This window comes from Haemaphysalis longicornis, unplaced genomic scaffold, assembly GCF_048455015.1.
Source record: "Haemaphysalis longicornis isolate Haplotype H1 unplaced genomic scaffold, Haemaphysalis longicornis Haplotype H1 scaffold_556, whole genome shotgun sequence".
NCBI lineage: Eukaryota > Metazoa > Arthropoda > Arachnida > Ixodida > Ixodidae > Haemaphysalis > Haemaphysalis longicornis.
The window spans coordinates 1-55,548 of record NW_027526396.1 but is presented as its reverse complement, the minus strand read 5'-3'; the positions used below and the strand labels follow the sequence as shown (position 1 = coordinate 55,548).

At 47.7% G+C, this 55,548-nt stretch overlaps 1 protein-coding gene across 1 annotated transcript; it reads left to right on the top strand.

The window, feature by feature from the left end:
- Window positions 1-25,190: 25,190 nt before the first annotated feature.
- On the top strand, window positions 25,191-53,167 carry LOC144140916 (carboxypeptidase Q-like). The gene is made up of 5 exons (XM_077672413.1): window positions 25,191-25,322; window positions 27,057-27,564; window positions 44,268-44,520; window positions 49,343-49,446; window positions 50,838-53,167. Exons 2-5 carry the CDS (start codon window positions 27,082-27,084, stop codon window positions 51,432-51,434), a joined length of 1,437 nt encoding a protein of 478 aa, XP_077528539.1. The 5' UTR covers window positions 25,191-25,322; window positions 27,057-27,081; the 3' UTR covers window positions 51,435-53,167.
- Window positions 53,168-55,548: the final 2,381 nt, after the last annotated feature.

Genomic DNA, 55,548 nt, shown 5'->3' with positions numbered 1-55,548 from the left:
TCCTCCTATAGTACTCCATTCATAAGCATTGAGTTCTATTAGGAATGAAAGTGCTTATGCCTGTAATGTGCTTAAAGGTGTTGTGCCACCAAATTTGTTGCTTGTGCATTCTTTGTTGCAAACGTTTTATATTTCATTAGAAAGCATGATACATGCTCTCACATGCACATATTCTGAGTAAAGAATTTATTATCGCACGATTCATGTGAACAGGATTCGGTTTCGGTTTCTGGGCGCCGATTCAAGCAGTGACGTCACAGCGTTGCGCCATAGCCTCCTTTAGTAGGTTATATAGGAGGCTATGGTTGCGCGGACGCTCTGCCACGCGTGTCTACCATGCGGCGCTGCGGTACGTTGCGACTTTACTGCGACGTCTGCTCCCCCACATACGTGCTTCACCACGGAAGTAAACACGCCGACTCGTCACGTCAAGCCGCGACAGCTCCGACGCGGATTCTTTGTCTGCATCCTCGGATGCAGACAAATGAAAACCATGGATTTGCAAACCATAAAAATGCTAAAAAAACGCTCAAAAAAAAAAAAAAAAAAAGCTGCCGCCGCCGCGAATCGAAGCGGCAACGTTGACCGGATGGGCGGAACGCGCGAGACCACTGAGCCAGCGAACAAACGATTCCATTCCGCGATATAGCCGGTGTACTAGATGGAGGCCCATCCTTGGAGTCGTACGTCGGTGTTTACTAGCTAGTTTACAGAATTCCTGGCTTGCAAACTCACATTTTTTAAATAGCGCTTGCGCAGCAAGGTTCCGCGAAGCCCCCGCGACAGCTTATCGCCATCAACTCTGCTCTTCTGCGAAAGCGCTCGCAAAAATAAGTGTGCCCGGCTGCGACTGCGATTTTGCACTGAAGGGATAGTGCTTGCCGTACTTTGGTTTTACGTTTTACGTTAAAAACCTTTGCCGATACTGATCTCTTATTACCCAAATTACCCTACGTAACTGTTCTTCTGCACGAAACTGACCTTATATTTTCTACAGGCGAGCCGATCGCACACGCATTCCGGGGTAGCGGCGTCGCCGAAGAGCACGGCCGAAGCGTCGAACGCCAAAATACGGATCGCATTAGCGCTAGTGTTGAGTTGTATGGGCTTCATGGAACTTACTGAGTTTATTACCCTCCAGAAACTAACAAAATAGAGCCGCGTTCATTGCGGCACGAATGTTGTCGAGGCGCAGTTTTCGCTTCTCGGTCGATTGACGACGCGTCGTGCGACCAGTCAGGCGACCGGTTTTGTTCGCGTCTTCGGTCGGCGAGTCAGTCACACTACGGCGACTTTCCATCGGCCGACGTGTTTGTGTCGCCGTCAGCGTGGTGTGACAACGCGGTCTGGCAATTCGGCAGTTGGCCGATGTTTTAACGACTCGTCGGCGTCGCGTCGTCGTCGCCGTCGTATCGGTATAGTGTGTCGATACGACCAAGCGACCAAACAAACTGTGGTAACTGGAGTTCACGTTCACGTCGCTCGAGTAGCTAGCGTTGTATGACGTCACAAACTTTGCTGCGCTGGCAATTCACTGACGTCATGGTTAGTGGCGCTGGCGATGGGTCCCGATTTCCAGAAGAGCATTTAGGTAATTTTTAGAAGCGAATTAAAATATATATTAAGCGCTTGCTGTACCCAGCACTTCGTGTTGAGGGTCGTTGCATGCAGAGGAAGCCTACAGCAGGCTTTTTACAGACTTAAAATTTGGTGGCACAACACCTTTAATATAATCCTGTTTAATATGCGGTTGCCAGAAGCACACTACCTGTTCTAGTGCAATTTGTGAGCGGACCACAAATCGGCTTGTCAAGCAGGGGCATTGTTACAGGAGTGCAAAAAAATGAAGAAAATAAAAGGAGGAACCGTTGGACCGCGTGCTCGCCCGACCGTGTGGATTCCCATTCCTGAACGTACTCGCGCACCAACGTAGCTTCGCATTAGCGCGCATGGAAGGGTGCACCCATCGTATAGGAAATGCATTATCCTATTAAGCCAAAGCGTATACAAACTAAACATCCACACACTGAAACCAGTTTTACTCCTCTGTCCAAGCAGCCACCGCAGTGTAGGCCTAGGAGAACGGTGTATTCTGCGTGCATTGATGTGAAAGTTGAACATGGGTTGGCATGTAAAAAAAGCATGCAAGAGAAGAGGAGGAACGCAATGGGGAACTTTGACCGGTGGAAGCTTCGGGTGCACTTGCAAAGAACAGCGAATTCACCCACTGACAGTGCCCCAGGTACCGCGCTGGGCCACCTCCAGTTCCAGTTAACAGAGGGACCAGCAACGTCACTCAAGGTCAAGACAAAAGTCATACTAACGGTTGCAAACTACAACAGTCCATTGTATCTTGTAGCCAATAGTCCGTTAAGTCTCGACCTCTGGTGACGTTGCTGATCTCCAAGTTGACTGGGATGCAGGTGACCTGGCGCAAGAGCACAGGTACTTTGCCAAGTGCCACTGGAACAGCAGGCACAATATCCCAGCGCAGATGCCCGGTGCACTGGCAGATACAGTTAGTCTGCACCACAGCACGAGCCGTAGTGATAAGGTGGTGGCTGTTGTTGTTGTTGTTGTTCCTTTTCTAGTGACACATACCCACGTGGGGGATTGGCCAAGAAACGGGGTGGCTTTTTGGGGCTAAAACGCCCACCTCATAGCCCTATATAATCAGCCTGTAGGAATAGGGGAAACGGTTACCGAATTATACAATAAGTCTAACGAATGAATCAGGGAATGATGTCATTTTTGGGAGAAAAGGCTAAAAAATTTTGACCGAGTTAGCAGGACATGCGTCTGGTCTCTGATATGTACGCGTGAATGGCCGCAATTATCCCTCTATGACAAAACCCCAGTGATGTGGCCCCGAACGAAAGAAGCTCCGGCATCGACAGAGGAAGGTCAATACGTAGAATTGGTGCGGCTAGATACCGTTTCCGAATGAAAGAAAAACCGCGGCCGTACAGGAAAAAGTGTTCAATTGTTTCAATTTCACCGCAAGCAGCTGGTGACATTCCGGCCCGGTAGCTCGGGCAGCGCCAGCGGGTGAATTGGCTGTTTACAACAGCGCCCCAAGCTTCTACCAGCAAAGCTCCTCGTCGCGTTCCTGTTCTCTCCTTGCATGCCCATTCTTTATAGTGGCGTATACCCATATGCGAAAGATTGGCCTTTCCTTCTGTTGCCTTCTTTTCTGCAATCTTCTTGAACTACTACTTCCTCAGGCTCACATTCAGTATGATATACTTAGGGTGTTTCAGCGACCTTTAGCCGGAGTCTAAAAATATGCCGATGCACTGCATGACGAATGCATGTTGCTCACTTTTCCATCTAGTGTGTCACGTTATTTTTAGCATTTTGCATAAATAGATAATTAGTAAATATTAATTAGCCAACTTCTGAAGAAGCGATCGCTAGGAAAAAATTACGCCCATCTTCCCGCGAGGGAACCCTGATGTGATGCGACGCATCAGGGGGGAGCGTTTGGACTGACACTGGTATTGGATTGCGTCAGTCCACTCGCTGAAGGGACTGTCGCTTCCATCACGTCTTCATCGGAAGAATCAAGCCAAGCACGAAGTCATCAATCGAAGTCACGCGGAGTCGAACGAGAGCGAGCGCTGACTGAACCACCGCAGCACGCTACCCGCTTTATATTCACAGCGCCTGAAGGAGAGGAGACAGCGGAGGAGTCGCGCATGGGCACACTTGCGCCACAGGAGCGGAGCGAAGCAAGCGAAGCGCGCGCACGCAGCTGTTGTTTATGATAATGAGACGGAGTGAGAGTTTTGCGCACAGCTGTCCGAGAGAAGAGCGGAGGAGAGTCGCGCATGCGCAGGTGGCGTGCGGACGCCGCCGACGCCGACGCAGGAGGGACATGCCTCCGAGCAAGAAATGCGTCGCATCTAAAAAATTTGAATTAGAAAGTTACATAGCAGCTTTTTGCTGAACGTTCAAATGAACAGTTTCTTTCCATCTATTACGTGTTAGTGTTTTTCAACTTACTGATGTGCTCGCAAGACGTTCCGAGCACAAACAATCATTGGCGTGCAGCCGCTTCAAAAGCGACAGGGCAGATACGCAAGCGTTTGGCTGTGCCATTTACACCAGCAACGCGCTCCCCTCGCGACAGTTTGTTACTATAAGCAGATGCAGCCAATGCTCGCGTCGTTGCCATGTCGCCTTTTAAAGGGGCCATGCAGACAAAACACAAATGTGGTTTATTAGAAAAATTGCTCATTAGAAACATACTGAGCCCACTTTTACCGTAAACTTCGCTCAAATAAGCTGTATAATTACAAAAAAAAGGGAATGACCATGCGACCCATTAGGCCATTTGCCGCAACAGAACCTATTATTTCATATGCCCAGCTGTGCGATTGAGACGACAAACGCAAATTAGGCAGGACTTATAAGCTTGCCGAACGAGATAGTTGCATTTAAATTTAGAGCACATTTTCTTTTTCTAGCAGTAACTGTGGGGTGAACAATGAAAGTTGCAAACGAACACATACACGCCGAAGCAGTTAGTGCAGCACTTTGCCGGCTGACACTGCCTAACACAGCCGTCGGCCGGTCACTTACATGACCATGTTTGTCGAGTGATAGCTTATGTTTTAGGAAACGATTAGTATGAACTCCGATAAAAATACGGTGGGTACAGAAGTCCGGGCAGAAGCAAAGTACCGCTGGCACTTCAGCACTATTGCAGTGCCATCTATGAAAGGGGGCGATAAACAAGGTAACCAAGCGGCAGTCTGTGAGATGGTAGGAGTCCTGTTCAGAAGGATATCTTTAGTTTTAAGTCCCTGGTCTGGATATATCATTGTCGATGTCACAAAAACACACGCTTTATTGGAAGAATTGGAATTTTGGCTTAAAAATATTCACCTCTCAGTGAATAAAGCATCGTTTGCTGCCGGACAAGCGCTATAAAACACGAAACCTTTTGAAGAAAACAAACTTCTATTTTGCCTGGATGGCCGCGCCTATGATTGACAGCCAGCGCGGCTTTGATTGATTGTGCGGGGAAGGTTTGGCAGCACTGCAATCACGACTTGCAAGCAGGATCGTCACTAGGTGTTTTTATGTATTTCACGGGCATCATCAATAAGCTGAAAAACACTAACACTTAATAGATAAAATACAGAAACAGTTTAATCAGACGTTTTCCAAACCGCTGGGCAGCTTTCTAAATGGAATTCTTTCCCTAGCTCCCTTGCATCAGAAGTTGGCTATTAAATGTTGACTAATTATCTGATTAAGCAAAATACAAAAAAATAGCATGACTCACCACTCAGAAAAGTGGGCAACATGCATCCGGTCGCGTCGTCTTATACTGCATTGTAATATTTTTAAACTCTAAAGTTAGCCGAAACACCTTGTATATGTGGGAAAAACAACACAGCTCGCAAAAGAACGGGACGACAATAAAAGGCACAACGCGAGCGCTGACTCACACCTCGTGTTTATTAGATACCCAAAGAATATATACAGGCGAGCGTGCACATGCGCATAGGGACCAGAGAGGTCTGATGCGGCTCATGTGAGAACACGGCCGACTATCTGGGCTTCCTTTTCGTACAGCGCGATCGCGGTTTGGCTTACACAGTCATCTTGATAAAGGGTTACGTATACGGGTTCTACTATTTCCCAAACATTGGGATTTCTGTGCTCGAAGAGCACCTCGGTATCACCGAAACTGTGTTCGCATTCACACTTCTCGCAATGCCTAGGCAAAGTGGCATACGCGCAGTTTTTCATCGTCCCTGCATCCCCACCTAGTCTGATTAGGCAGGGCTCCGTATGCCCCACGTACACGCTTTTACAGGAAAATGATATGCGGTAGACAACACACATTTTGCAAGGCACAACAAGCACGCTTATGTTTGACACAGCACGTGCTATGGCGGGCACCATGTGGACATTTCTTTTTGTCGTTCACCAAGGAATAAAGCCTGTCTATTTTGTTCTTAGCCGAGAAAAAAACTCGTAAAAGTAGCCACTGCGCACACCACGCCGTAGATTGCGCCGGGCTGAATGCGAACGCGGGCATACTCAACAACTTTCTCTTTCAACGAGAGTACGTGCACATACCGCTGATAGCTTTAAGGAAACAGTATAACTAATTTATCGCGCCCATCTTTGCGAATACAAGATGATTCCCTGAGCGCGTTTTTACACTGTCATTCAAAACGCGCTAAGCCAGTTATGCCTAACTTCGGCACAGCGCACGGCGTTTGCAGTACACGGAAAGCTAAAGACGATTTCCCCGCCCCCTCCCCACTCACCGGATAACCGAAGTTCGTTGGCGCTTCACAACCAAGGAGGATCAAAAAATTGTTCGCAACTCACACAGAAAAGCTAATGGCTATGGCTATACGGCTTGACGTGGCTTGACCAGTGTTTGCTTTGCATCGAACAAAAGAAAAACAATGAACAACTTTAGTTACAAAAAAATACTTTTTAGCCTAATTAGCAGCAAATCAAACAATACAAAATTGTACATCAACCCAGCTGTTTTTATGAAACTTTACGAGATCAGCTGTCTTTCTTTTTTTGAAGTCGAACATAACCACATAAAGTTGACTAGCTCAGGCCGCAACGAGTTTTTTGTGCGCGAGCCGGAAAGGCGCGAGGGTTACAGTTATTACAATTGTTTTCTTAGCTGGCAAATTGTTTGCCTCCCGCTGCAGGCAGCAAGAATATAGATAATATAATTAACTCGAGGCTAATTACGATAAGTTATAAACATGATCGAGGGATGTTGCTTCAACCATACAGACGTACGATGGGCGTCCAGAGGACTTTATTTATGGGACCATAGAAAACGTCCATGCACAAACGTAGCTCGGACGCCCGTCGGACCAAACTGAATGCACGTTCACGTTTCCCAGGAAAATACATCCGAAATACGTCTGCCAGACGTCGAACACGGGACTCGGACGCTCGGCTGTAAAACGGACGTCCTGCGGATATCTGCTGCATAATGAGTTGGCTCTTGCTTCCCTGCGCCCAGTGTGATGCACGGGGTGCATGTTTCGATGGAGCGGCGCAGTATACAGCTGATTCCCGGTATTGTGGTGGAGATTTCTCATTTCACATGTCTGACGCTGCAGAGTGGATGTGAGCCCCAGACGAGAGAGAGGAACATTACCTGCGCTCGTGACCCCCAGCCTCAATTATTGGCTCCAAAGATGGGCCTCAATACGCTCGTCGGCCGTATTTTGCAGGCCGAGGTTTTATAGCTTGTCCCGGTGGCTGTGCTGAGGGGAAGACCGAGAGCCTGTTTTTAGGCATTGCTTAAAGATAACATCCAGCTTTTCAATTCCTGGCTTGGTCAGAAGGGCTTAGGGTATGGCGTATGTAATTTTTGAGATTATGAATGCTTCGACGAGGCGAAAGGTGTCGGCCTTGCGCATCCCCTGTGTTTTGGTGGTAACACTCCTGATCATGTGCCTGCCTTGGTCCGAGGTGTGTTTCACACTATTTATTAGGGTGGAGTCTGTACGATCGGCTTGAAAGGTCATTCCAATGATCTTGATATGCGGGCAGGGAACGATTGTGTGGCCGTCCATGTAGATGGTGATTGTGGGTGACCTCTGGAGGAGTTTATATCTTGTAGAAACAAGGAGGAGTTTGGATTTTTGTGGAGAATGCACCGCAAGACTTGACGTAATGATTCACCTTTTCTGCAGTCTGCGGATGCTCCTACATCCCGCCTCAGGATCCCGTATTCGACAATATGGTAACATCGTTGCACACAAGCCGGGAGTCATGCCCGGAATGAAATACAATAAAAGAGGGCGACCGATGAGCGCTCTGTTAAGCAACAAAGGGGAGAGCACTGCCCCTTTGGGGGGGAGGGGGGCTGCCCAGCAGGATCTGATCAATGACTAGGTCTCCCACTTTCACTATTGCCGTACAACCCGTGAGGCAATTCCTGGTGTACTGATACACTCTACGCCTGCAGTCAAGAGTTTTTAGTTGCGAGGGGACGGCGGCATCTTTAACGATATTAAATGCCCCCTTGAGGTCCAGGACAAGCATGGATGTGGGTGAGTTGCGCGTGGCAGGCAGAATTGCCTTTTCCTTGAGCTGGAGTAAGATGTCTTACGTGTACAGACGATGTCGAAAGCCAAACATGGTCGCAAGTAGCTTATCGTGATCTTCAAGATACGTCCGTAGTCTGTTTAAAATGATGTGTCCTAACACTTCCCATACACATGATGTGAGGGGACTTGTGGACAAAACGTCATTACCGTGCACAAAATGAACGCGCTGGCTCAACCAGCAGACGCCCTCAGCGAGCAGAGTGAGGAAAAAGAGGCGGCGCAGCGCGGAGCCAAGGACTTTGTTCGAAAAGATGCGCTCCGCTTTCGTGCTGGCGCCGCATTCTCCCGCTCAGGGTCGTTTCACACACAGGAATTTTCCTCGAATGGCACAGCTATAGCATGCCCGCACTCACTATCAAACAGCCTGTGGAGCTTGCTACAAGGAAACGAAAGCGCACATGTATGATAAAAGTGCGGGGATGCACCAGGCCCGACAATTTCGTAAGAACCTCGGAATCACTACCTATTTGGTCGCCCTGGCTGGTTCGTTTGGATACTGTTATTTATTTGCCTATGACCATCCTGGCGGTCAGCTTCAACACGATGCGCTCGATTAGCAATCTGCCTGCGCTGTGGCATTACGCGATTCACGAATAGCGTGGTGCCACAGAACAGCTAGATCACATTCTCCAGTCAAATAGTATGCACGACGCTGTTGCATGCGCCAAACTTGCTTTGTTAGCGGCATGGATTGCTCACTCGGGTGCACCGCGGCAAATGTGCAGCACGGGATTGCGTATAATTTGTGTGGTAACTTAGGCCTTGTAGGTTTCAACATTTCAAATTTTGGGTGTTTAACGCGCCCGAGGTACGCCTCGGCTACGAGGAGCGCATGAGGAACGCCGTGGATTAATTTTCACCACCTGCAATTAAGGGATCTTTCATGTGCGCCGAAATCTCGACACACAGGTGTCTTCGCTTGTAGCCTCCACCAGAAAAGCAACCACGGCGTCCGAGATTGAACTCGCGTCCCTGGGCTCAGCAGCATAATGCTTTAGTGACAGGACTATCGCAGCGGGTGCTTTGTGGCTTTCAGCCGCCTATTTCTACACTGTCTCATCCTCTTCCCAGTGACCTTAACAGGACGACTAAATGTCATTTGGGACTTCCTATTAATAAACAATAACGTACATTGACTACGGCACCTGGCAATACTCGCTGTTAGAAATGCCATCTTTAGACACATGGGAGTGCGCTTCAAGGGGAAAAAATGTGATCTGAAGAATGGTGAACATTTGCTATCCTTGGACTCGCTTTGTTTTCCTCTAATGATTTGAGTCCACGCGCACCAAGACGGGCTTAGCGGAAAGGTCAATTGCGGTGTTTCATCCCGTGGCTGCTGATGGAAGCGAGGTCAATGAGATGGTAATTGTTTGCCTTCCGAGCACAAAATGGCGTGGTTTTCATTCTGCTTTCTATGGTGAGGATCGTAAGGAGCCGTGAGGCCCTCCTTTCACGATACACAAGCGCCGCGGACACCCATTACATGGACAAGTAGCAGTTCGTGCTACCAGCATTTATAGAATAAGCAACTTTACAGATAAAACTCTATTTCAAAACTCGCCTATTCCGGTGTCCGGAAATAACGTCGACCGCAAATTATTTGTTGCTGCTTAAAGAAAACATTTTAGAAAATATTGGGGAAAAAAGCATCACGACCTTATGTTTATATATTTCAGCAAACAGTTCCAAGGCCTTGTCCAAAACATCATTGTTTATAAGATCAGGCTCTAGGGCATTCGTGATGCGTAGTTTTTTTGCTGAAATCAAATTTGCGCGCAAAAAGACAGTGTGTGTACATATGCAGTAACCGCTAGGCTTGCCAGTTTATGCGGCGCACCCCTGGACAGCCTCTTGCGGCATCTGCTGTTTAACTTCTACATCAAGGACATTAACATTGATAAAACTAAGAAGATAATTAGGTATGTTGCCGAGTGCTCTATTTGCTCTCACGACCTGACACAGAGGCCTAAGTTCAAAATTGTAATGGCTTCTTTAAAGCTGCTGATGTGGTAATTTTGAAGTCAAATCAGACTCAAGCCCACAAAAATAAAAGTTAATATTTTCCCTGCAAAACAATATGCATGTCAAGCCCCAGAAACGCGCTTGGTGGGCAGGAAATCGCGGTAGTTGAAGTGCATAATATTAAGGCTGTGACATTTTTGTAAAATTTCAGCTGGGACCCACAGGCTCACATCGCCGCCCCGTAAATAAAACTTTTTTTCTGCAAGTGGAGCCTTATCTCGCCCTCAATTGCTCGTTTTTACTCAAGTGAAACTTGATATACATTCTGCTTTTTTGACAGAAATCATCACGTATTGAAAAAAAAAAATCTCTCCGCCACATTGCTAACGTTCCGTATTTGTACCCAATGGAATGATTAGTTATTTAAAGCCTAACATGTCGATAAATTCGACGCAATGTACTATTTTTGCTTACTATACTCATATATTCCCATCACGAACATGACAAGATAGGCCGGGATGTAGCATACATCCACGAGTTTTGTAATAACAAGAGCATCTTTAAAATGACGGACTCACCGCGAATATGCCTGAGCACAGATTCCAGCACCATACCCGCTTCCGAAAGAACTATCAATTACAGGTGCTAGAACACAACCTTCCATTCATCGTATGTGCATACAGGTGTTGTGATAATATTGTTGCGCGTCCTACGGTACGCCTGCGACGGTTTTGCTGACCACCCCATCAGCAAGGCCGAAGGGAAGAACAGGACGAAGCTGCTTCCCCCGCTGGCTGTCCATCATTTTAATCTACACAAATCTGGTCAGGCTTGATCTCCTTAATCTCCTTTCTGCAAGATTCCGGAAACTGTAGAGCACTTTATTTTGTGCTCACATTTCACTCCTTTGTTGCGGCGATAGGCCGGCTGCCCTGCTAGACAGCTATTTGTTCATTCGTGATTCCTGTTTCCTGACTGTTCTGTTATATCCGAATATTTCTTTTTTGTTCAATCTTCTTCTGTTTCTTTGTTACTTTTGCATCTAAAATAAACCGTGTCAGAGCGTAATAATCACAGCCAGCTTTTTTTCGAATACCCCGCGTGGGTATGCGCCATGACGCAAGGGCACCAACCAACCAACCACCAGCACTCTACAGTTCTTGGCCCCGGTCGACATTTCGCTTTATAAAACCCTGTAGTGTAAACAACAACCAATCAAGTAACGATATCGCTCTTAAAGGGAGAGACAGCCGACTTATGTGGAGAGCATGCCCTCTAGCTCATATGAAAGCCAGCGTTTTATATCATGGGGTAACCCCAAGGAATTTGTAAACAAATTGGCGGAAACAATTTTCCTCAAGTCTGAAAGGTGGCGTCATGTAGCGTCGAAATGTGACATTACAGTACTTGTCCCGGTCACCTGACGTGCAAACCGTGCAGCTTAATCATTTATTCACTCATTGAAAACCTTTTAGCACAAGTATTTATATAAGTTTAGATTTTTATCTTCTGTTTGCCATTTCGGAGGTCGTAGCAAAACCTTAATCGCGTGCAACGAACAGCTCAGTTTTGGCTTCGGAAACCTGGATTGGCTGCTGGCGTCACGGCTGTTTATCACGCGAAAAGGGAATTTGCAATGCGTCATTTAAAATAAATCTATAGAAGAATGACAAATCCCACAGGTCATTATTTTTAGTCGGAAAAAGGTTTTTAAATATTGATTGATTGATTGATTGCAGGGTTTAACGCGCCGACGCAACGCAGGCGATGAGGCGCGCCGTAGTGGAGGGCTCCGGATTAATTTTGACCACCTGGGGATCTTTAACGTGCGCCGAAATCTCGTACACACGGGCGTTTTTGCTTTTCGCCTCCATCAGAAAAGCGGCCGCCGCGGCCGGGAATCGAACCCGCGACCTCGTGCTCAGCAGCGCAACGCCTTAGCCACTTTTTTAAATATCTCTTTTCATCTCGCATACACAGAAAATATTGTTGCCGCGCCGCTCGATGTCATGGTTGCAGCATTAGTTTTGGATGGACACGTACGGCTTGTAGATCTAAAAATCCCGCTTTGAAATGTTGTAGGGCAATATCAGCAAAACGATTTCGGGTTAAGCTGTTGGGGTGCTCTTTCATTTGGGATAGAGAACATATACTCTACAAAAATCGGTTATCTGTTCCTTTAAGAGTTTCAACATTTTGGGAATATGGAGGATTCTTTTGATTTATTTACATACATTGTCAAGTCATGACAAGGCTTTGGTAAGCGTATTATTGATCTTTGTAATGTTTCACAAGTGTAACGTGTGTATTAAAATTCTTATTGCGGCTTTAATCTTGCTTCGCACATGGGATTCCTGTGACTGTGTGCCTTATCTTCGTTTCTTTGTCCAAGTTCCGTGTACACAGAATTGCGTAGGTAGTTGGTGTATTACTGTTGTCTGTCGCCGCCTACAGGTCTACTAATTGCTTCCTGGTACCACTCAAGCTGTTTAGAGCATCTTTTGAGCTGGGAATCTTTCAAGACGTTTTTGGAATAAATAACGTCTTTGTCTTTCCCCTTTTATTAAAAATAGGAAAACATAACAAAGTAGGATTTATGTGGGTTTTTCGCATCATTAGGGAAAGCCGTGGGGCGTTGCTTGCCTAAACAAATAAAGAGAATAAAGGTAATGGAAAATGGCGATGTTAGCCGAGCTGCCACGCTATCCCTATGACGACAAAAATGTCCGCGTAAATAGGCTGACATTTGTGAATACCCCAAAATAGACAAACAGATGAAAATACAGATGTCCCCCAGGAAAACAACTGCCCGTGGCCTTTGAAAAACGTATGTGTCATAGAATTCTGTACAGTTGGCACGAGTTGGCTGCTCAGCGAACGAAGCATGCCCCGCGGGCAGCACTATATAGAAGCACGAATGCGCTAACAACGTTGCAATAAACCGTGAGACCCTTCCCAAAGTATTTTTTTATTCTTACAGCGCACCACTTCAAAGGCTTTTGTCGTTGTCTTTGACGTTTTGCATGTACTGCCTAAAATGCTTTAGGTAGGGCCTTTTATGTCATCCTGAAGGGGGGGGGGGGATGCTCAACGCTGCTTAAAAAACAACTGTTGGTGGTAGAAACGCCAGAATCGTATCTTTTTACGGAATACGCATAACTATAACGAGAAGCTCTTCGCTAATACTACTAGCTGCAGTTGGCGATTATATATACGAGCTTCTTTATTCCTACGTCGCATTTTCTGGATTTTATTGCGTACACTCTAAGTCTATTCGGTAGCTAAAATTCACCGCAATGCACTTGATTGACAAATGCATGCAGCCTACAAAGAAATTTCGGGGAATTAGGATGCCGAGCATAACAATGGATTCGACTGCTCGGTCTTCACTGTGGCATCACGCAATGCAAGCATGACGCTCTCTCTGCATTGCAGTGCTCATAACCGGTTTTATAGGCGCGCGTGGCAGTTACACAGTGCGGATCAGATTTTCGAGTCAAGTTTAGGCAAACTGCTTTAATCCGCAGAATTCGCTTTGTTGGCAGCATAAAATGGTGCTTCGAGTCCACAGTGGCGGAGCTGAAAATGTAAGATTGTCTTTGAGTGTAATGTCCTGTTCTCGTGCTTGCTTTGTTTAAGCGTACCGACGCAATCGATGCACCCGTGCAGGCGTGAGATTCAGCTGAATTTGAAGGCCGTGTTCATTTCCACACAGAGTAAGTGCTATATTTCTTTCCCGGAAGCTGTACCCTCTATAAACACATGTGTCGAAAGATGGCGAAATACGTCTCCTTTAGTCACCCACTTTCTGCATCCATTTTTTTGTTTCGATTGTAGGTACATCGCATATCACATTGGCTAGCATGCGCTCATTGCCAAGAAAAATAGTGGCGGGGCCACATAATCGTTTGAGTGAAAAAGCGTTTCAACGGTTAACATCTTCGAGATTTTAACCCTTCCTGTCACGTCCTAATGTGAACGTTAAAAGTTACCGTGGTTGCAAAGATATTTTGTACGCTGTATTTTAACAGCTACTGCAAGACATTTTTCATTCGTGCTTCACTTGATACTACACTTGTAACTAGCTATGTTGGGAAACAGCTGTTTCACTCGTTGCCCTCAACGCCCTGGCAATATGGCTGCTGTTTATTTGCCAGATTATTTCATTTTCCCGGTCCCTTCACTTCCACAACTAAGGGGACGGTGTTTCTTTGTATATAGTTCAACCTAGCTTGAACGGAACATAAACTTTGCAAATCGAAAATCAAGACCATATTTAACATGAATACTTTACTTCGATTAACAGCACGCGAAGAACCATTCCAATGTGCAGAAGAGGAGGGAGCCGTGTTCAGGACATTGCATATTGTCACCGCGAAATGAACGTCGTTTCTCAACTGCGGTAAAGAGCAAAAAAAAAAAAAAACTGCGACGGGAAAAGAAAAGCGCTGAGAACAGGCACACGGAGTAAAATAATAAAAAGTGGTACTGCCAAAGTGAGCAACGGATTGTGTAGCAGATATGAGTAACGCATTTGCTTGTCGTCCTTCCTTTGTGTGTTCGTTTTGAGCCCTTTTTTAAGTGACTTCCATGCAGCAACTGCTAAGCCCAACAGAATATTTTACCGGAATTTCCAAGTATGGCAGGGGCGTTTAGATTCAGTGTTGGTGGCCAATGTGGTTGTGTGGCCGAGCCCACGTTTATTCAGGTTGAGGCGGCTGTGCCATTGTGGTGGACGAGCAGCGAAGAACTGCGTGTCCTTCTATTCCGGATACCGAGCGCGTAGTGGGCATGAGCTGGTGATAATGGCGCTGATGAAGATAGATGTTGGGGTCGTTGCTACAAGAGCACGTCGGAGTAGAGAGAGCGAGACAAAGAGTGTGAGAGAGAAGGAACATTATTTTAACCAATACTGATTGACGGAAGGGGGCGAGAGGGAAGAATTCACCTGGTCTTCCCAGTTAGGTGGCAGCCATGCGCTTGTGGGCCCGAGCGGCATCTCGTACCAGTCAGACAAGTTGTTGCTGTGAGTGAGAAAAAAAATTCCGTTTCCTAAAAAGGGGGTGAGGGCATAGAAGAAAGAAAATGCGCAAAACGTGAACCGTCATTCCGTGCGAAGTACCTGCAATATCTGACTGAAAGTTTAAACGCACACTGAGTACATCCCGCGCCGCTGCACACGAAAGAGCCTAGCAAATTCGTCGTGCCAGCGCTATTTTCTGAAGACATATGATGTAAAATTGCAGCCGAGTTCTAATGATTCGCACAATTTTAGATGCGGAACATCTCATGCTCGGGGCTGTGTCCCTCCCTCCCTTGTCCGCCGTCCGCACTCTACTACGCATGCGTGTCTCTTCAGCACCGTCAGCGTTTGGGCTGGCGTCAGCGCAGTCCACTATAAAATGAAATAGGTGGCGCCCGGTGTAGATCCCACGGCTCTCTGGCCGCAACGGGAGGTACGTGGCGCTCTTCCCACTGCTCTACAAACCGAGACGGGAGCATGTGCTACGAACGCGCCTTATGTCCTTCACTCATTCAAACTGCGCCAAGAAGCTACTGATACAACGAATGCACGCGAAGCTGAACGTCAACGGAAACGATGCACTGAAAACTAATGGGAACTTCAGTCGACCCCATGGCTGCTTTGCATACTACTCAGGGTCCCCCTCCGGGAAGATGGTGTAGTTTTTTTTCAGGTTACGTCTCCACAGAGAGCACGATGATTTATATTTAAGAAGTGTTGTCTGCCGCAATCCTTTTACACGGGACAAAAGGTAACGACGCGTGCGAAAATAAGGAAGTGTTTTCTCCGGAACTGAGATGAGATTCAAGGCTACGAGAGTGTTATAAATGATACCATGAAGATATTTGTCAATGGGACGGACCAGAACAAAACGTATAATGAACTGGCTAAGTTCGTGGACAATTATGGCGCTAGACCCTCTGCTAGCAAGGCGCTTGAAGACTCCATCGATTACATGGTTCAACTTTTGTGCGACAGACAACTTGAACGCGTATACACGGAGAACGCGCCAGTGGTTCATTGGGAAAGAGGACATGAAGAAGCATGGGTGGTTGAACCGAGGCTGAAGAAAATGGAAACCTTGGGCTTGGGTAGCAGCGGTAACAGCATAATCAGTCTGAGTGTCCATTGAGATTGCCTTTCGTGGATTCTGTAAATCATCGCCCAGGTTTCTGTGGTGCACCTGAAGGCACCAAAAGGCACCCAAAGTAAACTAGAAGTGAGTGAAGGACAGCGTTCGAGGAATGATGGGTGCGAAAAGGCAAAGCTATTGTTGCAGATTTGTAATGTACCACCAACATGGTGATGAAGATAGAGGCGCCGAGGAAGAAGAGGCACATTGGCACGAACAGGGACTGCCGGAGGGCACGCTCATATGTTCGGAACGTTGCGCTTGTATTACCGTGCACGGCTTAGCGTTGCTCTATCCACGGCAGCAATAAACCCTGAAGATGGGCTTTCCCTTTTTGTATTATTGATGCCGAAACCCGGGAAGCAAGCCAGCGTTGCGGCCAGCCTTCTCCTGACGAGCTGGGCGAGCCTTTCTTCAGCTACGACCGGCATGGAAGGGATCAAGTACAAGCGCGCGTCACGGCGAGCTATGAACACGAAGAACATCAGCGAGGTGGACCAGTTGCTACAGCCTCAGCAGTTGGACCTTTCCGCCCTTCGTGTTTTTCACGGGCGTCTTCGAGCGAGCAATGCAGCATTGTACGCACTTAACGTCGAGCTTGAAGCCCACCTGACCGGCGACTAAGCTGCGGAAGACAACGCTTCGGCCATGGAGTATGACGACGCAGCGCCCAGCGCACTGGCTTTACTCGAGCTTCACATGGAGGTGTTGAAGTCATCTTCGATGCTCCAGACTGCTCCTCCATTGGAGGACGCCAGCGGAGACCACCGAGCTGCGACATCTACCGAACAGCCCATACCACATAATCGTGAGTTTAGAGCACGTCTCCCGAAGCTAGAACGGTTGCGCTTTGACGGAGTGATAACGTGGTGGCAAGCTTTTTGGGATATGTTTCGCCATTCCGTACACGAGAATTCGCGGCTGTTTAATATTGTCACGAAGCCAAAGACGACGCAGTTGCCTTCAAGGAAAACAAGTTTATTGGAGCGAACTTGTGCTCCCCTAACAACTCAAAGAATACAGGCGGCGAAGCAGCAGTCAACAAAGTGACATGCGAAGGCGAGTGCGACGATTCGAATGCGCGGCATCTGTTCTGCGGGAATTTATCACTCCGCGCGGGGGTTTCTCGAATAGTCGAAGTGTATCCAGAACACTATAGATCAAGGAAGATTACTCTAGGCTGTTCAGGTTAGTTCGGAACGCTCTCCCTATCAGAAGAGATACCACATGTGGCTCAGAAAGAAAGAACGGAACACGCGCTTCCCTTGGCACACAGATAACACAGACCGGCGCAGCCGGGCGGTACAAGCAAAATATAAATAAACAAACCGAATGCATGCTTCGTGGCATTACCTCCCCTCTAAGAGTGCATCGACCCGATGCTAAAATAAGTGACAGTCCGAACAAGCAGCCATATTTCACCAGCTGCTACAGGCAAATTTCTACCCTCACGTCACTTCACTGCAGGGCCGGGACCGCCACCATTGGACCTGTATTTTTCCGACTGTAGAGAGAATGTCTCTTCCCACCCTCGTGTCCCGACTGTCAGGGTCAGTTGGCTCTTTGCATTAAACGTTTACTAAATTCATTATATGGTTGACTCTAGTTCAAAGTCCCAGCAACAGAAATAGGCACATGCAGCGGCAACGCACATTAATCTTACTTGCAAAACGCTGCCCCATACCTTACAAAGGGTGTGTGCATCTCGCTAGGCATGGATCGCTGTGAAACTAAAAAAGCAGCAACTCTCGGGGGAACTTTTCGTCGTTTCACTCCAGCTTCTGATGGCACTTCAACAAGTGCGGAAAGAGCAGTTCCATCAATGCAAACTTCTCCATTTCTATAGGCAACTTTGGCATCACACTGATTAAAGAAGTCAATCCGTAGTATCACGTGAAGGGTTGACCGTGCGAGCACAGTGAACTCTGCCCTGAATTACTGACCCTAGATTGAAAGATTCAGAGAGCATACTTGAAGACGGCGCAGTAACTCAATACGCACACCACGAAATGTAACCACCTTATGCCAACCAAACACCACCTTACGTCCAAGTCTGTTTTAAAATCAATACTGATCGCAGAAACTGTACCACCTGTATCAGCTAAAGCCACTGTTCTAACTTTGTTTTTGAGCATGAACACGGGTGAACGTAATTCCATCGCAGACAATCCGGTCGGAGGTATATTAGACCCGGTTTGCCCAGAAAAATCATCGACATTGGTCGTGCTATCTAGTTTCCCGGCGGCAGTGACCTACGCCGAGGCGAAGGCAAACGTCACTGGAGGAAGGTATATAGACGGTGTGACCCTGTGGTCTGAAGCCGTTGAATAGTGGCGTGTCAGCGGTTGTCTTCCGGAAAATGAGCTCGTCGGCCAGTGTCCATCGTAGCGGGGATCACCAGACTCAGGGCAGTAGAAGTACCTTGTTCCTTGGCGTCGACGATGGCAGTAGCGGTAGATGTGACCTGTCACGCCACATTTGTAGCAAAGAGGGCGTTCGCGCTCACGGCCTGTGGTTAATTCCTCATACGCATCTTGGAAAGGGGGAAGATAATTGGATCGTTCGGGACGGTGACGGGAATTCGCGGGGTCATATCCTGCTGGTTCGTGGTAACGAACACGTCGAGACTTCTTCCTTCCGGTGGCAAAGCTCCGGTTATTGAAGCCAGCGTTGGATGGCTATAGAGCGTTTGCCTGCCCCTCTTGTATGAAGCAGTCTTCACGCGTATGCCCGGGGTCGACATTGACCCGACGGGCTTGGTTTAATGACAGATATTCTCCCACGATGCGGCGGACGGTGTCAGTCAAGTGAGGCTCTGAGTTCTCGTCGGCACTTGTGACGCTATAGTAATGTTGGCCAAGCGGCGGAATTTAGGCGTAGTGTGGCAGGTTTTCAATCGTAGTTAGGACATTGCTGAATGACGTCCGCTGCCGACTCCAGTTATGTTATGTTTATCAAAAAATTGTAGACGTCTTCGGCTATTCGTTTTAAGAGATGGCCAACTTTGTCTTCCTACATCTGCGGGTTCATGACTCGGCATAACTTGAATAATTCCAGTATACATATGGCACATGTCTGGCCAGGAATTTGAGCAGCTGTAAAAGTGTTCCTCTGGTTTCTTCTTTCGTGCAACGGAGTCGCCGAAGCGTTCTGATGTCTCTTCGACGGATCAGTCACAAGTCGTGAGCGTTATCTTCGTGGTTTTAAAACCTCGTGGGCGCTGTTCGACTCAAAGAAAACGCGACGTTCGGGAGCTGAGCAGAGGCGTCCCGGCGGTTGTATCGATTCACCCGCTTAAAGTGTGTGAGCCATTCCTGGACGTATTCTTGAGCGTTCCCCGAGAAGGTTCGTTGTTCTCGTGGGCGTGCCAGCTGGCCTTCGACAGCGATTGCGACAGATGACTATCGCCAGGCGAAAATATGGTCGGAGCGCTGGTGGTAGGACCACGAGACGTCCACTTTGGCGCAACTCTTGAGCTTCTGTTGTTGTGTACTCAGCACTTTCCACCAATCTGTTACGTCCGGGAATGGTTTATTTACAGAAGAGCGGTGGCTCTGAAGGCGGAAGGAGAGCTGGAGCGCCGACTGCCAAAACGCGGGGAGGTGACAGCTTGTTTCGTCTCATCCTCGAACGGCTCCATTCTTTTTCTTCACCTTAGTCAAGAGATTGGGATTCATAAGATTAGACGAGTTATATTGGACTTCTGTGACAATATCAATAAAGTTGACGAAATTTACTATGTTCGCTTACTACGCTTACATATTCATCATGACCACAACGAGAGGTGCCTGGATGCACCATACATTCATAAATTTTGTAGTAACCAGAGCACCTTTCAAAAAACAGACTCATCATGTACACAGACAAAACAGATTCCTGGACCCTGGCTTCTTTTGAACGATCTATTAATTACCGGTTTCACAGCACAACCTTCTATTCACTTTAGCTGCATACTTCATAATTTAACTGTGAAAGGGGCCATGAAGGCAAAATACAACTTTGTTTATTTAAAAAAAAACTAGGCTTCTGTATTTCCCTCAGCTCTATTCCAGCCACGAAAGTTTTTTAACCGACAAAACGCAATAAGCATTAGTGAGTGAGTGAAACAACTTTATTGACGATCCGGCATAAAGGGGGGAACGTGTAGGGGAATCAAAGCGAGACACTAGTGTGCTCGGACGTCCCGGACAGCAACCTACTCGCGTCAAACCCGTGGGGGCGCCGATTTCTGCCGCTGGCGTTCCAGGATGCTAAGCACGTGCTGGACCACGTCTCTTTGGTTGCCTAGCTCTCGGCTGATGATCTTGCTGCTGATGGCAGTTGGCATTGCTTCTTCTTGGTTACCCGGCGGTGGCGCACAGTCCCAGAGGAGGTGTCTCTGGGTGGCTCGCGCCTTCTTGCAGTGTTGGCATATAACCGTGGTGTATACCTCCGGGCAAACGTGCTTTGCCCAGACGGGGGTCCATATGGCTTGTACTTGCAACTGCCGTAGTTTGGTTGCTTCGCTGCGTTGTAGGTCTCGATGAGGCGGTGGGTAGAGGCGTCTGCTAGTTCTGAACCACTGCAGAACGTGCTCCCCAGCTGCTTGAGCGGTAGTTGTAGTTCTCCTGCCACAAGCCGCGTGGTGCGGTTGTTCAGGAAATATTTGATGTAAGCGAACGTCCTCTCCCCAATGTTGAGGTGGGACACCTGCCGAAGTACGGCCGAGTGGTGTACGTTATCGAATGCTCCCTGGAGATCCAGTCCGAGCACCGCTCTGTTATCCAACGTGGGACACTGTCTGTCCACGATTTCGTTCTTGAGTAACAGCATGGCGTCCTGGGTACACAGTTTGTTCCGGAACCCCAGCATTGTATTTGGATATATGTTGGAGTCTTCCAAATAACGTTGCCATATGTTGAGTAGGACATGTTCTAGCACCTTGCCCACGCACATTAGAGAGATCGGTCTCAGGGTGTCTATGCTGGGTGGTTTGCCCGGTTTGGGGATAAGGACCGTTTCTGCGGTCTTCCATTGTTGCGGTAGCTTGCCCGTCCACCAGCACTGATTGTAGTACTTGGTGAGGGCTTCGATTGCCGTGTCGTTCAAGTTCCTCAATGCCTTGTTGTTAACGTGGTCCGGTCCGGACGCCGATTTACAGTTAATTGTTTGTAGAACCGCTCGCACTTCCCATTCTTCGATGTCGGCATCCAGTCTCTCGTTGGTTGCCCCTTCGTAGCTGGGGTGTGGGTCCGTTGGCGTTACCGGGAGATACCTGGCGTCCAGGCGTCGTTGCACCTCGGCCTCTCCCATTTCTTTGACGGCTTTGTGAATGGTCTTGTTCAGCGTGTAATGCTGAGCTCCCTTGGTTGTCTGATCGTTGAGCAAGTGGCGTAGGAGGCGCCACGTCTTGCCTTTGTGTAGTTGACCGTCGGCTTCTTGACACACCGCGTGCCACTGCTGTCTGCAGAGGACTGCCCTGTGATGCTCGATGTCTCTGTTGAGTTGTGCTATACGTTTGCGTAGCTTTCTGTTGTGGCGTTGACGTTTCCAGCGCCGTTTCAGCGAGTTGCGGGCTTCCATGAGGTGGGCTAGTCTTCTGTCCAGTATCGTAGCCTCCGGCTCCGCTTCTACCGTCTGAGTGGCGTCTTTGGTCGTGGCGTTTAACATGTTGGTCTATGCTTCTATGCCTTCAATGGTTTCCGTAACGTTGTCTTCTAATTTCTTTCTGTACTTGTGCCAGTCGACGATTTGCTGTTGCTGTGGTCTTTGCGTGCTCTCTGCGATGGGCATTGTAATTTCGAGTATGCAGTGGTCACTTGCCAACGTCTTCCCGGTGTTCCGCTACGTGACGCCACGCAGTGCCGAGGCCGTGCTTATGAAGGCGAGGTCCGGGTTTGTGTCTCGCTGCGACGACATTCCGTTTCTTGTTGTTGCGTTGGGATCGTTTAGCAGTAGGTAACCTGCGTCTATTGTTTCGTCATAGAGGCTGTGGCCCTTCGCCTTCGTGTATGGATACCCCCATGCCGTATGTTGAGCGTTGAAGTCGCCACCCAGTAGGGTTACGTTGGAGCCCGCGAGCTGTTGCGCTTTGTGCACAAGAGTGCGGAACTTTTGCTGGAAGTGCTTCGGATTGCTGTACACGTTGATTGTAAAAGTGCTTTCACGGCGCTTGCGCTTCTCGGTGACGATTTCGACCGTGGTGTGCTCGATGGCGCCGTTGGGTAGCAGCTCGTGATCTTTTGAGGTTAGATTCTTCTTTACCAAGGTGCAGACCCCCTGCCCTGCTCCTTTCTCAACTGTTCGTGTGCTGGGGGGCTTCGCAAAGGATCTGTACCCCGGTAACGTCGGTGGGGTTTCACTGTGCGTTTCTTGTAGTATTATAACGTCGGGTCTCTTGGTGCTTTGCTGTATGTACTGTTGTAACGATGCTTTTATCCCCTGTATGCCGTTGGGATTCCATTGCCATATGAGGAGATGATGCTGTTGTGTCCGTGCTCTGTTTCTGTGGGTAGCGGTGCCTGTTGCCGTTGTCCCGTCCATTATTGTGGTTGGGTGAAGGCCTGTTGTGGGATTAGTCCTGACGCCGTAAGCGCGTGTATTAGTGTATCCAACATGGTCTGTATTCCTTGTATGGTAGAGTGCATGTCATGTACGGTTGTCACCAACGTGTCGAGGCGTGCGTTGGTAGCATCGAGGCGATCGTTAGTAGCCTTGATGGCTTGGCTCAGGGTGTCATAGTTGGCTTTCATGGTCTGTTCTAGTCGATCTTGACGTTCTTCTAGGCTGTTCAGCCTACCGTTGACTCTTCGTTCACGTGCGTATTCGAGCGGTCGCTTCTTGGGTGCCGGTTCGCTTGTCCTAGCAACGTCGATCGTTTAGGGAAAAAATTTAACATTTTTCCCTGCAGGGAGGTATTATGGGCAGTAATGACGTTTTATGGGCCAGCACTACAACATGGTTTTTAAGAGTGCCTATTGCACGTTATCATTGAAGTGATACAATGTACGCCAACACAGGCTCCACTTCAATGGTCCAGTCATGTGTCTTCGTGATGGGTCAGTTCGGCGGCCGCCATTCGCACAAACCAGATTCTGTGATGTCATAGAAAGGTTGCCGGAAAGTGGCTAGGGAGTAGCCACTGTTGAATCTATTTCCTTTATTATCTTGATTATTTGTTTGACTTTGGCGATAAAATGGGCGTCGTTGTCATCGCCACAAAACAGCCTTCGTAGTAAATAAAACTATTACTTTGTCTTCATGGCCCATTTAAGAGTTTGTGGGGACAGTTTGTGAATTTTATGATTCTATGGATATTAATATACAAGGTTTTGATTGATTGATTGTAGGGTTTAACGCGCCGACGCAACGCAGGCGATGAGGCGCGCCGTAGTGGAGGGCTCCGGATTAATTTTGACCACCTGGGGATCTTTAACGTGGGCCGAAATCTCGTACACACGGGCATTTTTGCTTTTCGCCTCCATCAGAAAAGCGACCGCCGCAGCCGGGAATCGAACCCGCGACCTTGTGCTCAGCAGCGCAACGCCTTAGCCACTGAGCCACCGCGGCGGGTAATATACAAGGTGTCCCAGCTATCATGCAACAAGATTTAAAAAAAGAGTAAAGGCGTAACTCAAAGGAAACCAGGTGCATAACGTTTGTAGTACTGTGAAAAAGTGGACAGTATTTTTTCTTTAATGAGACCTAATTAACTAATTGTAATTAATTATCCAACTCGAGAAATACTGTCCTAATCCCTAAAGTGTCAATGAGGCACTTGTAGGTAACCACGAGGGGCATCTAACTTCGGTATTTTCAGCGATGAACTAATTGCATACACATTTATTCTGACTGATAAAGGAAACCCGCTAAATATGAAAAATATTACGTGACGGCGCCTCCGCGCGCACCGTAAAGCAACGCCCTCAAACAGGCTGCCTCCGAGTCAGTCAGAATGAAATAGACAAAAGAAATAAAGAAGAAATCGCGACCGAGTTTGTTCCTTATCTGCACACGCGTCCTGCGAATCTTGCTGCTGCTGCTCCTTCCATGCATGCTATTATCAAGGTGATGCGCTGTCTCTTCGGGCGGGTAACACGCGAAGCAGTTGCTTTCAATCAGCTTTGTTTGGGGACGCTGCTTTACAATGCGCGCGTAAGCGTCATCACGTGGTATTTTTCATATTTCGCGGGTTTCCTTTATAAGTCAGAATAAATGAGTACGCAATTAGTTCGTCGCTGAAAATACTGCAGTTAGATGCCCCTCGTGGTTACCTACAAGTGCCTCATTGACAATTTAGTGATTAGGACAGTATTTCTCGAGTTAGATCATTAATTACAATTAATTAATTAGGTCTCATTTACGAAAAAAATACTCTCCGCTTCTTCACACTACTGCAACCATTATGCACTAGGTTTTCTGCGAGTTACACAATTTCTCTTTTTTTAAATCTTGGTGCATGATAGCTGGGACACCCTGTATGTACATATTGAATTCATGATAAGGCTTGGGTTACTACCGTTAGTGCACTTTATTATGTTCTATAAGAGTATAGTATGTATTTCAACTCTTGTTGTGACATTACCATTAAATTACTTTTCATATGCGATTCTTGTGACTGTGCTTTATCTTAATTTTTAGGTTCAACTTGAATGTCGACACTATTGTATTTAGGTAGTCCTTGATTAGCATTGTCTGTCCCCGCCTGCAGAACTTCTAACTGCATCCTGGTCCCCGTCAGGCTGTTTAAAGCAGCTGTTATGCCGGGAAGCTTTGAAAACAACTTTCTGAAATAACGATGTGATCTGTGAACTCTGCGAGCTTCTCGAATCATTAGGGAAATCCGTGAGGTGGTGGTTGCCTAAACAGTGGTGTCAAAGATGCCTGCGTAAATGGACTGACATTTGGGGATACCCAGAAATAGACAAACAATGGATAATACAGATGACGCGCAAAACAGCAACTGTCCATGGCCTTTGAAAAAGCTCTGTTTCATAGAATTTTGTACAATACGCATGAGTTGTCTCCGGAGCGAACAAAGCACGCCCGAGCGGAGGCAGCGACAGCACAACATAGAAGCCCTAATGTGGTAGGAACGTTGCAATAACCGGTGAGCCCATTCCTAGAGTCATTTTTCTTATTGCAGCAGACGAAATTAATAGCTTCTGCCATTGCAGCCGACGTTTTACGTCTACTGCGAAAAAATGTTATAGCTAGGCTCTGTAATGATTCTTGAGATGTGCTCAACGCAACTTAAAAGCAACTTTGGTTAAGAATGACGATTCGTATTTTATATTTAGCGCTTAACTTAAACAATAAGCTCTTCATTCGGACTACTCACCGCATTTTAGGGTAATTTATAGATGCGTTTAATTCCTGCTTTTCCAGGGCTTTATTGCGTAGTGTCCTATTAGCTGTCACAATAGGAAGTTGATGTTTGCATGTTTATGCTTGTTGACGCGATTTTTCGGCACAGGTGATTGTGCAATTGAGTTAAATTTAAATGCTGTGTCTGCTTATACGCAGTGAGCGCAAGATTTCTGTCTCAGAGTTCGGCCCTCTAAACATATCAATCGAAAGATGTCGGAGAGACATGTATCGTTGGCTGACTCACTGCAAAAGTTTTGTGACTAAGGGCTTTAGCCAATCTTTTCTTTCTCCTATTTCCGGTGAAGGTTATAAGAGATCCGCAGAAAAAACTGCAACAATGTTGGTTGGTATTGTATTGCATGCAGGTGGAATACAACATAGCTGAAATGTTTCTGACATCAATCGTATGACGGCGATAATTCGCCACTCATTGCTTCGTTGAAATAGAATAAAACAGCTTGCTTCATTTGTAGGCACACGTCGTATCACAGTGGCCAGAATGCACCTATTGCAGAGCGAACTAAAGCCACGGCCACTTAATTACTAGAGTTTTAACACGTTTTAAGCAAAGTTTAACATCTTTAAGCTACAAGCTCTTCCTGTCATATCACGATGGCAATGTTGAAAGTTTCAGTGGTTGAAAAGAGTTTTAGTATACTGTTTTTTCACGGCTGCCGCAAAACATGTTTCATTCGCGCTGCACTTGATACTACATATTGTAACTTGTCTTAGTTGTGGAAACAGCTGTTGCAATCGTTGTCCTCAAAGCCCTGCCGAAATGTCTGCTATTGGTTTCGTAGACTCTTCCATTTTTCAGGCAATATCCCTTCCAAAACAAGGGCGCTCTTTGTTCTTTTGGTCCAGTCAAACCCAGCTGGAATTGCAGTTAAACTTGAGGAGTTCTTTCAATGAGGTCACAGTTTGGACAGGGGTTATAAATAAGTAGTTAACTTTAACTAACCTCGTGCGAAGAACTGCGGCGTTAGCATGCAAAAAAGCTCGCATTCAGAACAATGAATGTCTTCACTGTGAAATGAAAAATGTTTTTGTACTGCTACAGACCACACAAAAAATCTGAGCCGAAAAAACAGCGCTAAAAACAGATACACTAAGGGACAATACAACTAAATGCTCTACTGACAACTGCGTGCACCCGATTGTGAAACAGGTGTGAGCAGCACATTTGTTGATCGTCCTTCCTGTGTGTGTCATTTTTAGCGCTTTTTTAACGAAAGCTGCAATGCACCAATTTGCCGAGCAGCGTATTTTACCACAGTTTTTAAATTTGTCATAAGTCAATATACCCAGAGCGCGTCGACGTAACAGTTTTTAATTTTCATTCCATGCCAAGTTTAACTTCGCTCATCCCAGACGGTGCATCAGAAACACTGCGGTTAGTGCCGGTGTTGACTGATGAGGATCGATGATTGAAAACACCAACCAATTTTTAATGAGTCACACCACTTTTTTGCAGGTGACGTCTCTGGAAGGAACGCGATATGAATTATCTGCACCAGGTGTTGTGTGCTGCAATCATTGTACACGGGACTAAAGGTGACGACGACCCTTGCGACAGTTTGCTCTCTGATGAACTGAAAAAAGAGATTCGGGGTTACCAGACTGATATAGATAAGATCATCAAGACTGTCGTCAATGGGACGGAGCGGAACAAAACGTACAATGAACTGGCTAAGTTCGTGGACACTTATGGAGCTAGACCCTCTGGTAGCAAGGCGCTGGAAGACTCCATCGATTACATGGTTCAACTTTTGTGCGACAGACAACTTGACCGCGTATACACGGAGGAGGCGCCAGTAGTTCATTGGGAAAGAGGACATGAAGAAGCATGGATGGTTGAGCCTAGGCTGAAGAAGATGGAAATCTTGGGCTTGGGTAGCAGCGTTGCTACCGATCCGGGTGGTATTCAAGCGCAAGTGCTTGTAGTGCGTTCATTTGCAGAACTCAAAAGGAATGCTACAGAGGTAAGTACACTACCGCCTCTATAATTACACACACTATTCTGATCAAAGTTTGGCCAGCCCGCGGGAATTTTGACAAAAAACTCTGCTGGCGCATGTAGCATTCTACAGATGTTCATTTTGCGTAAAAGACAGGGTGGTTATTTTATAGTATAGCGTAAGGCATTCATATAAAATTGAGCCAGGGGGATTTAAAGGGACCCCGCCACACTTTTCTTCACCTTTTCTTCCAATTACAAAATGCTTGCACACTGCTTAGATTAGGAGGTCGCAAACTAGCTAAGCGGAAAATTGCTGCTTAGTGCCCATTAGATATCTTAGAAACTTGTTCAAAAAGATTTTTTCGCTTTCCCGGTCTCTGCGTTCTTCGACCGCTGGACGTCATTAGAGCAGTGTAGCTGTTATTGGCCTTCTTTCCTTCAGCTGCAGGAATGAATGCATTCGATAGCCACCTTAAAAAGAAAGCCACAAAAGCCAATCACTGGTCCGTCGAGTAAATCACGCATTGCCGCTCCTCGCTGGCTAAAACTATAGCTTACGCAGTGGTCCGATGCGTGAACGAAAGGGTGAAAGCGTTTATCGGAAGTGTTGCAGAGTCTCTTTAAATCGCGATGGGGAAATAAGTTTGGCATACAGCGAGTAAATATATACACCAATGACTAGCACACCTTCTTTTGGGGCCATTAACATTTATCCTGAAAGGAGTAATCACCGAACTGCATAACTATTAACCTCCTTCAGTAAAACTCAAAGTTGATAACATTAGCATGCCGGTTTTGTTGTTCTGACACTTATCCTTCTAAAATTATGTTTACTAAGGTGGTGTTCTGCAAAATGTATGGTGTATAAACGTTTTTTGGACAATAACGGTACGGCAACTGAAAACGAATCGAATTTTATATACATATTTATCACGAATTGCTGCCCCCCCCGTGCATCGGATATTTATTAACCCATCGGAGACTGCGTAGGCTACAGCGTCGGATAGAGGGGAGTTTACTACACAGATAGGATTTCGTAGTGTATAGCCTTTGCTTAGAAAAAAAAAATGAAACGAATGTTGATAAATGCATTGGTTATTTTAACAATGTTGAAAGTCCGCACAATCAACGGCAAGTGCTAGTAATTTTATAAAAAATTGTTGTGGAGTTAATGCCTCTGTTTAGAAATGCAGTAGAGTATTTCCACTAGAGAGCCATTGATGCTTTGAATAAAGGTCAAGTCCGTCGTTGGATTGCCAGGTGGTCGGACAGGCGAGCGTCGCCGTTTATGTGCTCTAAAGTAGGGATAATTGACAAGTTGGTACGGCGGCAGCTTGCATGGCAACAACCTAGAGAATTGAAGAATTGGAGAGCACAACACTTGGCGAGTTGCTATCAATACATCTTAACAAACAGCAGATGCACCTTACACCAAAGAAAAGAAGGCACAGGGCAGCGCACCTTCTGCGCCTCCAGCGTCTCCGTGTTCGCCAGCTTAGCGGCTGTTTATTGCACGATGAATTCATCACTTCGATTACTTCCCCTTCGAGCACACGCGCAAGCACGCACGCACGCACGCGCACGTGCGTGAGAGGGTACATGCGTGCACACCTCTCTCCCCACACACACGCGCAAACATACACACACACAGCAACACGCACGCGCACAGACACACATACACAAGCACACGCACACACAGACACACACAGGGACACACACACACACAAACACGCACACACACACACACGCACACACACACACGCACTCACACACACAGACACACACACACGCGCACAAGCACACACACACACGCACACACGCTCACACACGCACACACACGCACGAACACACGCAGACACCACAAACACGCTCACACACAAATACTCGCACACACAGACACGCACACATGCACACACACAAGCGCACAGACACACACACCCACGTAGGCACACACGCACACAGGCACATACACACGCACACGCAAACACGCACACACGCACGCACACACACGCACACACACGCACACACACATGCACACACGCACACACATTCACGCGCACACACAGAGACGCACACACGCACACACAGTACGCACACACATACTCGCACCCGTGCACACACGCACACACACACACGCACAAACACACGCACACACGCAAACCCGCAAACTGACACTCACACATACACACGCGCACACACGCACACACATACACACACGCGCGCGCACACACAGGGACACACACACACACATACACACGCACACACACAGTACGCACACACATACTCGCACCCGTGCACGCACGCACACATACAAGCACACCCACACACACGCGCAATCAAACACACACACACACGCAAACCCGCAAACTGACACCCACACATACACACGCACACACATACACACACGCACACAGGGACACACGCTGTGTGTGTGTGTGTTTGCGTGTGTGTACGCGTGTATGTGTACACACACGCACGCACACACGCACACACACGTACACACATATACGCGCGCACACACACACACAGACGCACACACGCACACAATCGCGCACCCATGCACACGCGCACACACACAAACACGCACACATACACACACGAGCACACACGCACACACACGCAAAGACGCGCACACGCACATGCAAACGCGCAAACTGACACACACGCGCACAGACACGCACACACACAGGCACAGACACACACGCACACACACGTACACACACGCACACTCACGCGCACACACACACACACGCACACACTCGCACACGCGTACACACACATCACACACACGCACACACACAGACACACAAGCGCACACACCCCCTTACACACACACGCGCGTAGACACGCACACACGCACTCACACACACACACTCACACACACGCCCACGCACACACACAAATACACGCACACACACAGGTACACACACGCACGCACTAACGCACACACACACGCACACACACAAACGAACGAACACACACACGCACACACAAACGCGCATATAGACGCACACACACGCACAGCCCCGCATCCACACACACACACACACGCACAGGCACACACACACGCGCACAGGCACACACACACCCGCACACACACACAGACACCACACGCATACACACAAACTCACGCACACACACACGCACACACACACACGCGTACACACAAACATACACGCACAGACAGACACACCCACACGCGTGCACACACGCAAATACGCACACACACGCACACACACATGCACGAACACATACACAAGCATACACGCGCACACACGCAAACACGCACACGCAAACCCAAAAACTGACACACACACGCACACATACACACGCACGCACACACACACGCGCGCACACACAGAACACATTCCCATGTACACACGCACACACACACACGCGCGCGCACACATCACACACAAGCACACACACACATATACACACACATACACACACTAACACAGATACACGCACACACACACATGCACCCCCACACACATGCACACACGCACAGACACACCCACACGCACACACACGCACATGCCCCCCACACACATGCACACACAGACACATACACGCACGCACACGCGCGCACACACAGACACCGCACACACACGCACACACAAACACAAACACACGTTCTATTCGAAACTGCTGCATGCACGGATCGGGTGCTCTCTAGAGATGAGGGCCATTGAGTGAGCAATGGCGGTCTACAGAGAGAGAGAGAGAGAGAGAGAGAGAGAGAGAGAGAGAGAGAGAGAGAGAGAGAGAGAGAGAGAGAGAGAAAGACTTTATTTATGGCCACCAGGGAGTGGGAGGTCGGGATGCGCAGAGCCTCCACATCCCACCCACGTTCACGACGTCTTCGGGTCTAGGCCCCGCCGGCGTCGGCGTGAGCGGTGCGCAAAAGGTACTCGGGAGTTCGTCCCTTTCCCCCCCGTCTGCGACTCGCTCCGCTTTTGCGTGGCGAGAGCAGCCTCGAGCTGCTGGACGGTTAGAGTTTGTGGGTCCAGGTCCGTCGAATATACGGCACTCGTTATGGTGTCCAGCAGCCGGCCGGCGAGTATCCTTTATTATGCGACTCTTTGTTGGCCTCTCCCTCAACGACGCCCCAGGCATAGTAGTCCGGCGGATTTACATGTGGCGAACAAGGAGGCCACAAGTTTCGAGTGACGTGGTCGTAGAAGTTGTCGCCAGACACTCTTGGGTAACGCAGGCGGTGTGGGCAGGCGCCGGATCTTGCTGAGAGACATAATTTAGAAACACTCTCCATCTATGGCTTTACAATGATGGCGAGCACATCCACGTACACGGTAGCAATAACGCGAAGTCATTCAGCAACAAAAATGTGGCGTCTTGACGTCACCCTCCCTGCTGACGACGAATAACACCAGCACAGACGGAGGAAAGTTTGTGTGCGTCACAGTAGGAACCTCATTAGCGCTTCTGCAAAGCCACCTGTCGTTACGGCAGTGAATGTTTTGGTCTTGTTGGAAGTACTTTTCACCTGAAAAAAAAACACAGGATTCTACGCTCCTCAGATCTTTTCAGCTTGTTTAGCAAGCACTTGGAGCGGAGCAGATGACTCTCCCGAGTTTTATCGGATATGATTTGCCCCCTCGTCATGACATATTAATGGCACTTCAAGTCCTCCTCTATAGGGAGCCTGGCAGTCGACTCTGCGACGTAAAGTTCCCCCTGATTGGCCCGCATTGACTTTCCTAGGTCATCACTTACGATGACTCGCAGCTGCCCAAAAATCATGGGTTCTAACAACGTCTGACCGCTGACTGGGCTATTTCCTTTTCCCCACAAATGCCACGCCACCGGCACAACACATCAGTTCTGCCCGCACCTTGTAAACGAAAGACTTTACTACGTTCAGAAAGTGGCAATTTTCCAGTCGCTGTGGTGCGCGGCCAGGGTGACAAGCAGTGCATGGCGTTGCATTTTCTGCGTCAAGTTGTGCGCGTTCCATCTTTGCACACACTGCGCACTATAATGATAAGGGGTCGACGAACAAGACCCACACGCCTTTATATATGTGAATGTATTTCGATAAGGAATAGCGTTCTCAAAATCAAATGCCTCGCGCTCCCGGGTATTTATATATGGAACGCAGGAGACATGGCGTCCGTCGAACACAACACCTTAATTGACAACTTCTTCTTCCTCGTCCACCACTCTCACACCGCTCCGTCTCTTGCTGGCCAATCTCCCAAACCGGCCAACTCCACTGCACCATCCATCTGCGGGACGTCACATGGTTCCCCCTACCCCGAGAGAGTGTTCTGTATAGGGCCGATAATGTCGTCTTAGTCTCCCCTATGGGCATTGTCAGTCTGACGACCCAGTGGAGCCACGCTGCGGTCGATCTCGTAGTTTACCGCAGAGATCTTGCGTAGAACAGTATATGGCCCTTCCATCATTATCGCTCAAAGTTTACCGCGGTTGGAATGCCAGGTTGTCTCATATAACCCAGAGTCTCCCACCTGAAGCTCTGACGGAAGAAACTGCTTGTTGTAGATTAGCTTATTCTTCTCGTGATACGCCAGGGAATTACGGACTGTGTTTGCGCGAGTTTCTTACAGGGTTTCGACAGTTTTGGTGAGGATGCAGGGGTATGATGGTGCGCCATACATGAGAAAACATGGTGGGTAGCCGGTGACCTCATGAGGTGTCTTGTACTCATTGATAACCTGAGGAAGGAGGCGTGTCCATGGTTTTCGCGGTTCGTCGTTGATTTTGCAGCGTAGGCGAGTAATTATGGAAGGATTAGTGTGCTCGCTTAGGCCATTACACTGCGGGCGTTGTGAACTTGTGAACAGCTCGTGAATGTTGTAGTGCTTGAGGATCTGCTTGAATTTTCCTGCGGTGAACCCTGTGCCGTGGTCGGAGAGGAATTTGTGAGGCTTTCCAGCAATGAAGATGCTCTTCAGGCAGGAAATGTACGCGTCGCAGGTCTCAATTCGGTGCGCAAAAGCCCACACATAACAAGTGGCATGATCAACGACCAAATGGATGAATCTTTTTGGGGAACCCGCGTTCGCAAAACCTCCGATGGTTTTCTTGGCAAGGAGATAGAATCGTTGTTCCGCTAATGGTAGTGACTCCAGGGATCCGAAACGCTTGGTCTTCGTCTTCTTGCAGCGCTGGCAAGTGTCACAGGGGCGAATCTATTTTGAAATGTCGGTGATGATGTCAGGCCAACAATATTGTGGATACAGCAATGTCTTCTTGACTCCGACGTGACCAAAAGCGTCATGAGCCCTCTGAAGAAGAGAAGATCGCAGAGCATCAGGAACGTAGACTTCTCGAATCCCTCTGCGCGTCACTATGACCATTCCGTTCTCAATGATGTCCTCGCCAGGCGGTTTGTCGTTGGGATGCTCTTGCAGTTGCTCAGCGGACAGACGCTGAATAATCGGGTTTGGCGTTAGTGCATCGGCTTCGATGTCGTCAGTGTCCTTTTGGTGCTTGATATTGGAGCTTCAAGGGCCATCGAAACAGACGGCTTTGAGGATTGTCGATGTTTTCAAGCCACTGCAGCGCAGCCTGGTCGGTGACTACCGTAAAAGGTTTTCCGTGCAGATAGCAATTCCATTTGTCGACAGTGTCAATAATGCCCAAGCGTTCAAGCTCTGTGATGGCGTAATTCACTTCATGCTTGAGCAGCTTGCGTGAGGTGTACGCAACTGGGTGCTCCGGCCCGGCCTTCATCATCGGCTTGCTTCAAGACTGAACCGATACCTTTGCTGGAGGCATCACAATAGAGCATACAAGGTTTGGAGGCATAGTAGATGACAAGAACCGGCACTTCCTTGACACATTTCTTAAGCTTAGTGAAAGCGAGTTCGCAGTTAGAGTCCCAGTTCCACGTAGCAGCTTTGGTGAGGAGACATATCAGTGGCTGGGCAATTTCACCGAAGTGGCTGGTGTACCGACGGCAAACATTCACGGTACCGAGAAAATTTAAAACCCTGTGTCCTAGGTATTCAATGGATGTTTGTGGGAACTGACATTTCTTCAATTTGAGCTGGACGCATTCGCTTTTAAAAGCGTTTAGAACGGCGTCGAGATGCTTCAGATGGTCAGAAAACGTGTCAGAATACACCACAATATCATCGAAGTAGTTCGTGACGTGCGCTAAGCGGTGTTTTGCCAGGACGGACTTGTCAGCCCACTCAGAAGTGGCTGGGGCGTTCTGGAGACTGAAAGGCATAACAAGCCATTCGTAGTGACCGGTACGTGTCACAAAGGCTGTTTTCGGAATGTCTTGTGGGTGCATCTTGACGTGCCAGTAACCCGACGTGATGTCTAACGTTGAAAAGTACGCCAATTTCCTGAGAGTCTAGAACGTCGTCAATGCGAGGGATGGGTTGGTAGTCGGGCACCGTCACTGCGTTCAGCATGCGGTAATCTATGCAGAAACGCGTGCACCCTTCTCCTCTTTCTTGTGCCAGAAGTGCCGGGGCAGCTTAAGGAGACGTAGACAGCCGTATTACGCCTTGCGTGAGGAGGTCGTTGACTTGGTCTGTCGATTCCGACGCTATCGACTTCTGAGCATGGATAGGAAGCCCTACGAAAAGGAACGTTGTTGGTGACGGGAATACGATATATTTCGCTACTAATACACCCAATGTCAGTTTTGGATTGGAAAATAATGTTTTAATACTACTGGAGAAGTTGCTTAAGGGCTGATCTATGAGTTTCATTCAGGTGCTCCAATTAGCAAACTTTAAGTTCGTGCAAACAGGCGTTCTTGTCAGCCATTTGACGGGCTTGCGTGTGAGGGTGGAGGACGTCATTTCTTTGGCGTAGTGTCAGGGTGTCTATGTCTAGAGACAAGTTGAAGAGACAGGCACTTGCGAAGCCAAGAATTACCTTGCTTTTCGTGCCTTGTAGAGCATGCAATTTAATTTCCTTGGTAACTTTTCCAATCTGCATCTTTAGATTAACGCGACTCACAGTTTTGGTAGATGACGTAACTTGTTAAATGGTGATGCACGAATCTCTCATTATTTGCATGTGAAGGGCCTCGAGCACTGCGTCGCTGATACAGGTAATTGTGGCTCCCGTATCGAGAGCAGCGCTGAAAGGGTGCCCGTCAATGAGCGCATCAAACTGAAAAAAACATAGCTTTCGGCCGTCCTCGTTTCCCTGGTAGGTAGCGAGGTTAGGAATGCTTGCGCATCGTAGCCATTTATTGTGCCAGTGCATCTGTCGTGGTAAGCCATCCACAGTGCCGTGCCTGCATTCGGACATGGGTGCTCGTACCGGCGTATTAGGTGGACGCTGATGGGAATGGCTGTTCGGTGCATCGATCTGCGCGTGTCGCTTGGTGAAACGCGATGGGACTCAGCCGTTCCATAGCAGCCTCAACTCTAAGCGCAGCTGAAAGCCACGCTGCTGGAGTAGATGGAGCAAGCCCAGCAAGAGCCACTTCCATTTCAGCAGCGCGACCGTTGATGAGCCCTGGTATAAGATGAGCGTCCTTTAGGTCAGCAAGGCGTCCCAGACACATTTTTTATCGTAATACGCCTTGAGGCTCTGGCCCGACTTCAGGCGAGAATGAATGAACTGACGGAACGGACCCGTGATGGCGCTTGCGAAGAGTTGGGTCATTCATTCAACGAGGTCCTCCCAAGATGCGCCAGTGTCGAACACCTTGGTAAGGTACCAGCGGAAGGCCTCACCTTCAAGGTAATCGGAGAAATGGCACAGCTTGTCTCGCTCAGTCAATGCAGCGGTCGGAGTCTTCACCTCGAACAGTCGGAGCAACTTGTCAAAGGGAACATCGTGGCTTGATCCCGAGTACTTCGGGATGCTGATGGTTTTCTCGGATGGTCTCATGATGTGGGGCTGCACGGTTAGTCCTGTTGACTAGTGTAACGCAGGAGACATGGAGTCCGTCAAACCAACAAGTTCTTCAAGTTGGCAAGTTCTTCCGCGTCCACCACTATCGCACAACACCACCGTCTCTTGGTGGCTAATCTCCCAAACCGGCCAACCCCACTGCATCATCTGCCATCGGCGGTATATATATATATATATATATATATATATATATATATATATATATATATATATATATATATATATATATATATATATATATATATATATATATATATATATATAAGAAGAAATACGACAGAAAATAAGGGTTGGCAGTCAAGAAAACCTCGGAAAGCAAAGGGGAAGTTGTGGTGGGTCCTACCAACAGATGAAGAATTTTTTGAGCCAGAAAGAAAGTGGTCAGAAAGAGTCCCACCCCGCGTGCATTTTTTCACCACTTTCTTTCAGACTGAAAAAATTCTTCATCTGTCTCTATGACCCACCACAACCTCCCCTTTGCTTTGCGAGGTTTTCTTGACTGCCAACCCTTATTCTGTCTTAATTCACCGAGCCCCTCATTTCCCATTTCTGATTCGCTACATGCTAAGCGAAGGCCTCTGTTCCGGCAGTCTTGGTGCCAAAGGTAGCTTAAGAGTGTTTAACGCTGGTCGACAACTCTCGGCATGTCGTATATACTGAAGTCATGGCCAGGGTGTTAAAAAGAAGGTCCCCTTCACCCCGAGTAGTCCGAGTGTCGCTGGCTACCACCCCCAAGTGCAGGAAACATAAAATACCTTAACATAAATACCCGAGAAAGTGGTGGGGAAACAGCCCCGCCGGTAGCGTAGTGGTTATCGCACCAGACCGGTATTCTGGAGGTCGTGGGTTCGGATCCCACCCGGCGGGCATTTTTTCAACACTTTCTTTTACACTCAGAAAACTCTTCATCTCTTTCTATGACCCACCACAACGTCCCCTTTGCCCTTTGCTTTCCGAGGTTTTCTTGACTGCCAACCCTTACTTTCTGTCCTACACACACACACACACACACATACACACACACACACACATATATATATATATATATATATATATATATATAATGGTCGCACTTTCAGAAAAAAAAACTAGGGGTGCGCTCACTACGCGGGGAAGTTTTTTTGCGAAAAACTTTTGAGCACAGAAAAAGTAAAATTTTTTACATGGGTCTCATGAACTTAATAAAAATAATAACTAAAACATAATAAAATCTCCGCACACCTCCGCCAGCTGCTGTGCTAAGTGACGCAAAATGCAGTGTTTTCATGAACGACGGAACGCGCCGGAACGAGTTTGCTGCGAGGAGACAACAGGGCGACCAATAAGTGGCCGCCGCTGTCACAGTGAGGGACATCAAAACAGACATGGGGGTCGACGCAACAAGCTGAGCGCATTTGCTTCTTGTCTTGTGAGTACATTATGTGCACTTGGTGAGAGTTTCTTCCTCATCAATATTGACCGCATGCTTGCCGATATCCCTAATAGACAGTTTTAGTTGAGCGTACGCAGAGAGTTGCACGCGCACGTAGGGGCAGCACAGCGCGCGCACCCAAGATCTCGCGAACAACCAGTTTTAGTTGACCGCACGTAGAAGTTGGTGCGTGGATAAACCAGTAGCGCCAAAATGCGCGCTTTGCGTGTCATGCAGCGCCACTGAACGCGAGATTGGCGAACGAAACATGTGGTTGTCGCCCAGTGCCAGACGTAAACCTAGCCAGAAGATGCCGTAAACCAGTTTGTGGGGAGACGCAGTTCCTTTGTTCCTTTCGTTCACGGGCGAGAGAAACCGGAAAGAGGACAAGAGGGGCCTCGCTCACTGCCCGCAAAACCCGCAACGCAAGAATCCAAAACTTGGGGGCTCACGCAAAGCGAGCGGGTGCCGCTTCCGTTCTGCGGAGGCGCGAAAGTTCTTTGCGCACGCAGAGCTTCTGCGTGCGCTCAACTAAACCTGTCTAATATCGGCAAGTCTGCGGCAATAACGTAGCCATGTCCGGTTTGAAATGTATATATATATATATATATATATATAATCAGGGTGTCGAACCGGAACCGAACCGAACCGAAAACCGGAACTGAACTGGTATTTTTGCCGGAACTCAACCCGAACCCGAATCAATATTTTTTGAGCCGGCTGAACCCGAACCGGAACTGAACCGAAAAACAAAATAACGGTTTCCGGTTCTCAACAAAACGGTTCGACCATCTCGTTATTGATAACGGGTGGTAAGTGTCATTAGGGGCTTCTTTCTTTTACGCGCCATGAACTTCGCAATCTCTCGCTCACTTTTACCCTTTCAATGAATCAAAACGCTCCGAACGCGCTCATCATGCTCACAAAATGTTGAAGGTGACCATGAACAAGCGTTTATTATAGAGCAAAGCGGTAAGGGAAGGGGGTGTGGTCAGCCTCTTATGTCTAGGAGGCCGCGAGAGGATGCCGCCGTCACCGCCCGGTCGACCAGCATAGCTTGATCTTCAGGGTCGGAGCTGGTCAGCAACCTCTCCCACTGCTCACGGGAAGGGGTGGGGGTCAGTCGGGGAGGTAGGGGTGGAGAGTTCGGGCATTCAATGACAAGATGGAAAATGTCTAGTGGGGTATTACATGGTTGACAGGTGTCCGGATAGATCGTTGGAGCAATGTGGTGAAGTCGTGTACAGTTGTAGTAAGTATCTGTTTGTAGGCGTCGCCATGTGTATGCTTGGGTGTGCGTGAGGGAGGGGTGTGGTGGAGGATGTTTGTAGGGGAGGTGCCTGTAGTGGGTGAGAATCGCTTCAGTGGTTGTCAGGGGTTCGCTGATGATGTCTTCCGTGGCTGACCATTCGGATGCTGAGGAAACCCGGTTGTGCATCTCGCGGGCTGCAGCATGGGCTGCTTCATTCCCCAGCAGCCCGGTGTGAACAGGGGTCCATATTATTGTTACGAATAGTTGAGGGGGAAGCTTTTGCAGAAGGAGAATAGCTGCGAGAGGAGCTTGTCCACGGCGGTAGTGTAGGCATGCCTGGAGAGAATCCTTAACAATCTGAGGGGATGTTCACTGCGGTGCGTGGTAGCGCCATGAGCTATGGCGATTGTTTGTTAATGCGCCGAAGCAACGCAGCGATGAGGCGCGCCGCAGTGGAGGGCTCAGGATTAATTTTGACCCCCTGGGGATCTTTAGCGCCCGACGAAATCTCGAACACACCAGCGTTTTCGGTTTTCGCCTCCATCAGAAAATGGCCGCCGTGGCCGGAAATCGAACCCGCGTCCTTCGGCTCAGCAGCACAACGCCATAGGCCCAACATGTTGAAACGACTGCACACCAGTATAGCAATTAAGGCCCCTAATTGCAAAGGTATGTTTCTGATGGTCGAGCAAGCGGGTGCAAGGTTCGGAAGAAGAAATGTCAAACACTTGGCAGGCTGCGCGATGTTTGAAGCACCGAATTCACCCTTCCCGCGGTCTCCGGTGGCCTGTCACCACGCCCCCACAAGGGGCCTTTAAAGGCTCAATAAAACGTTTGTCGCTCTCTTTTTCTCCCTCATTGGGATGGTGCAAGTGCGATCAGTCCACGAGATTGTTGCACTGTGTACCAGCCAAGGTTCAAGCCCTACATTTGCATATGCCGATTTGCAGCAGCTAAAGAGTGTTGTAATTTTGTCTTTTAAGTACAAGCATAATCACAAGAATTAAAACAGCGCCACAAACGGGACGCAGGAAGAAAGGGACGAATATATGTTTGTTATTGGTTCGAGACATCAGCTTTATACAAGCGAGGCGAGCCTCACGAAACGAGAAAGAGGGGAAAATAGGGCGAAGGGGATGGAGAAATAAGATCCTTAAAAGTACTACACGTGGATCAGAGAAGATTGATTTAAAATGAGGTTCAACGCGCCGACACAACACAGGTGAGGAGGCGCGCCGCAGTGGAGGGCTCCAGATGAATTTCGACCACCTGGGGATCTTTAGCGTGCATCGAAATCTCGAACACACGGGTGTTTTCGCGTTTCGCGTCCATCAGAAAAGCGGCCGCCGCGGCCTGGAATCATAACCGTGTTTTTGGTCTTAGCAGCACGACGTGTTAGCCACTGAGCCACCGCGGCGGGTGAGGTTAGCGAAAATACGTGTCTATTCGAAATTATAGAGATTGTGTTCTTTCGAATTTACAGGTGTGCCCAGTGTTGGGCACTGTACGTTTGGTTTCGCGGATTTCCACTAGCGTCTTTGGTAGTCTCTTGTACAGGTAAAGCTGCTCTTCACAGGCGAATAAAACGCCATGTTGTGTGCGCTGGCGTGTGTTTGCGAGCTTTACGTGGAAGTTTGCTTTGTTTATTGTTTTGCAATGGGGATGCAGGCAGCATTCGCTCTTGATTGTCGCAGTAAGCTTGATAACGAAGGGGCCGCAGCTCGTGGTCAGCGATATTTTTCCGCCGCGTCTTCTTACATTCTTGGCCAAGGATCCTAAATGGACCATGAAACCGAAGCCCTACCTTGCCTTATTTGAAATATCTGCCTTTGGTGACTCGTTAAGGACGTTGTTTTCATTAGAAGTGATGAGAAACACCGAAAAAACTTTCAAATTTTCTGCCACCCAGCATCAGCAGTGATGGAACAAGGAAGTAATTCATGCAAAATGGGCAATGTCTTAAGTCATTATTAGCATCCAAGCTGTACAGTAAAACGAAGCAAGGGGCACCAATAAATAACACACTCATGTCTCTTGGCGGTGGCTTTGTGTAGCCTCTAGAATGACAGTAGGGGTGGTGAAAAAGAGGCTGGTGCATTTTCTCTTACACCTGGACTAGATTATCAAATTTGACAATAGTATTCCAGCTCATTTAAATAAAACCACTAGTTTGAGTGAAGAAAAAAAATACTTCAGTTTTATGAGGAATTTAAAGTATACAAAACTGATTTTCCGAACCTTGCTAATAATTCAGTTCTGAACCGGTTCGCGAACCGGTTGAACGCCCCGAACCGGTTCGCGAACCGGTTCACGGATAAAATTAGTCGAACCTGAACTGAACCGGAACAAAATAAATTTTCCTGAACCCGAACCGTAACCGAACCCGTATTTTTTTTGGTTCGACACACTGAATATTATATATATATATAGTAAGGAAATGAGGGGCTCGTGAGAGGGAATACAGAAAGATAGGTCGGCAGTCTACAACGCCAAAGGAGGCATAGGGGTGTGGTTAGGCTCTTTTTTTACTACGGTTAATGAAGTGAACATTTTTTTTAAATATACGGAAGAAAGAAAGGAAGAAAAACACGCTCCCAGAGTGGGGACCGAGCCCACGCCTTTCGATTAGATCTCGAATGCCTTACCAATTCGGCTATCTGGGCGACTGTGTTCTCCTTCACTTTCTGGGATATTTATATTTACTAGAAGTGTATCTGACGCTTGAGGGTGGTAGCCAGCGCCACTCTGAGTACACGGGGAGAAGGGGACCTTCTTTTCAACCCCCGAGGCGTGACTCGAACGTCTACAGCCTGTCATGAGCGGGTAACTGGCGGGGAGCCCTCTTATGCTACCTAGGCATCAATGCTGCGAAAACCAAGACCCTAGCTAGGCTTTCGCAGAATAATATAGTGAGGAAATGAGGGGCTCGTTGAGGAAATACAGAAAGATAGGTCGGCAGTCTACAGCGCCAAAGGAGGCATAGGGGTGTGGTTAGGCTCTTTTTTTACTACGGTTAATGAAGTTAACTGCCGACCTATCTTTCTGTATATATATATATATATATATATATATATATATATATATATATATATATATATATATATATATATATATAGCAGAACAGAGAGATACGGGACGAGGGACTCGGTAAAGATACATATCAAGGTTGCAGTCGTCATTGCCAGTGCTATTCGGCTTTTTTCGAAATATTTAATAGGGCCGAATGACGTGTGCTTGTCACGTTTCTTTGATTCATTGATAAATAAGCGAAAATATAAGTCGAGAAAAAATCCGCCGTTTTTCCGGGAGCGGGACGCTCCCGGAAAAACGGCGGATTTTTTCTCGACTTATATTTTCGCTTATTTATCAATGAATCAAAGAAACGTGACAAGCACACGTCATTCGGCCCTATTAAATATTTCGAAAAAAGCCGAATAGCACTGGCAATGACGACTGCAACCTTGATATATATATATATATATATATATATATATATGGAACCGGAACCGAACCGAAAAGCAGGAGGCGAACCGGTATTTTTATTGGAACTGAACCGGAAACATAAATAATGGTTTTTGGTTCACGCCGAAATGGTTCGACCGCCTGTTGTTGAGAATGCACAGTCAATGTATTTCGGGGATTTTATTTTTCCTGCACGATCAACTTCGTGACCTCTCACGCACAGTCCGGAATGAGAGCAATCGCAATACTATCAACCCTTTATACGTGCCGCAACGTGTGAATAGGTATGCCCGACAATGGCACGATGTTATGGTGCTGGTGGTCTCATTTGCAAGGTGCAAGACTGAGCGAAAGAAATCTGGCACCCAATACACTTCCCGTACCCTGCAGGCGATATAAACCATCGACTCCTGCCAAATAAAGACTCTTTCTCTCTCTCTCTCTCTCTCTCTCTCTCTGTCTCTCTGCCCTTCCTTCTCTTCGATTGCATAGGAGAAATCAGGTCGCAAGGTTGCGGCATTCAGCAACGGCGAAGGCCCAAACCGTAAACGTGCCTCCTTGATGCATTTCATAATTCTGTTTAAAGGATCGCGCCTCCAGAAAGCGTAAATACTCGAGAAGCGATATTCACACGAGTGATTTAGTGGCTAATCCGCAGACAATGATGCATGTTCGATCACCGCCACCGGCGACCATGTTTGTGATGTAGGCAAAAGCGACAACGTATATGGAAGACCTCGAAAGCGGCGCACGTCCAACTCCCGCCCTGTATATGCAGCGATAAACTACCAGACCTGCGTGGGTGAGCATTTCGTGAGTACATACCAAGGCGAATGGCAATCTGAGTGACCTCCGCCACTGCGGGAAGTGGCCGCCAGCATGCCGAAGTCGCCAGATATCCCTGCCATGGTCAAAACAAAGGTTGCGGTACACGATCGTGAAGGACCGTGCTCCTTCAGCCGCACACACCCACCTCCGGCCTGCCACATTCGGACCCTTACCATGGGTCCAGAACTGCTTCTAAGACGATGCGAAGATTGTTCGGTCCGCCATCCTGGCTAGTGCGCCGGGGCTCGGAACGCACTACCACCACACATATTATGCGCTGATAAACTACCAGACCTTCGCGGGTCACCTTCGATCGAGAACGTACTGCCTACTGCCATGAACAAATGAAATGTGAACACGAAAATGTTAACCAGAACAGGCAAAATTGAGAAATTCTCTTCGCGGAGATCGAATAATAGAACGCCATTGGCATATTTAGACAGCCAGATTTCCCAACTTTCGTGCTATAATTAAGCTACGCGTAAATTTGTCTTGCATGGAAAGAAATCGAGCTGTTTGTTTCTTAAGGTTGAAATTTTTCTGACCGCGTTTCATTTGGCCACGACTGCACATACCGCGATAAATGGCTTTCGGAGCGACCCCGGCTTCGGAGTGATGTGGCCGCCAGCGTGCCTAAGTAAGCTCCTCTGTTTCAGCACGTTTCACGTGCTTTAATTTTTCTTTTACTCTTGTTCTTTTGCGCTGTTGTCACCATGAACGCACACTAACTCGCCCAGTTCGTCATACTAGTGAGCCTTTAGGACCGAGTTGATTTTTTGCCAAGCAGTATGCGAATAGACGTGTCTGATACAAATCCGGTGATAATTAGCAGTTAGGTGGCTCATTGTCAACGAAATAAAAAAGAACACTTAAAAAAACACCTTTCGTTTTGCAGGCGAAGGGGAGAATTGTGGTCTTCAATCAACCGTACACGGGCTACGACCGGCAAACTGTCCAGTACCGCGTTGTCGGTGCCATTATGGCGGCGATTGTGGGTGCCCGAGCAGCTCTGGTGCGTTCTGTGACGCCCCTGTCGATCAACAGCCCACACACGGGGTTCATGTGGTACAACGCCACAATAAAGAAGATACCAGCAGCATCTATAACGGTGGAAGACGCCGAACTACTGCATCGGCTGCAGGAAAGAGGTGAATGCTTCTTCGAAAAAAAAAAACCTTGAATCTGTTTGCCTCGATGCAGATGTCCTCTGCAGCTCTTGTCAAGTAAATCCCCCTCTCACGCTGTTCCCCTCGTGTCTCGCTCCTTCGATGATAAAGTTGGCTGAAGTAGATTCGATTTTGTCGCATCCGAACTGGTGGTACGTCATCTGTGGTGGAATTTTTTTACTGTGTGGTTTGGCTCTCGAGCTGCAAGCTGCAGACTTGAGTGCGAGCCCTTTTTGTATTTTGTGATTGAAATATTGTTTAGTTCAGTTTTATATGCGACTGCATCTCATTCACTCGCCTTGTCCCTCCATACGGCGTTGTTGTCCGTCCACACCCCTCCCCCTACACTATATAAAAAAATAATAGGTAGCGGCGCCCGGTTTCGATCCCACGACCCTGTGGGCGGAACGCAAGGTACATGGGGCTCTTCCCACTGCGCCACAAAATCAAATACTACGAACGCGCCTTATATCCTCGCCTCATTCAAACTACGTCCAGAAGCTACTGATACAAGGCATGATGGGGCAATGATTAACACTTGCAATAAAAGAAAAGAAGCTCCCACTTACAGCAACAATGATCGAGTAAAGGTCGTTGCGACAGCGAAGCCCCAGAGAGATTGACCAAGATTGGCCAATAAAACATAATAATAATCATAAAACATAATAATCATACGCGTTCCCGACACATTTCACGCGATTTCAGAATCAATCCAATGGAAACACCAAGTGAACCCCACGATGCGTCGCATCTACGCAGGGTTCCTCTCGCGGGGAGCTGGGCGCAACTTTGTTAAAGTTTGCTATCGCAAGATATACAATGTGTATTATTACCTAATTGAAGCGTTGTTATCACTTATTTGTTTTTTGTTTTGTGTGAAATCCTCCTAATTGTTTTCTTTTTGGTGGAGAATGTTTACAGATATGAAGTATTCTACCAATTTTAGTAGTTTGGAAATTGTTTGCCTATTAAATGCCTCGTTCAAGACCTATAACTCTCGGCCGGGTGACTAAATCGAAAGACATACAGACGCAGAGTTTTGATTTACCGTTATTGGAGAGTCGTTATCTGTAAAGTTGGTATTTTGAGGGAAGTTATAGTACGCATGCCATATTGCGCGACCACCTTTCAAAGTGCTAATTAGCATTCAATCTTCGGTCGATTCCTTCTTATCGGGAGGTAGCACAGCACTGGTCCGTCGACCAGTCCTCGGACAACCGCGGAGTCGCCTGGTCTCGCTGTCCACTCAGTATCTGTATTCTCTTCTGTGCTAGCAGTACGGTTTTTGCTGATTTTGCTTCGAGGAGAAGCTTGCCCCGCGACTGTTCTGGCAAAGTCTTTCCTTGGTACACAGCTGCGTGTATTAATGCCTGAGGTAGCTCTGAACCGCGGTCCACAGGGTAAATGCATGCCGGAGTTCTATAAGTAAATGTGCCTTTTATAGGCACTTGTCATGCGTATCCCCAGAGGCATTATTTTGGATTCTGGCATGTTGTTCACTGCCGATTTAGAGGACTAAGAATCTAGTGGTATCCAGAGACTACTGTTCCTGAGGCTGCTTTGCATGTCTGCTCATAGTGGCGGGTTCTTAGGCGTTGCGGCAAAACCGCTGCGAAGCAGTCGGGAGTGGCCACCATCGTCGGGATGCGCGGCCTGTCTTAAGCCGCATGCCACGGGCAAGGGCTGTCTTGCATGACGGAGGAGCTTTTCTTTGGTGAGGAGGAGTGCCTCTGCCAGTGGGCATGTGCTTTTGTTTCTGCACATGAAGGCCGAATATCTGTACGTTCAAGTCAGTGTAGTATCATTGATTCTCTTCTATAACCTGTATTCCAAATTTGTACATAACTACTATATATATATATTGTAAAAAAGTTTGTTAAATCCTGCCCAGACTGTCAACGGCGCAAGACTCCTCCGCAGCACACCAGCGCTCCACTTCAGCCGTTGCCCTGTCCAGCGAGACCCTTCGACCGAGTGGGCATTGATCTCTACGGCCCACTTCCCAGCACAGCTGCCGGTAACCGCTGGATCATCGTCGCCGTTGATCATCTAACGCGTTACGCCGAAACAGCTGCGCTACCGGCGGCCACAGCTGGAGAAGTAGCGTCATTTCTCCTTCAGCGGTTCATTCTCCGCCACGGCGCTCCTCGCGAGCTACTCAGTGATCGAGGTCGCGTGTTTTTATCCGACGTCGTGGAGACCCTTCTAGCTGAATGCAACGTTGTTCATCGCAAAACCATATCATACCACCCACAGACCAATGGACTGACAGAGCGGTTTAACCGCACACTGGGGGATATGATCGCAATGTACATTTCCTCGGACCATTCCAATTGGGACCTCGTTCTTCCTTTCGTGACGTATGCTTACAACACCGCTAAGCAGACAACCACAGGATTTTCGCCGTTCTTTTTGCTCTACGGTCGTGAGCCTTCATGCATGCTGGACAGTATACTTCCGTACCGACCTGACGCCTCCGAATTCATGCCAGTTTCAGACGTCGCTCGACGCGCCGAGGAATGTCGCCAGCTTGCTCGTCGCTTTACAACGGAAGACCAGCAGCGCCAGAAGGCACGTCACGACGTTTCGGTCTCAGCTCCAACTTTTCCGAACGGATCCCTCGTCTTGCTCTACATACCGTGCCCGACGCCCGGACTGTCACCGAAATTTGTGTCGCAATACCACGGCCCCTACCGGGTTGTGGAGCGAACATCGCCGGTGAATTATGTTGTTGAGCCTGTAACGCCCACTTCAGATCGCCGCCGTCGGGGGCGTGAGACAGTTCATGTCGCGCGGCTCAAGCCGTACTATGACCCGCTCATGTCGTGTACCCCTTAGGTCGCCAGGATGGCTTCCCCTTTTCGCCGGGGGTATTGTAGCAAGTATGTATGTAGCGCAAATGTACGAGCAATTGTGACCAGCATAAGTCATAACGGGCAATTCCCCGTATGTGGGTATGCGTCGGATGACGACGAAGAAGAGGACGCTCTCGTTGAAGCTCAGCCTCGCGATAAGCTGGTCGTCTCGGCTCGCAAGTATGTATGTAGCGCAAATGTACGAGCAATTGTGACCAGCATAAGTCATAACGGGCAATTCCCCGTATGTGGGTATGCGTCGGATGACGACGAAGAAGAGGACGCTCTCGTTGAAGCTCAGCCTCGCGATAAGCTGGTCGTCTCGGCTCGCCCCTGCTGCGCTGACGCCTCGTTCACGAATAAACGGGCCCATCCTTCTACAGGAACGTCGAGTATCTCCTTTACAATATATATATATATATATATATATATATATATATATATATATATATATATATATATATATATATATATATATATATATATATATATATATATATATATATATATATATATATATATATATATATATACGTGTATAGCATTCGGCCTACTGCACATAGTTAACTAGTTAACGTGATTGTCAGTACAGGAATGTTGGGTTTACTGTGTTTGTAGTGCAAGGGCAAGGATTTATGTTGAATGTGAACATCTTCGACAGAACTCTATCTTGTTGGGTTGTAACACACAAATAACACACATTGTAACACACATATCCTCTTCCTCATGGATTTGTGTGTATTTCCAAAGAACCTTTTTCTAGAAGACGGACAAACCGCCAAGCATTTCGCGTCTCAAAAGTACAAGAAAGACTATTGTCTGTAAAGAAAATATCAGAGGTCACCTTGGTAGTTCCGATTAGTTGTGAATGAAAAAGCACAGTGGTCCAGTTGAACGCCGCTGAGAGCTCCAGGGCGCTCTGGCTCGCAGGTGACTGATTTGCCGCTCAGCGACAGGAGCTAAAACGGCTGTATTGTGATGCTCGCTCCTTTCCTTCACGTTTTATTTCTGAAGTGCATACGATGGAACGAGTCGTAGCTAACGGTATTTCATGTACCACGTGTCTGGGACGGCGGTCCCTTTTCTTAATGAGCCACTTAATGCTTTTCCGTTAGGATGTAAAAGTAAATACGCTACCGATGCAAGAAAAAGGGGAGATGGGGCTGCACTTCAGCTTAGCGAAAAGAAACTGCGTTTGGTTAATAAAGAAGGAAAGGCTGTTTCATTCTGTAAAGTCATAATTCCAATTTGCTTTCAATACGTACCCAATCTTTTCCGAGCACCCTGCTGCAAAAAGTTTTAGGTATATTGTGTATGCATTAGAAGCGTAATGGGAGAAGTTGAGATACTTTGTTTTTGCACGACAGTAAAAAAAAACAAAAAACAAATGCCACAAGAAAGCTATAAAGCAAGTTTTGTAAACACGAAGGCCTACCTAATGCGCCACCCGGACGCGGTTAAGGCGAAAATAAAAACGCCGCAAAGTTAACAGAACCAAGCAAATTCGTAAGAAGCGTCAATCGTGTAACGTCTTGTACATGACAAAAATGCACCATTATGGAACTTAGAACGTTAATGGTTAAAATAGTGCAAATGTCGGTAATTGGTAAAACAAAGAAAATAGGACAAAAGTAACAAAAGAAAACGTAAAGTCGCACTGTAAACGCTAATGTAGCCCACTAGAGCGCCACACCTTGATATTGATCGGTAAATCTGGCTGTAAAGAACTGAAACGCAGAGAAACTACGCAAAAAATGTTTTTGTACCAGTGTCAGTAGTCAACTCTCGGAATTTCTGCATAATTTTTGTATGTACGAAAATCCTGGTGGTGTTAACGCCATTTGAAATGATTTGATTAAGCCATGTCACGCTATTAATCCCGATGTATATTGATTGTATGATACTTGGCATTCATTGTTGCTCAAATACAAACAGGCTTCGTATTTCAGGAATCACACCAGTTGTGAAGCTAATAATGAATGGTACAAAATTTAATGACAGTGTGTCGCGGAACACAATTGCGCAACTTAATGGAACCGAGAAGCCGCAAGAGGTGAGTCTGATTTCTGTATTTGTGTTTTGTGTAATAATGCACAATTTTTTATCTTCACTCTATTTATTACCACACATGCCTTCGGTTTCTCCTGTGCGTTTTTACCTCTTTCCTTGTATGTTTATTCTTAGGTAGGTGGATAAGCGCAACAGCCCATTTATACACCAAAAACTGGGAAGTGATGCCCATTATAGCTATCATTTCCGCGGAAAACACTTAATTCACGCCCTTTTTTGAGCCGTTGTTTATATAGCAACAAATTGTATTTGTCAACCAGTCAGCAGAGTGTATATATGGTACAGAATGGGATGAAAACTCACATTGCACAAAAGCCCCAGTCCATATTTCTACACCCATGCATGTCGTTTAAAGTAAGGGTTCGGTGCAGCCCGAAGTGTTCTAAGTTATCTTGGTGGGCTGGCTCAGCGCCCTGTTGTTTGAAACACAAAGTGGGCGGAGGCTGTGTGTCACTTGCCATTACAACAGAAAAGAAAAGAAAAAGTAAAACCAGGTTGCTCGCAGAATAAGAAGCACGAGCTAGGACTAGGGCCCCACGTTAAGCCTGTCGGTTAAGTCCACTCGAGATAATCGACGCCAGTGCCAATCTTGGCCAAATGAACTCAAGAATTCGCTGGTTAGCACGGGCCAACCGCAGCTTTCAGAAGGGATGTTGTTTTTTGGGCGGCATAATTTATGTCTGGTGAATGTAGAAATACGTTTGATTCCATACTTCCACTTCAGTACTCTAAATTTGATTGAACCATGACGGCATGCACTCTAGATTTACTACCGTTGCTCTTTCAGTCTCCTCTTCGGCTGGAGGACCAGGCAAGGCTGAACAGTTGGGGATTGTGAGCGCGTGTCACTGGCATTAACAGTGCGTGAGCATTAACGGTGCGTGAAAAAGGCAATAATAACCAAGAAAATGAACATCAAAATCCTGAAGGCTGAAATAGCATGAAGCAACTTATCAAACGAGCGTGTGTCGTTGTAAGGGTCACAGTGTTTTAAGCACTTGCGAACTTTACACGAAAAGTGGCTCAACGATTTCGACTACATGGTGAAATAGAGGGTTACATTCGTTGAACTACACAATGCAGTTTAATGCAAAGGCTATATGTAATATGGGTCATATATACGGGCAACTATCATACGGGCCATACCCATTGTCTCTAAGCACCCTTTGGTCTTTGTGTCAGATATTGTGATCATCAAAGTTGCCTCGCAGAAAAGGTCAGAATATTGCAGAAGATCGTAAATTGCTTTTAGGAACTCCGTATTTCCCAATATTGTGCTTTGCAAAAACTTGCATAGAGCTCCCCTTGCACGAAAGTGTAATCTAGAAAATGTGGGTTCTACTGTGGGACGTCACAATATCTTTTACTCCGCAGATGGTGTTGATCAGCGGCCACATAGACTCCTGGGATGTCGGTCAAGGAGCCATGGATGATGGCGGTGGTGCGTTCATTTCGTGGAGGGCCTTGGATGTACTCAAAACGTTGGGGCTCAAGCCGCGCCGCACCATACGATGCGTTTTGTTTACGGGTGAAGAGCAAGAGGAAACAGGAGGAAAAGAATACTTCAAGAAACACTATGATAAGGAAGGAAACTTCACAAACCTAGTCATGGAGTCCGACGGGGGAACGTACAAGCCGCACGGACTTCGTTTCACCGCCACCAACAACACCACGATTTGCATTGCGAAGGAAATATTGAAGTTGTTTAAGCCTATCAATGCTACACAACTACTGGATTCCGCTGCAGTTCCCGACCTTAAAGAATGGGTTAAAAAGGGCGTTCCGGCTGCTTCGTTGTACGCGATCAACGACAAATACTTCTACTTCCACCACTCGGAGGGTGACACAATGACTGTTATGAACAGCGGTGACCTCGACCTGTGCACGGCGTTTTGGGCTGGCGTTTCGTACGTGTTTGCGAATATAAGCCAGAGCCTGCCTAGAGGTAATGTTTCATTAAAAAATCCATAAGCGAATTGACTTATAAATACGCACAGCCTCTCTAATGAACTTCTCATTCACTATTGTGGCACTTAACCCGCTGGAAACTTTCTTGAAGTTCCAAACAAAAATACACGTACAGACAAAATAATAAAGTATAAAAGAAGGAACACGGAAGAAAACAAGCCCGGCGGCACACTGCGATGAGCCTAGACAACACTTCGCAGCTAACTTTTTGGCACGGAAATAAAGCATACATCAGAGCCCGGTGCACAAGAAATAAACTTCTCTAGTGGGACAGGCTGAGCGAGTTCGAATGAATGCACACAGTAATTCAGCGCAAAAAATCTAAACACCCAAGGAAAGAAAAGGACTCGGATAAGTGCAGTGGGTTTAGCAATGTTCCATGTCTAAACACACATACTAAGCGGAATATGGCGTATCTCATCGCTATATGTGGTGGCAGCGCTTGCCAATGGCCTTTTCTATCCTTGGGAGTTAAGCCTTTTCACTTACTCCGTTCAATAGTATTTGGTCTAACTCATAAAGTTTTCCGGCCTTCTTCATTATTAATTACAGGAAAGTAAACGAAAAAGTGGATGAAGAATGAAGTGCCGATCAGTCGGGTGGACCTCCGGCAACAAAATGCCGGTGATGACGTGGTACACGGCCCCGGCGGCGGCCTAGCCTCGCTACCGTCGGCACTGTAAAAAACGATAGTCCGCTGGCGACCTTACTGAAAAAAAAAAAAAGCCCGCATCCTTGCAGCGAAAATCTGGCGTCAGAGCAAAAAAATGTTTTTTTCCCCAGGTATCCAGCTAAATATCGGGGCCCGGCGTTCGCCGTTGGTTGCCCGTTATTTCAACACTTATTGCCCAGTTTTTTGGCTGCATGGTAGCTCCTTTACTATTGTAAGGGTAATAACTATATCTGGTACCACCGTGACCTTTTCTAGAGTCAGACTATTGATGAAGTAGTGCGTAACAGTCGAAACAACAACGACGATACTATGCGAACATGCATGTAGCGCCTAGAAATTTGCCTAGAAATCTGCCCATAATTCTAGAAATATCTGCCAATATTCAGCTAGAGAACTACATAGCCTACGGAAATTGAGAGCTGTGCGATCCTCTGGTTTTAATGGTAAATCAGACGTGAAAATGGCCTCTTCTGCGGCCTTAATGTCTCCGTAACGAGAAGAATAGGATATACATACGTCTGACGTGTGATATCTGCGTCGTAACGGGTGCTGTGGTGTCAGCTGGGGAAGGTTCCAGCTGCAGCTTGTGTAGGCCTGTTTAATCGCGGTGCGGCATTTTTTTTGTTTCTTTGCATATTCTCCCGAGGCGTTCTTCCGTGAGGGTTCACGCATAACAGGTGCCGGTGCAGTAGACGCTTTAGTCTGCTTAGCAGCACAAACACAACGAAACGTGTCCAATGGTGAGGTTGTCATTTCATTACTATCGTCATTGATACGTTTCCGATTGCGTCGCTTTCTTCACTATGTTACTCTGACTTAGAGGCTTGGCTAATACACCGTTTTAAGTGCGATGCACTTCTTAAGCGACCCTGAACCTGCGTCCACCGGCGATGTCCGCATAGCATACCCACGTGGGGGATTGGCCAGGAATCTCCTCGTCTTCCTTGGCAACGGGGGGAGATGGGCGCGCGCTGCCTGGCCGCTGACATGGCACATACCCACGTGGGGGATTGGCCAGGAATCGGGCGTGAGAAGGGCTAATGCACCCGCTTAAAGGAGTACTGACACGAAATTTCAAAGCTGAGATCCGCTCTAGCAATCAAGTACAACGACAACACAAATAGGTGTCTGTGAATAAATGCATCTTTCTTTATTTGTAGTTGTGTGTGTGTGTGTGATCTCTCTTTCGCGAACATTACCGAACCGCGCAAATTCAACTCGTGCATTCGCACTTTCACATTCTTCCCCTCGGGGAAATGCGGGGAATTTTTTAGCAACACATGTATACGCTTAGGGTACAGGTTGCGCCGTAATAACTTATTCGCCCAATGTAATTTTGTTCTACATAAATGACTTATTTTTACACAGCATAATGTACAATATATTTTCGAATGCTATATTTCTTCGCATGCACGTGGAGGGAAGTCTTAGCACTGCTGTAAGGGTGAGGACTGCCCGACAATGTTGTCGGCGTTGCATGCCCGGGCAGGCAATGGGGCAACGGTCTCCCGATCGAAGAAGGCTTCCCCTTCCCCCTGTCTGTATATTCCGTGTTTCTAACCCCTTAGTGCAAGTCGGGCGCCATTCCGGCAAGGGCGCGTCCAGCGGAAGGAGTAGCGCAGCCGCTGGCCATGATGTCATGCGCCGTTGCGCGGTTGCACACACTGCTCGCAAGCGCAGCAGCTGCCAGGCTGTAGTGCCGTGGGTGATTGCGTACGATTGTACGCGGTGGCCGCAACAAGAAGGTGCGTGGGAGGCTCTGATATAAACCGCGTGGCAACCTGCCCGGAATAAGCCTGAGCGGGAGGAGAGGAGGAAGCGCGCGTGAGGAAGGAATTGAAAAGATACGAGGTTTCTTCGGTTGGATGTGTGGCAGATTAGGGCAGTCTTAGTTGTGTAGCGGGTCATCTCTGATGGGGTGCCGCGACCAACGGGCTCAGTGTCATATATGCTTACCAGGTAAAAAAGTGTAAATACAGAACTTTTCGTTTCCATCTCAACGGGTCGTTGTCGTCATCATTGCAGCAGCGCTGCACCAGAACGCAGCAAGCAGGAACAGCTCCAAGCATCATCACGTTCCGCATATAATGACGGCGGAGGAGAACAATGAACGATTAGTGGTACATTTTCCACTGCCCGAATGAAGATTAGGGACATATCTTGTTATCTGTTATAATAAAATGTCATTGAAGAAAGCCAGAACAGTTTTATTCAATTTAGTGCAGGTTAATCTCGAATTTGGGAACCTTTTGTGATTTGCACCAGCATAAGTTATACTACCGAAAAGAGCGCCACTGCCCACTAAAATGCTTGCACATTCTTCATTCGTTGATATTCTTGAAATTGCGGAACCAATAGGTTCATTTCGAGTCCGGACCTTGGGATCCAGCGAGAACTGTGAAGAGGGCCTGGACCACCAGCCGAGCTCAGGGTATCCCGGAATAGGGAAGCCCACCAGCGGGCGGGTGCCCTAACATCTGCACCAGCTTGACAAATAAAGATTTATTCATCATCATCATCATTTCGGCACAAAATTTCGCTGATGGCCCATTCCTGGAGCGACGACAGAACCGACAACGAAAATGCACGTGGCTGCGGTAGCGCGGCCTTCCCTACGCAAACGCCGTTGCTATGCAGACGAAGGAAAGGCTAAGCGTGGCTCGCCACGTGCTTCCGCTCGTGCGGGGTTTCAAGCCGTCTGTACTGATTCCGTTACTCCCTACGTCCTTGCTCGCATTGTAATATGCCGCGCGCAGGTAGTACTGGGCGGTAAAAGAGGAAGGAATGAAAATGACAAGAAATTTCGACACTGGTGGTCAACAAAAGGATCAACAGGCAGGCAATGGCGCTACTAAAGCGAGTGAGCTTAATTAGGCGTTTAGAACACTGTTGGAATGGTGCACGACGTGTGCGCGAGAAACGCCGTATTTTGGACTCAAAGTGTGTGCGTGTTGCCTGGTGAAAGAAGAAAGAGGGAAAACACCCAGCTGCTAACTGATTTTCCTTCCATCTGCTCAGCGGTGACAGCCGATTCGTAGACGAAGGAGGCGTGCGCGGATGGCTCAGGCTAATGCCCTCAAACGAAGCGTATCAGGGGGTTTAGGGGCCCTTCGGATAAGGTACATCGCGACGGGCAGGTGCCTGATCGCCTCACTTAGCGAAGTGGCTGGGTCATGTGTTCCTCTTGCAGGGAGATCAACCTCTTCATCTCCTTTGAGGCCCTCGTGAGCAGTGGAGCACTGGTGGTGGACACTAAAGGCTTGGCGCTGAGGCTGCGCAGCTTTCAGGCAGGGCAGGATAAACAGTGCAGAGGGCCCAGTTAAAAAAAAGAAAACAACGCCCCCCGCCTCCCCACCGCCTTTTAAGACTTGACGCTTTTTAGAATTCCCTACAAAGAACTCATGCCGAATTTGAAAGCAACGCGGGACCCGTCGACGACGAAGA

What these genes read in the sequence shown, in the direction of transcription:
- LOC144140916 (XM_077672413.1), top strand. Translation starts at nt 27,082, where the DNA reads ATGAATTATCTGCACCAGGTGTTGTGTGCTGCAATCATTGTACACGGG. An exon ending in TCAAAAGGAATGCTACAGAG is followed by an intron (nt 27,565 to 44,267) that starts GTAAGTACACTA and finishes TTCGTTTTGCAG; the next exon opens with GCGAAGGGGAGAATTGTGGT. An exon ending in GAACCGAGAAGCCGCAAGAG is followed by an intron (nt 49,447 to 50,837) that starts GTGAGTCTGATT and finishes TTTACTCCGCAG; the next exon opens with ATGGTGTTGATCAGCGGCCA.